Source organism: Patella vulgata, chromosome 8 (assembly GCF_932274485.2).
Source record: "Patella vulgata chromosome 8, xgPatVulg1.2, whole genome shotgun sequence".
Lineage (NCBI taxonomy): Eukaryota > Metazoa > Mollusca > Gastropoda > Patellidae > Patella > Patella vulgata.
Genome location: NC_065886.2, coordinates 4,936,303 through 5,008,391, shown reverse-complemented (window position 1 = coordinate 5,008,391; position 72,089 = coordinate 4,936,303). Strand labels below are relative to the sequence as shown.

The following is a 72,089-nucleotide window of genomic DNA, read 5'->3' as shown; positions in this document are numbered from 1 at the left end:
ACAACAAATTTTAATAGATTAATTAAGTTTATTTGTTCAACTTCAAGTACTCAAATGACGCAAATGCACTGAAGCCGATATTCATTCCATCTTGTTGGTTGTCTAAACACCCTGAAGACATCAAACATTTATGTTATTTCACAAAATAAAAATGGCCGCCCCAGTCATTTGGTCCGAAAAATGGATCTCATTTCATTGTGATCTAAATGAGAAAAGATCGGATTGGAGTTCAGGTCAGGTTTATTGAACAAAAAACGTCTAAAAGACGCTAGTTTTGATTTTGGTAACTAAAATAGGAGACTAACGATGTCATTTTACAGAAAAGTAGAAATATTTAAAATACATGAAAACCTTTGAAGAAGTCTTAACAAAAAAAAACAAGGCCATGTCTACTCAGTGTGCTGACAATTGTCTCCCTCATGTTGCAATTGGATGAACAGGTGGGTTCCTAGCAGCACCGACGCCAATGTAAACGTACAGTTCATTCAGGTGATAATATACTCTACCCCAACCCCTCTCACATCTTCTACCCAACACCCTGTCTCTACCCCCCCCCCATTCATAATGGATGAAGGAGTTCATTCAGGTGATAATATACTACCCCCGTCCCAGTCTCTACCCCCAACCCCTCTCACCCCTTCGACCCAACACCCTGTCTCTATTCCCCCCCCCCATTCATAATGGATGAAGGAGTTCATTCAGGTGATAATATACTACCCCCGTCCCAGTCTCTACCCCCAACCCCTCTCACCCCTTCTACCCAACACCCTGTCTCTACCCCCCCCCCCATTCATAATGAATGAAGGAGTTCATTCAGGTGATAATATACTACCCCCATCCCATTCTCTACCCCAACCTCTCTCACATTTTCTACCCAACACCATGTCTCTATCCCCCCCCCCCCATTCATAATGGATGAAGGAGTTCATTCAGGTGATAATATACTACCCCCGTCCCATTCTCTACCCCCAACCCCTCTCACCCCTTCTACCCAACACCCAGTCTCTAACCCCCCCCCCCCATTCATAATGGATGAAGGAGTTCCCATCTGTTTAAAACACAGATCCTATTTCGTTTCGTTTTTTTATATATAGTTCAAAATTTCGTTTATCTTGCCTTTACTACACTAGGATCTGGTTGATCTATGGGATTAGTCAATGAACCGGTCTGTTGCAGCGGGTCCTAAGCGTGCGATGCACGAAACTGTGGGTATCCTACTAGAAACATCAACGCTGATTAGGGAATCAAATGTCTGACGTCATAAGGTCAAAAGCTGCTTCTACGACCCCTGACGCGACCTCCTACTACATCGAAAGTATAAAAAAAACGAAACGAAATATAGATCTGTATTTTAATCATGATTGAAGGAGTTCGTATTCATTGTAACAGTTTCATAATTAAAAAAATATGCTCATAAGACGTTGAGTCAATATTGAGATAAACATCTTGCTACGGGCTCTCTGTAGAGTTGATAGTATCAGACTAAATAATGTATCTGGAGGCTGTGTGACTTGTTACTCATTTACCAGCAAATTCTACACGAATTATATCACTTCACAGGGTGGTGGTTAGAGGGCATAGACAGTGTGGTGCGTATAGGGGGTAGAGACAGGGTGGTGTGTATAGGAGGTAGAGACAGGGGGGTGGGTAGAGGGGGTAGAGACAGGGTAGTGGGTATGGGGGTAGGGACAGGGGGGTGGGTAGAGGGGGTAGAGACAGGGTGGTTGGCAGAGGGTAGAGGGTAGAGACAGGGTGATGGGTAGAGAATAGTGGGCGGGTGGGTACTGCGTTGAGTTCGAAAGAGAAAAATAGGGTTTAACGTCCACTCGATACAAACTAACATATGGTACAATATATTTCAATACATCGCTTGAGCGTAGGGTAGAGGCAAGAAACTGGAGGACACAAGCTGTGATAAAGGAAGCTGTAGGGGCGGGTCTAACATGACACGTGCAGAAACTATAGAAGCTATATAAAATTGCTATTATATATTAGTTCTATATTTGGTTTTACCTTTGGTTGTAACCAGGGGCTACCATATCTTCTCTCGCTTTAGTACACTCATTCTATAAAACAATAAAATAACAGCTGGAGGAGGTGCATGATATAACAAGGATGGGTTAATTAAGATTAAAATTTCGGTGATAATGCTACATATACTTTAATGATCGTTATTCTAATACCCAAGGGCGTGGTGACAATGAGTTGGCGAATATAGGCCCCCGGGTTCACAAAGCATTCTCAACACTAAACTTTCAACCACTGTTTATGGGAAATATCTTTGATCCAGAAACAAAAAACTTTGCACATAGTTTCTTATTGATGTATTTGATACATTAAAACAACTAAAGTTTTATAAAGTTCTATATTTTAGTTAATATAAGACGAACAATTTTGAGTGATTTCTTAACTTTGTGATCTCGGGGCCTGATGTTCATGCGCCACTAATTTACTTTTATACAACATTTATATTTAGCATAATATATACTGTCAACGAAAAAATAAAAAGATGAAAAAATTAATAAATGAAAATAAAAAGAGCCAAATTTTCAGAATATCAAATGGGGTCTGGGTTGGGTACATGATTCGCAAACAGGTGTTTTATGGAATGCCAGTAACTAAAATGAATATGATGTAAGAAGATTGTAGACCAGTGATTCTCAACCAGCTGTGTCGCGAAATTTTGAACGGCATACTTAGAAAATGCGAAAAACCACGTGATCGCAATTGAGTATTCACTGGTGTCTACTGTTAAGTTGATAGTTGTGTTTTTCTTTTTGTTAGTTGGAGTCATTCTATGTATTTATGACTTGCCATGTTTTTATTTTGAAAAATTCAAATATTTTCACATATATTTAGCCAGGTGTGTCGCTATTTTTTTCACGTGTGCCAAGGTGTGTCGCTATTTTTTCACGTGTGCCAAGGTGTGCTGTTGGGAAAAAAAAGTTTGAGAACCACTGTTTTAGACAATGAGGTTTATTTGGCGAAAGAGAGCATCGAATTACATTTAGAAATATTCTCAGACATTTCATGCCAGAAACTTAGTCTTAGATTTTACATTTTTTACAATTTTCTCACCTGTGCCCCCACCTCACCCCATTAGTTCCAACCTATCTCCTTATTCTAACAGGAAATGAATAGTAATGTCAGTTACACGAATCAACTTTTAAAGGAGCTAAATCGCTAATACTTGGTACCTACAAATTGACACAAATGGGTCGCAACGTATATAATAATGTAATATGAATGTATATAAACTGATTTACATTAAATCTTTCCTGTTTTTACTGTAATTTCTAATCAGTTATGTTCGGCGAAATACGCCAGAAGTCTCAATTGAATGGCAGTCTTTAGTGTCTGGTTATTTTAGTCTACACCGATGGTACTTGCGCATTGCTTTCCAGATAAGAATATAGCGTCACCATTTTGACATGACTTGTGAAATATGTCTAGCCTCGTCCTTTGAGTCCCTTGTTCCAAATGACGCCAAAACGAATTATGGTATACGATTCGTGACCAATGGTAAAATGTTTATTTTGTCTTAAATATTGGATATCAGAAGCCCATCTTTTCCCTGGAAGATCGTGTTTTCAATGTCGAAGATATTTGATGATATTGAGTTAGAGACTTAGCTACTTTAACATTTAGATATACATCTCCTTGTCAAAGAGTATACTAATTTAAATATTGTAGTCGTGTCGTCCTGCAATTGCTACGAATTGCAAAATATAGAAACAAAATTAATTCTGACACGAAACGACTTGCTAAAAACTATAGTAATTTTAAAGCTTGGGGATACAATTTAGTCTCGCTTTTTTTTTCAGCATTTTTACTCAACATTTTAATAAGCCAACATTATATCATCACTGCTTTCTCCCAGAAAAAGTAAAATATATATCAGACAATTATTGTATTCTAAAAAGTAATAACCTCAAAACCATTCCCATAATACGTTTTCCAGTAAATCGTCACAAAGGGCAGCCATGTATACCAATACAGACCATATGATTATATGGACACAGCTCACCAAATATCCCTACGCCGTTACCCTCCCCAAATATTCCTACGCCAAAACCCACGAATGAAGGGCGAAAATTATTGTTGACATTTTTCTTTTTGGTGTAAAATCAAAGAAATGGGTTTGATAATACATTTTCTGCCAGATTTTGGTGAATATTCATGATTTGGAGGCGGAAGGATACGAGAGTTGAGAGGTTGGTTAGGTTGAAATGTAGGGCCTGAAATTGCATGTTTACTTGTCTTTTCTTCCAGTTTGTGTATCTCAAGTTTGCCACGGTGAACCTCATACGTACTTTTGAGCAAGAGGTTGCCACATGTTGCTCCATCTGTGGTAGAAAGCGTTCTACCTAACGAAAATTTGGGAAAAAGTTAGAATTGGTTTACGAGACGAGAATTAACATTAAAGTCAATGGTGAAATCATTAGTGATCTGTAGCCATATATAGACACAAATGGTTAGTCACGTTATCTGAACAAGAACTCTAAACAAAACATGCCAGATGTTAATGTACTACAACGTGAAAAATATTTTAAAAAAGGGGATTTAACGTCAAATCTTGATTAGATTGTTTAACAACTGTTATGCAAATAAATAAAAAAAAATGTAATATACTTACAGTCTATTTTGCGCATGTGTGGATTCCCCAATGCTAAAAATACAATGATATACAAGTTTTCAACATTTGGAATTCCGAGCTCTTATTCGCGAAGTCTTAAGCTAACATAGTTTATGTATCAAGTCTGTTCAATGGCTACACAGAGAGAGAGGGAAATGGGGTTTAACGTCCTCTCGACACAAACTAGGTCATTTCGGGACTAACATAGGGGTCTTTAGCAGTGGTAGGAAACCGGAGGACCCGGAGAAAACCCAGGAGGTTAGACAGGCGACCCTGCTCCTTGTCACGTTCAACCGGGGAATCGAAACCACGCCAGTTGACTCAATGACAGACTTTATGATACAGCGCTAATCATTCAGCCATCCACCCCCCCCCCTCAATGGCTACAATCATAGCTGCGTTTCCGCGTAATCTTTATCGCCTTCCCACTGCCGAGAGTTCTTTTGAGTAATTCTGCCACCCTTGACAAGAGTGGGGCGGTATGTAGAATCCTGAAGGTGCTTCTCGGCCGCAAAGCCCAGCTTATCCGGAGCGGGGCACCTAACGCGACGAAAACATTATCTCATATCCCTTTGAATGGCACGCATGCGTAACACACAATTAAACGGTCTGTAATACAAGAATAATTACATAATATCTGATGACATACGAAATCTATTCAGTTCCGAATGGCATACAATGCGCAGAAATGACATATAACGGAGATTACCGTGAAACCTTTATCTGGAATTTCAATTTTTTCTCTTTTTGCCATGAACCGCGGACTGGGCCATCATCGGCCGACGCTTGGCTCCGAACTTGGGACTTTCTAGATGAGATGTTAATACCCTTCCACTCTATCCCCGCGCCCCCTTATAATATTACCATGACGACTAAATATTGAATTTATTAAACACTTTGTAATTACCTTCGTTTAGTTCGTGATGTCCTTTGACTGAAAATACAAATAAAAAACAAGAACAAAATGAACTGTTACCAAATGAACTTAAATTTGCATAGCGTGTAGCAAGAAGACATGGATCGGAGGAAGATGGCCTTAAAGGGACTATCCCTTATTTGAACAGAGTCTCAAAAATAAAAGTCCGAGTATGTATGAAATTTAATCACCAAAATATAGAGGAATGGTGTATTTACCTTGTCTCAAAGTTTCAGCTCAAAATATTGAGTCGTTTGGACGTAATCGTCAAAACTGCTTATCCCGACACGTTACCGTTTTAAGATTTCGGGTCAGTTTTTTTCGTTGGTTGACCTGATAATCGATTCCCGTTCACCCTTTCGATTTTTTGCTATGAGCGCTAAAAGGAATCTTTATGCTCTGACGTCATTTTTGTAAGTAATTTCCCCAATTCATGTCTGTTTATTTCCTGATCAATCCGTCACAAAAATTATTCCCTAAACAAAACATGGCAGAAAATGTACATTTAAACACTCGTCGTCAATTCTAGAACCAAAAATCAGCAGAAACTCCCATGCAAAAGGCAGGGAAGGGGATAAGAAAGAGGGAATTATTAAAAGTAGACAGATTATCCAGGCTTACTTACCTACATACCGCCGTGTCTTCACGGGCACAAGTCTTCTTGTTTTCATCAAACAGTAGACCTTCTTCACATTTTAGTTTTAGTTCAAATGTGGAGAAACAGATCAAATATGACGAACAGTCTCCGCACTTCACAAAAGTAGAACGAGTATCCTCACTGCTGCATTTATTTCTACAGTTAGTCAGGACTACAAAATAAAGTAATAGCGGAACAGGTGAAACGTCAAAGCTATTAAAACCGATGAGCGAGAAGTTAGATTTAAAATATATTATCTGGTGAATTAGATATGTATTGTTTGCAATCTGATCAAAACACAGATTCTATTTCGTTTCATTTCTTATAGTTCAAAATTTCGTTTTACTTATCTTTACTACACTAGGGTCTGGAAGAGTTGTTATATAACTCGCTTTCTAGTTGACGTAAGGGATTAGCTAATGAAACGGTCTGTTGCAGCGAGTTCTTGTAATCGTATGACCCTTGGCGCGACCTCCCACTACAACTGGAGAGATCTTCATGTAGTAGAGGTCATCGAAAGTATAATAAAAAACGAAACGAAATATAGATCTGTATTTTAATCAGATTGGATGTGTAGACCAGTAGAATAGACTTGTAGTATGTGGCATAACGAATATTATTGTGGTTTAGGAGCAAGCGATTAATGGTTTTTGAAGTCGAGATTTACTAGAGACTTTAAAAAAGCCAACCCTCTGTTATTTAGCTAAAAACAAGATACATTGAACAGGTATAATCTGATTTGTTATTTAATTTTAGTGATGGTGCACACTCCATAGATTAGCATATCATTGGCAAGGTCGTTGAGGTGTAAATAAGTTTAGGGCACGTGATTGCTGGTGCGATTGTAGGTTAGGGCTAGGTCCAGTGTTAGGTTTAAGAATTTGGCTTCTTGCTGCTCACCTGTTGTATTGGTTTCTTGCTGCTCACCTGTTGTATTGGTTTCTTGCTGCTCACCTGTTGTATTGGTTTCTTGCTGTTCACCTGTTGTATCATCTGTTGTATTGGTTTCTTGCTGCTCACCTGTTGTATTGGTTTCTTGCTGTTCACCTGTTGTATCATCTGTTGGATTGGCTACTTGCTGCTCACCTGTTGTACCATCTGTTGGGTTGGCTTCTTGCTGCTCACCTGTTGTACCATCTGTTGGGTTAGTTTCTTGCTGCTCACCTGTTGTATCGTCTGTTGGATTGGCTACTTGCTGCTCACCTGTTGTACCATCTGTTGGGTTGGCTTCTTGCTGCTCACCTGTTGTATCTTCTGTTGGATTAGTTTCTTCCTGCTCACCTGTTGTATCGTCTGTTGGGTTAGTTTCTTGCTGCTCACCTGTTGTACCTTCTGTTGGGTTAGGTTCTTGCTGCTCACCTGCTGTACCTTCTGTTGGATTAGTTTCTTCCTGCTCACCTGTTGTATCATCTGTTGGATTGGCTTCTTGCTGCTCACCTGTTGTATCGTCTGTTGGGTTGGGTTCTTGCTGTTCACCTGTTTTACCTTCTATTGGATTAGTTTCTTGCTGCTCACCTGTTGTATCTTCTGTTGGGTTGGTTTGTTGCTGTTCACCTGTTGTATCATCTGTTGGATTGGCTACTTGCTGCTCACCTGTTGTACCATCTGTTGGGTTGGCTTCTTGCTGCTCACCTGTTGTACCATCTGTTGGGTTAGTTTCTTGCTGCTCACCTGTTGTATCGTCTGTTGGATTGGCTACTTGCTGCTCACCTGTTGTACCATCTGTTGGGTTGGCTTCTTGCTGCTCACCTGTTGTATCTTCTGTTGGATTAGTTTCTTCCTGCTCACCTGTTGTATCGTCTGTTGGGTTAGTTTCTTGCTGCTCACCTGTTGTACCTTCTGTTGGGTTAGGTTCTTGCTGCTCACCTGCTGTACCTTCTGTTGGATTAGTTTCTTCCTGCTCACCTGTTGTATCATCTGTTGGATTGGCTTCTTCCTGCTCACCTGTTGTATCGTCTGTTGGGTTGGGTTCTTGCTGTTCACCTGTTGTACCTTCTATTGGATTAGTTTCTTGCTGCTCACCTGTTGTATCTTCTGTTGGGTTGGTTTCTTGCTGTTCACCTGTTGTATCATCTGTTGGATTGGCTACTTGCTGCTCACCTGTTGTACCATCTGTTGGGTTGGCTTCTTGCTGCTCACCTGTTGTACCATCTGTTGGGTTAGTTTCTTGCTCCTCACCTGTTGTATCTTCTGTTGGATTGGGTTCTTGTTGCTCACCTGTTGTACCTTCTATTTGATTAGTTTCTTGCTGCTCACCTGTTGTATCTTCTGTTGGGTTAGGTTCTTGCTGTTCACCTGTTGTACCTTCTGTTGGGTTACCTTCTTGCTGCTCACCTGCTGTATCTTCTGTTGGGTTAGTTTCTTCCTGCTCACCTGTTGTATCTTCTGTTGGATTAGGTTCTTGCTGCTCACCTGTTGTATCTTCTGTTGGATTAGTTTCTTCCTGCCCACCTGTTGTACCATCTGTTGGATTGGCTTCTTGCTGCTCACCTGTTGTATCTTCTGTTGGGTTACTTTCTTGTTGTTCACCTGTTGTACCATCTGTTGGGTTAGTTTCTTGCTCCTCACCTGTTGTATCTTCTGTTGGATTGGGTTCTTGTTGCTCACCTGTTGTATCGTCTGTTGGATTAGGTTCTTGCTGCTCACCTGTTGTATCTTCTGTTGGGTTAGGTTCTTGCTGCTCACCTGTTGTATCTTCTGTTGTGTTAGGTTCTTGCTGTTCACCTGTTGTATCTTCTGTTGGGTTTCTTTCTTGCTGCTCACCTATTGCATCATCGGGGTTTTGCTCAATCGGTTCATTATCGGTTGGATCAGATTCGGCAAATTGTACATCAGCAGTTAACATTGCTGTACCATATTTCCCAAACATTTCATACATGTTTGACATTTGATCAGAATAATCCGATTGGCTTATCTGTGCTCCCATTAAGCCTAGTCCTGGTTCAACGATTCCAAACAGATCAGGTGTTTGCGCCCCTGAAATATAGATATTTGCTCATTAACAACAAACACCTCACCTAACCGCACACCATAGCGCCCCTCCCCAACCCCACCCCTCATACACACACACTCCTTCCATATATGTCTATTCTCGGATGAAATATGTCAGTTTGAATGATTGATCAAAGAGTTGAACAGCTGTAATATTGAATTAGGTTGACCTGTCGTATTGGGGCAGAGTATTTTATTTTCGTTTCGAAAGATGGTGCGAAAGTCTGTTTGTTGACCAATTTTTAGTTTTGTTTTGAGCTTGCTGTGTCGGCACTTTTAATCTCTTAATCGGCATTTGTGTCTGATACGCAACAAGTAAAATAGATCTAGTCATTATATAGTGACCTTATAGCCTCCTGCATACTTATGTTTTGCTATGAAATTTGAGAATACTTACCGGTGTGTCTAATAGATACGGTCAAAAGTACGGCTACAAAACAAGTTATAGCCATCTTGGTGTCTTCTAGAACCAAAAGATACTTTATTATCTATAACGACATCAAAGGGTCATATACATGCCTACACACAATGAGAGAGAGAGAGAGAGAAATGCGGTTTAACACCCACTCGACACAAACTAGGTCATTTCGGGACTAACAGATGGTTTTAATTTTATTTCAATAATTCGCTTGCGCGTAGGGGTCTTTAGCAGTGGGAGGAAACCGGAGGACCCGTAGAATACACACGAGGTTGGACAGGCGACCTTACGCCTTGTCACGTACAACCGGGGAATCGAAACAACGCCAGTTGACTCAATGACAGACCTTATGATACAGCGCGCACGTGCTAACAATTCGGCCATCCAACCCTCCCACAGACAATGAATGGATATTAATCTCAATACTGCATTTCGTACTTCTTTAGACTAGAGAGGGAGAGATAAATGTTGGTTTTTTTTACGTCCACTCGACACAAACTAGGTCATTTCGGCACTAGCATATGGTTCAATTTTATTTCAATAATTCGCTTGCGCGTAGGGGTCTTTAGCAGTGGGGGGAAATGGAAGGACCCGGAGAAAACTCAATGACAGGCCTATGATACGCGCTAACCATTCTGTCACCCAACCCCCCATTTTTAGACTAACATACGGTTAATTTTAATTGACACTGAATGAAATACTAAATGAAATGAACAATAACTTTGTTCAAGTAATATTGGAAATAAACAATAACTTTGTTCAAGTAATATTGGAAATGAACAATAACTTTGTTCAAGTAATATTGGAAATGTAATCGAATATTTATGTCCTATGTGTTTAGCGTTTAAAATAATAGCTAATTGAATGTAGAGTTTAGACATCGACGGTACTGAACTGTTCGTCCGATTTGTTTTAGTTCGTAAGATAGTTTAAACAATAATTTATTCAATAAACTGAAATGGATTGAACAACAGGCAAAGGTCTATATAAGTTCTCTCCAAACATATAAGATAGTTAAATCCAATGTGTACAATAAACAATGGTGGACATATGTATAGCCAGTGAGTTACAAACATATAAATGAAATGAAATGGGGTTTAACGTCCTACTGTTCTGTTCCTATACTGGGCTAATGAAGACGGGCATACGCCATACAGTGTGCTATGAAGGAAATTTTGCCCGGGCAGCGGCACTATAATCGCCTACTCTTATATCGAATTCCAACTGCCAAGGGATTTTTTACGTGCATTGTATACACGGAACCTCGGTTTTTCGTCTCATCCGAAGGACTAGACAGCTGTCCTTGTCAGGCCCTCCGTTCTGCACCACTGACAAGGGGAAACCACGTCGGAAAATCTGGATGAACTTTCTCGGCCAATGCAGGGATCGAACACCCGACCTCAGGGCTAGCGAGCCAGCTTCTTAGCCACCTATCCACCGTGGCTCCCTACAAACATATATATACATTTCTTGGAGTGTAATGGTAAGATATGATATTAAATTTTCGTTTTAGGTTATAAAAATAGAAAAATATTGCATATTGTAAATATAGTTTGACATGTTAAAGCGTTAAAACCTCTTGCTATATTTTATGTATTTTTGCATTATTTTAAATATGTTAGAATTGGTATCATCAGAAAGATCGGAGTTGCCATATGAAATTAGATCAGTGGTAACATTTTGTTTAGGGTGCTGTAGATTATTTTGGAGGATTGTTCTTGAGGAAGAGTAGGCTGGGCATATGAAAAAATAATGATAATTATCTTCGTCTGTAGAATTACACCTAGGCCCCACCTTGTTTCACTAATAAAATGGTGGAATAAGTGATTATTTAAGTTACTAGCTTTATTTCTTAATTGGCAATGGATAATATTTTCTTTCTTATTTCCAATATTGTAATATAATGGTTGTCTCGTTAAAGGATATACACGTGAAAAGCTCAATTTAAATGTACTAAACGTTTGTGGGGTTTTAATATCTTCCGTTAGGTTGTTCCAGATTTTAATTGTACCGGGAAAGAAACTGTTAGAATACGAAATTATTTTACAAAATGGTAGATTGAGGTTCTGATTTTCTTTGCAAAGGTTATAATTATGTTACTCGGGTCAAGGAATACACTGAAATCATTCATTATGTTGTGGGGTGATTAGATGATAGTAAAATCTAAAATGCCAGACAATATGGCCCTTTAACTCGTTAGCGGCGGCTGAGGGCCATTATTTCACCAAACCAAACTATATCTAGAGACAAACTACATATTTCTGGACAAAGGAGCATATGAGTGATGTGATAACCCCCACAAAATTAGGCAATATTCAGTTTAATCCTTTGGTCGTATTTCTGGCTGCAACCTAAGACAGTACAAGCACAAAATACTGTACATTCTAAGCCAACCGTAGTGCATCTACAAGCAAGCGTACTGCATGAGGTGTCATTCTTGTATCCGCATCTGATGAGACACATGCCAGACCCCGGAGCAAGTTGGCCAGTTGTAGTGTTATCAATTTAGTATCCTTCACCCAGCAATGGCTTGTTGATGAGCTCTTTTTACGTTCCCTGTAAATGGATCATTCATTGAGCAAGACTACCATGTTTGAGTGGGGATGATGACTTTTAGATGTCCATACCCACCAACGTGTTTCAGGCATCGATTTGCTAGAACTATGTCCATAACAAGCTGACATAAATACAGTGGCCTGTATAAGCACCGATTCTATTACTCCGACGAGTGGGAGAGAGAATACAATCGTGCTCTCACCACTTCCAAAGCTGTAGCAGCATGTAACTGTGTCATATCGAGTAAGAGTATGGGATGACAAGATTCCAATGATAATTGACATGTCAACGGTTGTTTCTTCTTTGATTGGTGATTCCAATGTCAACGGTTGTTTCTTCTTTGATTGGTGATTCCATTGTGACGTGATTATTCTCAGCTTGTTATGGACAGAGCTCTTGCAAATCGACGCCTGAAACACGCTGGAGGGTATAGGCATCCGAAACTGGAAATATATCGTCATCATCCACACTTAAATCATGTAGTCTTGCTCCAACGAGCATGGAAAGTAAAACGATGTCACCACCATGCTATTGTGTGGCGTTCACTGAAAGATCGCAATCCACCGGAAATTGATCCAGAACTGTATTGCTAGGTTAAGGAGACTAAATTGAGAACATTACAATCGGTCAAATTGCTGCTGTGGCTCATCAAATGCGGATGCACGAGTGACGCCCCAAATAGAACGCTTGCTTGTAGCTGCACTAGGGGTGGCTTAGAATGTATAATATTTTGCACCTGTGTTGTCGCAGGTTGCAACCAGACACACGACTAAAGGATTAAACTAAATATTACCTAGTTTTGTGGGGGTATTTTCGTATTTTGCGGGTAGAATTTGTTTTTTTAAATGATCAAAACACAGATTGTGCCCTTCTTTTCAGGGTCACCCCATGTGGCCCTGGACAACCTGTTAGGCATGTATGTAGTGTTATCGTATCAATCATATGCTCCTATGTCCATAAATATACTGAGCGCCATGGAAAACGCATCACTTAGTTTTTCGTATAACAAAATGATACTGTAAACATATCTTATTTATTTTGCTTCTTATTGTGAACAATATTCAAATGGGAACACATTATCAATAACAACACATTTGGATGTTTAATCTGTAATCAAAGGGTATAAGGTCATAGGGGACAAAACAAAAAGTACGACATAAATGTCAGTAGCGCGTGTGTCCTCCACGGGCTATTACGCAATGTTTGAAAGAAGGCCTGGGGCAAATTGTTCCATTCTTGGACAAGAGCAGCTTCTAAAGCAGCAATGTTGTGCATCTGTGGTCTCCGATACAGAAGGCGTCCAATCTCACCCCAGACATGTTCTATCGGTGCCATGTCCGGAGACATGGCTGGCCAGTCCAAGACATTGATTTTGTTAGCAGCCAGGTAGTCCATACTAAAACGGGAGGTATGCGTACGTGCATTATCCTGTGGGAAGTGCTGAAGTTGTGGGTGCGCTCGAAACATCGGAACAACAATTGGTTGCAAGACATCATCACGGTAGGCTACAGCATTAACGCGACCCCTGCAAATGTGTAGGGCGGTCCGGTGATGAAATGTGAAGCTTCCCCACACCATTACACTTCCCCCACCCCATCGATTCGTTTCGAAGACGCAGCAGTCTGCAAGACGTTCCCCAAGACGTCTCCACACACGTTGACGGCCATCAGCGTGATAAAGATGAAAGCGACTCTCATCACTGAAGATCACACTTTGCCAGTCTACTCTTCTCCATGTCTGGTGTCCTTGAGCCCATATCAAACGCCGCTGACGGTGATGATCCCTGAGGATAGCTCCAACATAAGGTCGTCGTGCACAGAGTCCTACTTCTCTTAGACGACGTCTTACGGTGTTGGCACTTACTGGTCCTTGTCTTCCGACGACTGCTGCACCTGTTCGAGTCGCTGGGAGGAATCTGTCACGCAGATGACGGACACGGATGTAGCAGTCTTGAGCCTGGGTTGTAACGCGTTGTGGACCAGGACGTTGACGGCCACGTGTTGATCCAGTAACTCGAACACGTTCCACCAACCTAACAATAGTGGACTGATGACAATTGAAGTGTCTGGCAATAGCACGTGTAGACATGCCAGCCCTGGACATTCCCATGGCTTCATTCTGTTGATTTTCAGTAAGTTTCGGCATCTATAGCTCGATTCCTTAACACCTCCAACAACAAATTACGACATATTGACTTTTCACAGTTCATGTATTGCACATTAAGTTGAAAACATGCTTTTAAAGGGCTCACACACAATGCTGCACGTGAATATTGGGTTTTTCATGTGCATCTCGTGCAATTTTTTTTTGTACACACGGGCCGGTTTTTTTTTGCGTTTGGGAGCATTGTGTGAAACAATAGTTCATAGTATTGCATAATATTATACATACAAAACCACCTAGCAACAAAATATTTGGCAAAAAAAAGTGATGCGTTTAGTTTGTTTCGGTGAAATAATTATTGTCCAAACCGCCGCTATCGAGTTAAAGGGCCATATTGTCTGGCATTTTGCATTTTACTATCATCTAATCACTCCACAACATAATGAATTATTTCAGTGTATTCCTTGGCCCCAAAAATATACGGTTAGACACCAAAATTATCATCCTAGACAAAATAGTATGGGGGTTATAGGTGATTATTTGAAATGACGGCCGTCTTGGACGCCATCTTGAATTTCTCAAAACGCTCAAGGGTGACCCAGGTTCAACCGGCAGATTCTTAAAGAGGACACCATAGGCTACTAAAATCAATCATAAAAAATCTTTGTGTACAACTTCCAGGTTCAGCCATAGTTCAACCGAACTAAGTGTTTTGACGTCAAAATAACGTCAGTGTGACGTCATTACGTCACAATGCCGTCATAACGTCACCCCATGACCTGCTGGCGTCGTGATAACCATATTTTCTGATTCGTTGATATCACTTTTGTATCTAATGATACACATTTATATGCTCTAAAACGAGCCGTTTCCAAGATATGGAGGACAGAAAGTCCAATTGGCGGCCATCTTGGATTTATGCTAATTATGAAAAACGCTACAGGGTTTCAGCGGACAATTTTGAGTTGGGAGTCCTTAAGACATCCCTTTACTAGATTCCATTGAAAGAAATTCTTTTGCAATTTGTTCTCGGTACTTGACAAACAGAAATTATATTGTCAACTCACTATTATACGATCTTTCTCACACTTAAAAATCTTCACACCGGAAATAATAACACAATTACCTCCGAATTACCTCCCTTGTTTTCTATTCCCCACCATGGATAAGCTATTTTCAAACGTTTGAATTTGAAGTTGAAAATAATATTTTTGCCAATTTCTCAACTGGCAATAGTGAATTATAGGATTAATTGAATTATTCTTTAAAAAGGCAGGTCTGTTTATAGATACCATCTATTTTAGGGCTTTATTTTAATATATTTTAAAAATATAACTTAAAATATGAAATTGTAACTTTAATGGGGAGGTGGGTACCTTTTCATTTTCAAACTTTGTAACAGATTTAGCTATTTTCCACTATTTATTTGGAGGCAAGGTTTTATTATTTATTTGTTGTTCTAATTTGTTTTTAAAATTATTTTTAGCTTGCCTAATTAATGTTACTACTTCATTTCGTATTCTTCTAAATAATAGCCAATGCTTAGAATTATTAGTTTTTTTGACGCGTGTGTGTGCTCTATTTCGTTTTCGAATTTTTATATGTATGGCGTTATTCATAAATGGCTTATCATTTGATTTTATAGTCATTACTTTTGTTAGGATATATTGTCATTTAAAAGATCTAAAATCATTGATAAATTTTATTAATATCATCATTTTTAAAAACATGATTTGTCCAATCGACAGTTAATAATTGGTTATTTTAACCTTCATAATCAGCAAGTTTATAATTTCTAATAGTTCTTTTACATGATAATTGCTTGTATTTAGAGATCGGAGAGCGGTGGTGGCTAAGTGGGTAAGACGCTGACTCGACCCCCCCCCCCCCCTGCATTGGCCGAGCAAGCTCATCGGGATTTTCGGACGTGGTTTCCCCTTGTCAGTAGTGCAGGACCGGAGGCTTGACAAGGACAGCTGTCTAGTCCTTCGGATGGGACTAAAACCAAAGTCCCGTGTATACATTGGCGTGCACGTAATAGATCCCTTCGCAGTTTGAATTCGATATAAGAGTAGGCCATAGTGCTGCTGCCCGGGCACAAAATTTCCCTCATAGCACACTCCATGGCATATGCCCGTCTTCATTAGCCCAGTCGGAGCAGAACAGTAGGACGCTAAACCCCATTTCATTTCATTTTATTCAGAGATAAGGTTATTGGTGAATGTGTACTGCATATAGAAGCATTAACATTAGTATCTGATATAAGTGATTTCTTATTAGTAATAAACAGATCGATAACGCTGTGAAATTTGTCGGTTCTTTTATCAAGTTTTCAAGTTTGTAATAGTTTTTTTAAATTTAACACAATTACTTGAAGTACTTAAAATGTTGATATTAAAATCCTCTGTTAGGATATATTCCCTTTGTTAGTAGTGCAAAATAACCGAGGTCCCGTGTACGCGACTCTATTTACTGCTTTAAGACAGAGGTGGTGAATCAAACAGCGACAACCTGTGTTAAAGGCTCAATACCACTCTTGTTGTAACTGAATAACATGTCCTAATCTTTATTCTGGTCAACAAATTGTACTATTTTAGAATATTTCAATTAATTGATGATACAAATTCCATCTTAACACACCTTATTTAAAAAATTGGAAAAATTCAACTAAATGATTTGAAAAGCCTGACGTAAAGCTTTTCAAATGTGATTTGGATTTTAAAATATTTTTGAACCCTTTGGACAAGTAAAATGGGATTTAATGGATAATTTTTCACAACAGGTAGGACACTAACACATCTAGTACTTAGAATAAGGCTATTTTTTTATTTTCTGGAGCTGTCAAGCCAGCAAGCGTGTTATTGTCCCTTTAAAGAACAATGTTAACCCTCTGCACAAAAATACAAGAAAAAATCTCACGTCTTAAATAAGAGTGCTTGTTATAAATTTAGATATAAAATTAAAATACATCGTGTTTCACATACCATGTGCTAGTTGTCGTCCCTCAACCACGAAACTGACGTACATGACTAATGCTGTCTAAATACATATTTTTTAATACCTACACCATAGCCCAGGGCCATATCTAAATTCGATTATCATCTAGCCATTATTTGAAAGTTAACTATTCGCCACGATATATTAATCTAAACTGTGCTAAGGTATTGATTGACTTAGTTAGAAAAATAGACATTTTGAAAGAGCACATATTTTAGAAGAGAGAGGAAACCGGATGACCCGGAGCAAACCCACGAAGGTGGACAGGCGATCCTACTCCTTGTCACGTACATCCGGGGAATCGAAACCACGCTAGTTAACTCAATGACAGACCTTATGATACAACGCGCACGCGCTAACCATTCGGCCACCAACCTCCACCCCCTCCCGTTCTTAAGGTTCCGAGAAGATTAGAAACTAAGTTGTACATGTACATGGGATATATTTTGTTCAATGTACGGAGTTAAGTAAGATTTTCTTCTTGCGACCCCGAATGGTGTTTTGAAAAAGAAAATACGCCTAGTAATGTAATTTCAATTCTGACGAAATCCCGGCGTTGCCCATCAACCCAGACGGTATTTTGACACTCGATCGAGTCTAGTAAAGGTCGATACGCTTAGTAATGTAATTTCAAGTCTGACAAAATCCCAGGGTTGCACATAATCCGAACGGTATTTTGACACTCGAGTCTAGAAAAAGAAAAGTTAAAGAGTACTTTGTTACACTAGACATATTCCACAAGCCATGTAAAACGGTGACGGCGTATTCTTATCCGGGGAGCATCCGCAATAAATTCTATCGGTATAGACTGGAATAACCAGACGCTAGAGATTGCCATTCAATTGAGACTTCTGGCGTATTTCGCCGAATATACTTGAATTGAAATTACAGTAAAAACCGAAACAATTGAACGTAAATCAGTTTATATTACATTCATATTATATTATTATATGCATTGCGACCCATTTGAGTCAATTTCCAGGTCCTAAATATTAGGGATTTAGCTCCTTTAACAGATTAGCAATTGCTGAATTGACAAATAACAGAATTATCGTCACAACAGCGCTGTTTTCAATTAAACATACATGATGCAAAAGCTAAATCTTTCAATGGCAAGTCTTTATTTAGGCTTCAGATGTTATAGAAATTATTAATTAGAGCTTTATTTACACGACAAGCTCAAAATCAATTCTGTAGACCCACGGATTGCTTGGATACAGTTTGGATTTAAACAGTTCGCCATTTAAAATTAAATCAATAAATGACGAACCAAGCTAACGTTTACCGTTAGTCGCTGATGTCACTACCAGAATCTGGTGATGAAAGGCCTTCTTAGCGAGGTTACGATAGCTATTGAGCATGTTACTTTATAATCGAGAATATGTGGGTGGAGTTATCATCTGTCAATCAAACGATCGCCAATTCGCATATAAGGTGCAGACACAACTGATGCCTATTTCTAGTCCAAACTTCCAACAGTGACAATACCGTTCAGAACAAAATAATTTGACTGAAATTTTCAACATTTTCTTTTTTTTTTATCATCTATTTTTTAATTAGTATAGCAAGAATGGCCGACTTTTTATAAAACTCTTAACTAATGTATCTATCTATCTTCTATACTAATATTTGTGACTGTCGTTTGTCTGTCTGTTTGTCTGTCTGTTCGGGGTTGGCGGCTACACTAGGTCTGCCCCGAGTCTGAAATTTGGGGTATAGGGGTACCTTGGACCGGGGAGTAACATACGCCAGGTGGCGTTAGTCTACCACTTCCGGTTTCGGGGTGATGACCCCCGGGCTGTTCGGGGTTGGCGGCTACACTAGGTCTGCCCCGAGTCTGAAATTTGAGGTATAGGGGTAGCTCGGACCGGGGAGTAACATAGGCCAGGTGGCGTTAGTCTACCACTTCTGGTTTCGGGGTTATGACCCCCAAGCGAAGCCGGGCATTCTGGTAGTCTTTAATAAATCTATCCTTGGAATTTTTTAATGTGCTGTTTACTGATTAAATACAGAATAAAACCTACCTTCAATCAATGACTCTGATCTGACATACATGTTAAGAAGGTGAACATTCATATCCCAGACAGTTGTCGGTGAACATGGGCGTTCGCCATACATCATCCCGTTGGAACAGGTACATATGCTAATCGCCATTCGCCATAGTGTACAATAACTAATACATTCTTCAGTTGGGAGGGGGTTGGATGGCCGAATGGTTAAGGCGTCTGTGCGTTGTATCATAATGTCTGTCATTGAGTCAAGTGGCGTGGTTTAGAATCCCCGGTTGTACGTGACAAGGAGTAGGGTCGTCTGTCCAACCTCGTGGGTTTTCTACGGGTCGTCCGGTTTCCTCCAATTGCTAAAGACCCTTACGCGCAAGTGCATTATTGAAATAAAATTGAAACATGTGTTAGTCCCGAAATGACATAGGGTAAGACGAGTGACCTTCTCCTTATTATGTCACTTGGTTCAATGTGATACCCCCCCCCCACCCACACACACCCACACACACCATACATCACCCACAGCGGCTGGACTGAACAATGATAACAGGATGCCCTATCATTTGGTCTGCAAGTCAACCATGTTTGTTTTGTTCGTGAAGGAATATTAAATAATGGTTCTGAATATAAACTATTTTCAGTGGTGTCTCTTATTATAGTTTATTGTAATGACATATTTTATGTTTTCTTTCAGTTACTCAGGTCATGATCTGACAGACATAACCCCACCAGTAGGTCAGTGACATCCTCTATTTATTATGTAAATGAAATGAAATGGGGTTTAACGCCCTACTGTTCTGCTCCTCTCCTATACTGGGCTAATGAAGACGGGCATACGCCATACAGTGTGCTATGAGGGAAATTTTGCCCGGGCAGCGGCACTATCGCCTACTCTTATATCGATTTCCAACTGCCAGGGGATCTTTTACGTCCATTCCAATATATACACGGGACCTCGGTTTTCCGTCTCATCCGAAGGACTAGACAGCTGTCCTTGTCAGGCCCTCCGTTCTGCACCACTGGCAAGGGGAAACCCCGTCGGAAAATCTGGATGAACTTTCTCGGCTAATGCAGGGATCGAACACCCGACCTCCAGGCTAGCGAGCAAGCGCATTATATAATCACTCAACATTAAAACATGTTTTGGAAAACTGTTTCCCACATACATTTACGGTTATCACTCACAATGAATGTAACAAACGAATGAAATGGGGTTTAACGTCCAACCCTCGAATTCCAACTATAATACCAAGGGTTCTTTTACGTGCACACCAATGTTTACACGGGACCTCCGTTTTTCGTCCCATCCGAATGAGTATACGTTGTCCCTTGTCAAGTTGGTTGTTTATTGTTGCACACGGCTAAGTAGTTCACCAACAGTAGTGATAATAAAGTAGTGATAGTTCTGCAATAAAAGACTTACAATTGAATCAATGGTTGTGTTCCAAATCCAAATCATGGTTTCCATGACCCAGTAGTTATTATTTAGTAAATATTTTAATACCAATATCTTAACAAACCAAAATATCTTAAAATAATTTGTTATTGGTCTTCGAAAAAAGCCTAAGACTCCACCAATCAGGACAAGATTGTGGCCTTGTGGGGTCCTAGGCCACAATATTTGATGGGGCCTATTACACAGGCATTCATCCATCCAAAAAATTGCATGTATTGCATTAGTTTATATTCGATAGGTGACGTGACATTACTAGGAATTATATAGCGTTTTTTTGTGGATTTGAGCTTAGCGAATTTTACAATGATGCCTCCAACATCTATGACTCTGATCAAGTCTGACTCAATTGTCAACAGCGATATTGAGAGGGTTTATTGAACCAAGCGAGAGCTTAGGTAAACAAAGAGAAAGATTTAGCGGGGCGCCTAAAAGAGCGGGGCCTATTTGACCCGTGCCATAATCCGACCCTGTCAGCAATTCATGTACGATCGACACGACACTAGACATGCTTGTTCCTTGGACAGAGGCGCATCGATTGACGAAATTCGACATTTTATATGACGTTACAATTACAAGATGGCTGCGATCACGTAATACTCAGTTCCTGTTCTACGGTGCGCGTATATGTGTTTAACAACAAATAAGCTTCAAACACGTGTATCGTTCGTGCAGGTGATGACAAGGGAGATAAATCTAGTCAATCGCACAAGTTATTAGTAATGGTTGGATGAAACTTAATTCAGAAAGAGTTGATTTGATGAGTGACGAGTGGAGAGGGGCGGAATTTGTTATTGACTATGTCCAACTATATTTTTAATTAAAACAGATGTGTGAGTGGGTGGCATGTGGATCCATCGTCGGAAAAGGAAAATGTAGAACACTTTCTACAACACATTGATCTAGTGCTTTTTATATGTAGTCATTCAGGGATTCCATTTTTCTGTAAATACTCATGGTTTGATCATTGATTACCCATCGGGAGCCACGGTGGCTAAGTGGGTAATATGCTGGCTTGCTATCCTGGGAGTCGCGTCCGTGTGTTCGATCCCTGCATTGGCTGAGGAAGTTGATCGTTATTGTGGTAACTTTAACATATTACATATTACTTATCTAATTCATATGGGGCCACGGTGGCTAAGTGGGTAAGACGCTGGGTCGCTAGCCTGGAGGTCGCGTGTTCGATCCATGCATTGGCCGAGAAAATTCATCGGGATTTTCCAACGTGGTTCCCCCTCGTCAATGGTGCAGGATTGGACGAAAAACCGAGATCCCTTGTACGCATTGGCGTGCACGTAAACTATCCCTTGGAAGTCGATCAATATAAGATTAGGCCATAGTGCCGCTGCCCCGGGAAAAATTTTCCACACAGCACACTGTATGGCGTATGCCCATCTTCATTAGCGCAATCGGATCAGAACAGTAGGCCGTTCAACCCCATTTCATTTCATTTACGGCAGTATCTTCGCCGAAACGTTTCATGAAACGTTGCAGTAATTGTTACGCTATAAATAGTTTGTTATTGTACTACTGTTCAATTCCTAAATAACACTCAAACGGCAGTATCTTCGCCGAAACGATTCATGAAACGTTGCAGTAATTGTTACGCTATAAATAGTTTGTTATTGTGTTACTTTTCAATTCCTAAATAACACTCAAACAAAGATGGTACTGAGAGAGAGAGGGAGAGAGAGGGAGAGAGAGAGAGAGGTGGGGTTTTCGCTTGCGCGTAAGGGTCTTTAGCAGTGGGAGGAAACCGGAGGACCCGGAGAAAACACACGAGGTTGGATAGGCGACCCTACTCCTTGTCACGTACAACCGGGGAATCGAAACCCCGCCAGTTGACTCAATGACAGACCGTATGATACGTGCTAACCACTTAGACCTACAACCAGATTCAAATTAACCCCGTTAATCGTCGGTTATCGGATTAAAATGTATTTTTATATGTTATATATTACAGATTATCATTGGAAGAATTTCAGATAACCTGACAGCATCATAAACATTGGATAGAATGTGTTGGTCGGTTGGGGGAGGCGTACTATGTGAAGCCTTCAACTTGTATATTATGGCATTTGCATATGAAGAGCCCCGGGGAAGAACGATTTACGTCACCTTTTCAATGAACCCAAGTTAATGGCGCCATCTGGTAGCAAATTGTATAAGCTTTCTGTGGAACAATCAATTTCAGGTAAAAACGTCCAGAGTCACATCGAACCAAAACCCTTTTGAAATGGCCTCCCGGACAAATACAAGTCCATCGGTCCCTTTATTTGACCTTAATTGGCTGAAAAGTAGAAGTCAGTTGTTGTACTGGTAATTATGATTCGTATTAAACATCATTTTGAAGTTGTAATTAACCCACTCGTTGTTCTGTTCGCGTCAAGCATGCTCGTGAAAAAATCTGTTTTGCCTTTTATGCGAAAAGACCAAAATGTGACTTAGATCGTTCTTCATATATATTAACATTTTTACGTCTACATATATATATATATCTCTAGATTTAATCGTTCGTTCATTTATTTCATTATATTCGAGTATTTTCACTTTTTGTAAGATAGACATATTATACAATGACTTTATTATCTATACCATTGATATTAATAAATCGGATTAAAATTTCGTTTTGGCTTTTCTCTGACTTTTACAATAATTTGTAATCTATTTAAAGGAGCTACATTGCTAATATTTGGGACCTAGGAATTGACACAAATGAGTCGCAACGCATATATAAATGTAATATAAATGTAATATAATATAAGCGAATTATTGAAATAAAATTGAACCATATGTTAGTCCCGAAATGACCTAGTTTGTGTCGAGTGGACGTTAAACCCCATTTCTCTCTCTCTCTCTCTGTCTCTCTCTCTCTTTGTCTTCATTCGTCCAGTCGGAGCAGAACAGTAGGAGAGGGAGAGAGAGAAGAGAGAGAGAGAGAGAGATGGGATTAAACTCCACTCGACACAAACTAGGTCATTTCGGGACCAACATATGGTTCAATTTTATTTCAATAATTCGCTTGCGCGTATGGGTCTTTAGCAGTGGGGGGAAACCGGAGGACCCGAAGAAAACCCGCGAGGGTGGACAGGTAACCCTACTTGTCACGTACAACAGGGGAATCGAAACCACGCCAGTCGACTCAATGACAGACCTTATGATACAGCGCATACGTGCTAACCATTCGGCCATTCAACACGCCCCTTTTGTATATGAATAATTGTGAAAAATCAATGTCTATTGCAGCATGTGAGTTGAATACATTGTATAGAGTAACATCTGGTATGTTGATATACAGTGTAGAGTATATTTATATTTTATTATTATAATGTACTAGTATGGATATTAAAGTCTTTGTTTAACAATAGGAATAGGTTATGAGGATATATGTGTTTGTGTATATATTGTTGAAAGTCTTGCCAGCCTTGATAGGTGTTCTGTTATAAATGTAAGGTAAAATTTAAATTACTTAGATACATTTTAATCAGTTTTTAATTACCCGTATTTGAGTGTGAGCTGTCAGGTTCGACCTGCTAACTATGAAATTTAACAAAACATATAGGGATAGAGCATTTTTGTACAGCGCACCGAAGGCTTGGATTAAATTACCTGTTACAATTAGAAATATTGAAATTTCCCAGTCCTTCAAATCATCATTGAAAACGTTTTATTTAAAGATACATTATGGGAGATTAGATAAAGAGCTGGCAGTTCTCACTATAATAGTTAACAACTAGATAATCTTAAGGGAATTTGCTGAGAACTTCAGTTAAATTGATCCACTCTGAACCAAGATCTTAGCGATTGAATTTTAAGTCTAGCCTCGATCATCGTTACTAAAGTCGGTATGACAAAAACATAGTCTCGATTATCCAGTTTTTGATTTTATTATCAATGAGCGTTAAGCAGCAGATAGGATTCTAATCCAGAAAATATCGCGGGCTAGCGATGCCATCGAGATGGTTTGGATAAGTTAATTAATGTCTAATTAATAATTTAGATAGCATTTCAGGCCTAAAGAAAGACGTGCAATTGGCAGATTTAGCTCTTGCATAATGTATGTTTAAAGAGTATTACCATCAATTTTTAAATGTTTAACAATGTAAAGCGCGTTGAAATATTATTTATATACTGTAATGCGCTATAAATTATTGTAATACCATAGGGTTATTTTAGTTCTATGAAAGGTGCTCTGTTTAATATATTGAAGTGGTTAAACAAATGGGTGACAACGAGAAATGTGCTAAGTAGATATTTTCCAAGATTCAACTGTCTTAGATTAACTCACAGACAGTTATGTCTCCATCAATCTCTGACAGTAGGGTACTATCGTCCACCAATCTCATGCACAGATTAGTCCAATTAAATAGAATAATGTTGACGTAAAACGGTGCCCATAGGAAACACTTACCCAAAAATGGTAGTTGTCCTGCATTAATAGTTGACACATCTACACTATCTATATAAGGTTACAATTTCCCTTCAGACATTATCATCATTTGGGAGAGAGAGAATCAGAGGGAGAAATGGGGTTTAACGTCAACTCGACACAAACTAGGTCATTTTGGGATAAACATATGGTTGAGCTTTATTTCAATAATTCGCTTGCGCGTAGGGGTCTTTAGCAGTGGGGGGAAACCGGGTGACCCGGAGAAAACCGGGTAATCGAAACCACGCCAGTTGACTCAGTGACAGACCTTATGATACAGCGCACACGTGCTAACCATTCGGCTATCCACCCCCCCCCCTCATCATTTGAAGTTCCTAGGAAGACATCATGCAGGGTCAATAGAAGGCATACTTGCAGCCTCTTCAGCTTGGAGACCGGGATAGAAACGATGTAATGTTTTGTTTGAAGTCAGAAGAGAAATGAATTCACAAAAAAAAAATCAACAACAAACGTTTAAAATGTTGCGATGGCGTATCTATGTTATTTAGAAATATATATATGGGTAACGCCCATGTCAAAAAGACGTCCATTTGATTGATGTGTCTGTATTAGCTTGGGGGGTGGGGAGTATACTAAGAGGTTCGTATAGCTCAATGTTGGTACAGTCTTAACGACAGACAGGCACATGGAAGTCACAGCAGGTAAATCTGGACAATATAGACGATTTGTAGACGAGTCTAGACTAATTAATGACTACTGTCACTGTCAGTAAGTAAAGAAGTAAACTAATCAATTCTAATGTTATTAATAACTCTAGGTGATTAATAGTAATTAATTATGTTCATTTGTATTAAAGCGACAGGTTAAGTTGTATAACGTTAATATTCACTTAAAAGTAAATAGAATTAAGGATTAATATAGGTGTATTCACAATGAATAAAATACAAGTTTAATATTAAATAGGCGTAAGGATAGTGTTACGTGTATGGTGCGACATGTATGTTTTTTAGTGTTGTGACGACGGATCGTGTCACGTGTATGTTTTTTAGAGATCCGTGACGACGGATGGTGCGACTTGTATGTTTTTTAGTGCTATGACGACGGATAGTGTCACTTGTATGTTTTTTAGTGCTATGACGACGGATAGTGTCACTTGTATGTTTTTTAGTGTTGTGACGACGGATAGTGTCACTTGTATGTTTTTTAGTGTTGTGACGACGGATAGTGTCACTTGTATGTTTTTTAGTGTTGTGACGACGGATAGTGTCACTTGTATGTTTTTTAGTCTTGTGACGACGGATAGTGTCACGTGTATGTTTTTGTAGAGATCCGTGACCGGGATAGTGTCCAGTGGCGGTGCCAGCCGCCGGTGGTTGGAGGGGCAAAGCTGGGGCAAAGTCCAAGGTTAAGGGGGCAAAGGCACGTGCTTCAACTACGGGTAGGGGGGGGGGGGGGCTCCCCCATAAATTTTAGAAAAACAGGCTGCCGGAAATGCAGCCTGGCAGTATTTCAGGCACTGGTCGTTGAGATAAAGTGTCAAACGACCGAACCTCGACGAAGCCCACTCACGAGCGCCAAAGTAGGGAATATTTACGGAGGGTATGTGGGACCTCCCCAAGAAAATTTTGAAAAATAGACTGTCGGAAATGCTGTTTGACAGTATTTAGGCACCGATTGTCGAGATAAATAGAGCTGATCAGATACCGTCTGTCGCCTGATCACTAGTCTATCCGACCCCTGATATCGGTTAATTGATGATTAAAATAATTGATCCCACAACGTGAAGTCAAAGAAAGTCCTAGACGATAATGTCACAGCTAATTTCTTTTTAGTGCCGTGACGAAGTATAGTCATGACGTAACCCTGCCCGTAGTGTCACAGTTTTCTCCATTGACGTCATATATATATGACGTCAATGGTTTTCTCTTTTTGGTGCCGTTGACTTAAGGATTCGACCTTGGAGGAAATCCTTGCTAGGAGAAGTTTCCGGTCGTTTGTAGGTAGGTACATATTTCCTAGTAAACTGACCATGGAAAGCCAAAAAGACCAAGGGATAGATTTACTGGAATTTTAGAGGTTAGGGATTTGCTAAAAATAATGGCTAAAAAAGACGATAAAAAGTTAAAATAATAAATTAAGAAAATCTAAGTAAATTGGGAAAAAAGTAAAGTTTTAAAAAGGACGATCACAGGGCTATTAAAATATGTAGCAGTGAAGAGAATATACGTCACACGTTGGATGTGAGGTTTGGAGGGATTTCCACATCTAACCAGCGACTCATAGAACTGCATAGTGCTACATAGTAGATACGATACAATGTTAAGTAAATAAGGTTTAGTTTTAAACATGGCTAACTTTCTATAAAGGTAGGAAATAAATAATGAAAGTAATGAAACGAAAGATTCCTAAAATTGAAACAGTAAAGCTAGGTAAAAGAAAATAAATGATGTCTCCGGTCTAGGCAGGAAGAATGTTCGGAAATGGGGGGTTTGCGCGTTTGACGCAAAACTCCATAAGAATTATTCAGGCATAGATCGTAATAGCATTTCGAAAAGTCTTAGAGAGATTGAAGACATGTTTTTGTAAATGAATGTAATGTACTGTTCTGTTTAAGTAATGTGTATATGTGTTTAAGCCATTAAGGTATGGTTAAGGTATAAACCTGTGTAAAATCGCGGTAAATGCGTCTAGGTTCAGGGCAAAGGCTTGCCCAAGGTAAATTTAAAACTGAATAGCCCTTTTTAAATTCGCAAGATGGCGTGTGGGTCGGTATTAGGTTTTAAATAAATGGTTTAAAATGAAACAGCGCGCCTTGCAATATAGCGGTTAGCTTAGAATATGCAATGGTATAACTGTTTCCTGATTTTTCGTGTTGTTTTGAAGAAAAAAATGTAAACAGGAGATAATAAGTTCAAAGTATGAGTTAAAAGCGGGAAACATACAATGGTAAAATGGGTAATTTAAATTTGGATTCGAATGTGCGGTTAGCTGTCGAATAGATTTTGAATTCCCCGATGTGTCATGCGTAGTGTATACTAAACCATATTAATGTCAACGAACGCGTCAAGAACTTATTAGTAAATTGTCATATGTTATGTGTAGGTACTGTTAAGTGGGGAATATAATAGAGAGGGAGAGAGAGAGAGAGAGAGAGAGGGAGAGGGGGGGTGACGTCCACTCGACACAAACTAGGACATTTCAGGACTAACACATGGTTCAATTTTATTTGAATAATTCGCTTGCGCGTAGGGGTCTTTAGCAGTGGGAGGAAACCGGAGGACCCGGAGAAAACCCACGAGGTTGGACAGGCGACCCTACTCCTTGTCACATTCAACCGGGGAATGGGAATATAATAGCTTACGGTTGTGTTGTATTGGCTATTAGAGCCACGAGTAGAGTACAATTTGGTCTTGAGATAAATATTGATCACATTTATTTCAAGGTGCTGTTTTGTTTGATTTTAGTGAAGAAATAAATTCAGAAATCAAAAACATTTAAGATGTTTATTTGGTGTATCTGTATGGTATTTAGAAAAAGGGTCGTGTCTGTCTAATTTGATTTATTAAAGATACATTATGGGAGATAAGATAAAGAGATGGCAGTTCTCGCTATAATAGTTACAAACTAGATAGTGTAAAGGTAATTTGCTGAAAATTTCAGTCAAATTGATCCACTATGAGCCGAGAAAGAAGCGGGTGAAATTTTTGTATAGTCTCATTACTAAAATCATTAGTATAAACAGGATAGTCTCGATTATCCACTTTTTTTGATTTAATTATCAATGGCCGTTAGCGGCATATAGGAATCTAATCCAGCCAACATCGAAGACTAGCCTTGACATCGAGAGTTTATTATGGTCTGGATAAGTTAATTAATGCCTAATTGATAATTTAGATAACATTTCAGGCCTAAGGAAAGACTTGTAATAAGCAATGTTTGCTCTTGCATAATGCATGTTTAACGTTATGAGAACCTCTCGTGGGCCGTAGAGTATCTTATACATTGAAAGATACACCTTTCCATCCTATATACTCAATGTTAACTGTGGGTTTATAGCGCAGGTGGAATGTCTGAAACAATAACCAGATACGGTTAGGGTAATTAATTGAAGATGATTTGGTAATGAGATGAAACTGTTCACTGTTAACAGGTAATACTAATACGTAAAGAACGTTAGTAAAGTAAGGAGTTTTTAATTTATTAATTACTGTAGGTGAGACGTAATAATTAATACTATTAGTTTATATTAGAGGGAGAGAGAGAGAATGGGGTTAAACGTCCACTCGACACAAACTCTTGTCATTTCGGGACTAACATATGGTTTAATTTTATTTCAATAATTCGCTTGCGCGTAGGGGTCTTTAGCAGTGGGAGGAAACCGGAGGACCCGGAGAAAACCCACGAGGTTGGACAGGCGACCCTACTCCTTGCCACGTACAACCGGGGATTCGAAACCACGCCAGTTGACTCAATGATGCCGCATGATACAGCACGCGCGTGCTAACCATTCGGCCATCCCCCCCCCCCCCCCTAGTTTATATTAAAGTGACAGATTGTTTGATTTACCCTCAGATATCATGATGAGACCGTAGGAAAGACATCATTCGGAGCTCAAGGGAAACATACCCATAGCCGCCTCGGCTTAGAGGCTGGGGTGAACACATTATCCTAGCGCGAACCTTATGTAGAACTATCAAGAAGTATGTTGCTCTTGCCACGTTTAAACCGTTAGGTCTGAGTTAGAAAGGATATTAATTTCAGACCATGAATATTTTAATAACTCCTAAAGTATCTCTAATAGATGTTGTAGTTTGCTTTTTTTGTTTATTTATATAAACAGAGTAACAACATAAACGATGTCCCAGAGTCAGTTAATTGATGATTGAAATAATTGATCCCACAACGTGAAGTCGAAAAAAGTCATAGACGGTAATGTCACAGATAATTCTTTTTTAGTGCCGTGACGAAGGATAGTCATGACGTAACCCTTTATTATGAGAGAGAGAGAGAGAGAGAGAGAGAGAGACACACACACACACACACACACACACACACACACACACCCACACACACACTCAAACTAGGTCATTTCGGGACTAACATATGTTTTAATTTGATTTCAAATATTCGCTTGCGGGTAGGGGTCTTTAGCGGCGGGAGTAAACCGAAGGACCCGGAGAAGACCCACTAGGTTGGACAGGCGACCCTACTCCTTGTCACGTACAACCGGAGAATCGAAACCACGCAAGTCGACTTAATGACAGGCCTTATGATACAGCGCACGTGCTAAAATCCGGTCATTCCCCCCCCCCCCCAACATTATTATAGAAGCTACTGCTTTTTTAACGGTTTTGTTTTCAAATTGGGTATGAAACATTGTTGTTATGGGAGGACGAACTTTTATCGAACTTGAGCATTATGCCTTCCCCCACCCCATCCCGATCTTATTCGAACACGTTATGGACGAGCATGAACCCTACTGATTTTCAAATTTCTTGTAAAGCATTTGGATCAAAAAGGGAGTGCTTGTGGCCCCAAGTAGATATGAGATTTCCTGGGGGATCCTTATCGGAATGTTTTTTCCCTGTTAATGGCTATCTCTTGTTTCAAGACTTACATGCTGTGTGGGCGTATGTCCACGGTCTGCGTGGTTATCTTTCTGTTATACTCTTGAAAACAACCGCCCTATTTATATTTTTAGGTGGGATTGTATGGCCGCATGGTTAGCACGTGCGCGCTGTATCATAAGGCCTGTCATTAAGTCAACTGGCGTGGTTTCGATTCTCCGGTTGTACGTGACAAGGAGTAGGGTCGCCTGTCCAACCTCGTGGGTTTTCTCCGGGTCCTCCGGTTTCTTCCCACTGCTAAAGACCCCTACGCCCAAGCGAATTATTGAAATCAAATTAAAACATATGTTAGTCCCGAAATGACCTAGTTTGTGTCGAGTGGACGTTAAACCACATCTCTCTCTCCCCCTCTCTCTCTCTCTCTATCTCTATCTCTCTCCCCCTCTCCCTCTCCCTCTCTCTCTCTCTCCCTCTCTCCCTCTCTCTCTCTCTCTCCCTCTCTTCCATTATTTCATCATTTCATTTTCCCATCACTTTATGGTTACATTGTTCCATCATCGCTTCAACGCACTGGTTCGCCTTCTTCTATTTGTTGTGTTGTGGAACCAAGGTGGCTCGGTGGGTAGGACCCTGGCTCACTAGCCTGGAGGTCGCGTGTTCGATTTCCTGCATCGACCGAGAAAGTTCGTCCAGATTTTCCGGCGTGGTTTCCTCTTGTCAGAGATGCAGGAAGGAGTGTCTGCCAAGGATGGGACGACAAACCGAGGTCCCGTGTATACATTGGCGTGCATGTAAAAGATCGCTTGGCAGTTGGAATTCGACGTTAAATCCCATTTCATTTCATTTTGTTGTTTTGTATCTTCTATAGGTGACAATTGGTCTAAATGTAAATGGTAACCATGGAACAGCAGATAGGATTTCACATATTGATCATTATTGGAGTATTCGTTCTACTCTATTTTCTAGTCATCGTACCAGTTTGCTATATATCAATGGTTCTTATACACAAATGTAAGTATCATAGAACGATTTATATCAAATCAGTTAGCAAAGTACTCTTTATATCTCTCGACCAATCAATATAGTTTATTTATATCGCTTTCGAAAAATGAGCACAAGTCTTATCCTGATCTCTCGACCAATCAATATAGATTATTTATATCTCTTTCGACCAATGAGCATAAGTCTTATTTTGATCTCTCGACCAATCAATATAGTTTATTTATATTTCTCGACCAATGAATATAGATTTTTTTATATCTCCCAACCAGTTAACATAAGTATTATCCTTATCTCTGGACCAAGCAATACAAATCTGAATAAAATATTGTTTATAATATATTTTTAAAAAAGTACTAGTTTGGTATATGCCTATTATTTTGAACAAGGAAGGGGACGATGCCATCTTGGATGGGGCGTTCAAATGGACCGGAAACCCCAAACATGATGTCATCGTCGCCATCTTGGAATTGTGTCGTCATATCAAAAAAATAGAAGTCCGTTAATCGCACAAGAAGGAACAAGTATGCCAAGTGGCATGTCCATCGTACATGAATTGACGGAGGCTTGTGCTTTTTTCAAGAACAAGAAGAACAAGAAGACGAAAACAGCTTGGTGTCTAATTCCTGGTAGAAAAAATAGCCTAGTTGTTATCAGGTCCGTAGCCAGGGGGGGGGGGGGGGGGTCACTAAAAAAATGTTTCCCCCCCCCCCCCGCGAACCGAAAAGAATTTGCCGACCATAGCTCTAAAATACCTACTGTAGACTGTGCCGGGTGTGCCCCCCCCCCCCTAAAAACTTCACTGCCCCTCCGCAGTCAGCAAGCTGGCTACGAGCCTGCTTGTTATCGTAGGATTGCCTATCTCTGGACCAAGCATCATAGTGGCGTCCTTTTTTCTCGACAAATCAGTATAATATTATTTATACCGCTCGACAAAATAAGCCGAATCAATTCATCATCTGTTTCAGATATCTTGAAAGACGAGAGCACGATTGGTAAGAACAGATCATGGTCTAATCATAAAGAAGGTGAACATCTGTCTGAAATGTATGAGAACGGGGTTCGACATCTGGATGTAGTGGTAGCGATGTCATGATCAAAGACAAAACCACGAAAACATGATGTAATGTGATTGTGTGCCTTTAAAGTCTCACTAAACTATATACAGAAATCACGGAATATATCCAGATCGTCACCAGGCAAAGGGAACAATATCTCCATGTGTGCGGACTTAGATTCCCACGAACGTTGATTCGCATGGGGCCGCCATATTGATTTTATTATACTCATCGACCATGACTTCCGGTTACAAACGGACAGGAATAACCGATGATACCGTTTTATGGATCAAATCCCATCTCTCTGGTCGCTTCCAATCTGTGGTGATATATGGTGTTGGATTTGGTGTTCCACAAGGATCCGTCCTGGGTTCCACACTGTTTACTATATGTATATTACAGCTAGATCACATGGTGCTTCATTCATGGCCTACGTAGATGATGCCAAATTGGGATTCCATCCACTGAACTCAACTTGTCTACGAAGTGGACGTAAAACGTTAGGAACGAACGAACGAACTGAACTGAACTCAAACAACGAACCTCCTACAAGATATCGAAGATATTAAGGGCTTGATCACTAGAAATCCTATAAACTCAATGATAACAATACTGAATTTCTAAATGCCAAAAATTATCAAGTGAAAAATATCTGTTATACAATTATCAGGCCTAATACAATGGGCCTAATGGGTGCTATATTCGATTGTGGATTTAATTTTGAAATATGTGAGAAATGATTGCAGAACGATTTACGTTCAGATACAGAATGTCCACAAAATTACCAATCTGTTTAAAACACAGATCCTATTTCGTTTCGTTTTTTATAGTTCAAAATTTCGTTTTACTTGTCTTTACTACACTAGGATCTGGAAGAGTTTATATCATTGACGTGTTCTGGATGGTGTTAGGGATTAGCCAATGAAACGGTATGTTACGGTGGGCTTTAGGCGTGTTTTGCACGGAACTGTGGTTAATCCATTAGAAACATCAACGCTGATTGGTTAATCAAATTTCTGAGGTCATAGGGTCAAAAGTCGCTCGCATGACCTCTGACACGACCTATCGCTATAACTTGTCAGATCTTCATGTAGTGTAGACCATAGAAAGTATAAAAAAAACGAAACGAAATATAGATCTGTATTTTAATCTGATTGTAAAATTAGTAAAAGTGGTTGGTGGCTTGTGCAAAAGGATTTATACCATTTAACTGGTTACTTCTGTACAATATTTAATACATTTTGTGCCATGTAATGACCATTCAAATTGGTTATATCTGTAATTCAGTTTAAATATTTGGTGATAATAATATTATATTTGAATTTTACATAATGTGCAGTAATATTATATTTGGAGCCAATGGACTTGAAACATTGCCCAATAGTAATACGAATATCGGTAGTATATTAATTGTGCATGTAACGGACACTATCGCCTTAATTTATTTTAAATAGTAAATATTATTAACACAACGTACAGTAATACTTACCTTTAAATATCGAATTGATTTTAAGATTTTATTACCTACTTTTAAATGTTTAAATAATTTAGCTCCTAATTTTAACTAAGATAAAATCCAAATTTTAGTAATTTTATTGGATAATATTAGATTGATTTTAGTGCTTAGCTAATCAAAATTGAAGTATCTACTAAAATTTGGATTTTATCTTTAATTAAGGTTTCGAGAAACAGGGCCCTGGTCGAAAATAAAGCCCCAAACTGTTCAACTAGTCTCTTATAGTCAGCGCTGTTTTAGTTATCAAGCACCTGTTTTATGGAATAATGTACTATTTAGTTTAAGATGTTGTACAAACACATTATTTAATCAGGCTTTTAACTGACTGTATACAATCGTTAACATGTCTATAATCTTGTTGTTTATTTTTGATTACATTGTCATTTTGTAAAGTGCCCCTGAACATATTACATGAAAGGGCGCACTATAAATATGCTGTAATAATAATAATAATCATAACACGTGTGGAGCGAATATGTTGGCCAATGGTAATACGATTATCATATTTGATAGACATGTAGTAGACACTCAAAGTGGTTATTTCCGTAAGGGAGTTTAAATAATAAACTTTAAATATATTTTACACGTAGTAGATAGAATATTGTGTTGCCATATAGTATTAGAATTATTATATTTAGTATAATACAACGTAAAGACCATTATCCATACAACGTAAAGTCCATTATCTACACAACTTAAAGTCCATTATCCACACAACGTAAGGTCCATTATTCACACAACGTTAAGTCCATTATCCACACAACGTAAAGTCCATTATTCACACAACGTAAAGTCCATTATTCACACAACGTAAAGTCCATTATCCACACAACGTAAAGTCCATTGTCAACACAACGTAAAGTCCATTGTCAACACAACGTAAAGTCCATTATCCACACAATGTTAAGTCCATTATCCGCAACGAGGAATTTGTCGGCGCGAAAATTTTCTCCCATGGTAGTGATGAACTTCACGCGATTACAGTTAGGAACACCATCAACAAACAACGATACACGCTGTGGCCTTCAACAAAGAAATAAGTTATATAGTCCGGTGGCTGAAGCGGGAGGTGGGGGGGGGGTGTACGATCGCCACCCGAGCTGTGAATTTATGAGACCAAGTTCTTCTAGACCAGTTTTTTGCGTAGATTCCGAATCTGGGCGGTGATCACCCCCACTCCCTTCAGCCACTGGACTACTAATAAAACAACGATACACGCTGTGGCCTTAAAAAAAACAAATTAATACATAAATTGTGTTCGATTTATTAGATTTGCTGAGAGAGGAGAAGAGAATGGGGTTTAACGACTACTGGACACAAACTAGGGGATATCGGGAGTAACATATGATTCAATTTTATTTCATTAATTTGCTGATGGGGGGGGGGGGGTCGGGGGAACCATACTTCTCACTCAGTGACATACAGTATGATTAAAAGCACACGCCTTAAATAATCACCCGGCCTCCCAACTCGTCTGTTATATATATATTTGATAACAGCAACGCGTGGAACATACGTAAGACCAAGGACTACCAAATAGATTTAACATACATTATGCAAGAGCTAAATCTGCCTATTGCAGGTCTTTCTTTAGGCCTGAAATGTTTTCTAAATTATTAATTAGACATTAATTAACTTATCCAGGCCATAATCAACTCTCGGTGGCATCGGATTTCTCCGATATTAAATAGATTAGAACATTTTGATTTAAGCTAAAAATGGAGGAGCGAGACTTAGCTTCGAACAACCAGTACGGTGGTTGAAATTATTGCACACGTCTTGTCAAACCTTCAAAAGCTAATTTGAATGAAATTTTCAATATGTTCATTTTACATTATCTATTTTCGAACTATTATAGCAAGAATGGCTAGCTCTTTATCTAGTTCTTAATTAATGTGTCTTTAAACATATGTAAGACCAAAGACTACCAGACAGATTAAACACGGTGGTTGTAAAAGTATTTCGAAACACGAAGATAATATTCTCGTATATTGGAACCCTGGCGACTCCCGGGGATTTTCAGTATTTACAATGATCAATAGATGATAGGGACGTCGACAATGGCGACCATAGGGGTGTAAAAGGCATGGAATCCCGACTGCGAACCTAAATTTGACACCCGAATCCATACTTCTCAGAGTTCTCGCAGTGTTTCGTTTGATTAGACATCGGGCCATTGCTTCAGGACTCATGAATCATGAACTGCACGTCACATGAATACAATGTAATTTGTAGCTATTTATTATTAATAAAATTATACGTACTCGTAGAAGTTATTATATTCTGCTACATAATATTCAAAAAGTCAATATTTATTTTATTTTAAATTTAATTATAGAGATAACCAAAATGGGATGTACAGAGCACAATCATCATGAAATATCAAATTAGTAGCTAACTATTAGTATTAAAATGATATATATTCGTACCAATCAGTATTTTGCTGTATACGATACAAAAAAAACCCAAGATCAGTATTATAATATTATATTTGAATAACATGCAATTTTATATTTTTTCCAGATATAGAACAGACAGTTCTCGCTATAATAGTTTTTTTTTTTTTGGGGGGGGGGGTATTTTAAAAAAAAGGATAATGTAAAAGGAATATATTGAAAATTTCAGTCATTAAAGCTATTTTGAAAAGTCTGCGCATGTCAGAATCATGTGATTTCTTCGCAAAGTCGTAAAGTTATAATTTTCGAAATAAATTCGGTTTTTGATGGCCATCTTCACAATTTTGATATATGAATATATGAGACTTTCTCGCTTTCTTTTTCAGAGCAAATTTTGGAAATGTGACATTTGTAGAAAAGCATTTTTATTTATTTTTGAAATTGTGGCGAGTCCACCAGTACAGCTGTAATGGAATACATATACAAAAAGTAAATCTCTAATTAATCTAAGAAATAGGGTCGTCCGTCCCCTCGTGAGTTTTCTCCGAGTCCTCGAGTATACTGCTAAAGACCTCTAAGATCCAGCAAATTATTTAAATACAATTGAACCATATGTTAGTCCCGAAATGACCCCTCATTTTGTATGGCAAGTAACATTTAATCTTTTAAAATATGTATTTGTAACTTTTATCAGCGTGTAGCATAATTAAGTACGATCAGATATTTATTTGATCTCAAACAAATATATTCTTAAAATGACCCCCCCCCCCCCCAGGGCCGGATTAACCATGGGGCACAGGCCCCAGGGGGCACAGGCCCCAGGGCCCCCCACAAAAATCTCAGTTGCGTCCAGCCCCCTCCTCTAGAAATGCCATCATTTCATAGCACTCGCACTGAAATAACGCCAGAATGCGCTAATTTTGTGGCAGAATTTAATTTTTTTCTGGGGAGGTGCTTCTAAAGTGCCTGAAATGCCAGGAAATCACGTTTCCGGCCTCCAATTTCTGAAAATTTTCGGGGGGTGGGGGGTCCCCGATCCCCCTTGCGGGGCTTCGCGCCTTCGGCCACAGCTCCGCAGTCGGTGATCAGGGGCCCCCCACATGATCCAGGACCCAGGGCCCCCACCTTGGTTAATCCGACACTGCCCCCCTCACCCCCAGCAGGTCCAGAACAGCAGGACGTTAAACCCACTTCATTTCCTGTTGACATGTATTGATAGCAGGGTAAATCAATAAACCAACAACAGCTGATTTCAGGTGACCTGATAAAACAATAACAGCTGATTTCAGGTGACCTGATAAAACAATAACAGCTGATTTCAGGTGACCGGTGATCAGAGGTTAGAACTCGAGTCCCACGAGTCCGACTTTAGTCGCATCAATGACCCGACTTACGACTTCACTTGAAATTTTTATCGCGACTCGAGACTCGACTCGGACTCAGCAGTCGTGACGATTCCCGACTTTGTTAAGATCTGGGACTCGACTCAACTCGACTCGGTACTAAAGTCAGCGACTTGGGACTCGACTCGACTGGGTACCAAAGTTAGCGACTTGGGACTTGACTCGACTCAGTACTAAAGTTAGCGACTTGGGACTCGACTCGGACGTGAGGTTGGGCGACTTATTCCCGCCTCTGCCTTTGATCCTTCTATACTACAACATGCAATAAATTGTATATATTCAAAGATGTTTAGTTTTTGTTTTAGTTGCATGTAAATATTATTTATGTTATTGTTGTATATGTGTTCTCTATGTACATAAATTAAATTTATGTTTGTAAATACCGTGGAGAGGGGTAAACATAGGCTTAGCCGGTTTCCCAATCCAATTTTAAATGAAATAAAATAACAAGGATCACATTATAATATACCATACAACATGTTGAATATTAAAAAAAAACATATAAAAAAAAAGCAATAACATCCGTCTCTATTAAATAGGCGCACAACTATCTACGATATACTGGTGTGCTTGTTTTTAGCCACGATTGGGTGCCTTTAGTTCCAAGTGGCAAATTCAATTTCTTTATTAATGCATGTAGCATCTTAAAAATAAGATAATTTTATATTATTATGAAGCGTTGTTTTTATCCGACATACACCGTCATACATCTCCCGTTTAAAAATGGCGTTCCTAGTAGCGGCTTAACCATTCGAGTAGTTGGGTGTGGCAGAAATATTATAAATAACAATAATCAATCGTTGTTTTGATGAAAAATATTGTCAATTTTGCTTACTGAGGCCCGATGTGATTTGCGTTGGGCTTTGCTATGTGGAACTATATAGCACCATCTCAAATCTCGAAACACGGAAGGTTGAGCGGTGAGGTTTCTTATCTAGTGTCCAATAGATTCGGAAGAATATTAGAAATTATTTGATACGTCAATGAAATTAGCTCCCTTTGCTTTGTCAAGCTTTTCTGTTATATAAGACATAAGTTGTGTATTTGTTGGGAGTTTTTGTGTTTATTACGATTGTCAATTGCTAGGTATAAAAATGTTGATACTATATTTAATTTATATTATAAAATATAGAGAATTGTATAAAACTATATAAACCATCTTTATCCTATAAAATATAACTGTAAAGACCATCTGTTTCCTATAAATTACTTTGATCTCTATATTTACATATAAACATGTAACGAGCTGTATATGGTATTTATTGTTATTTGAAATGGATTTTATACTTACCACAATCAATGAAAATACAGGATATAAAATTATCTCATTACTAGCCCATCTGTCTGTTCGTGTTCGTTCCTGAAGCAACGACTGCTAGTTTTACGTTCGAGATCCCTGTATTGGCCGAAAAGTTCATCCAAGGTTTCCCCTTGTCAGTGATGCAGGATGGAGGGCCTGACAAGGACAGCTGTCTAGTCTTTCGGATGGGACGAAAAACCGAGGCCCCGTAGTGCCGCTGCCCGGGCAAAATTTCCCTCATAGCACACTGTATGGCGTATGCCCGTCTTCATTAGTCCAGTTTAGGAGCAGAACAGTAGGACGTTAAACCCCATTTCATTTCGATTCATTTCATGCGAGTTTTACGACATCTGGACGTTGCTAGATCACTTAACAATTTCCGAGCTTGTAGCTACGTAATCTACAGACACATGAACAGATGTACGTAGTTAAAGCGAGATCAAGCCTTCCATTGAAGATGCTGTATGTTGGGGTTATAAAATAAATCAACCGTGTAAACTCCAACATACATCTATCACCGGTGGATGGCCGAATGATTAGCGCGTGTGCGCTGTATCATAAGGTCTGCCATTGAGTCAACTGGCGTGGTTAAGATTCCCCGGTTGTACGCGACAAGGAGTGGGGTCGTCTGTGCAACCCCGAGGTTTTCTCCCACTGCTAAAGACCCCTACGTGCAAGCGAATTATTGATATGTTAGTCCCGAAATGACCTGGCATGTGTCGAGTGGACGTTAAACTTCTCCCTCTCTCTTTCTCTCTCTCTCCCTCTCTCACTGTCACATTTGTACCAATAAGAGGGGGGTAGGGGTGGATGGCCGAATGGTTAGCGCGTGTACGTTGTATCGTGAGGTCTGTCATTGAGTCAACTGGCGTGGTTTCGATTCCCCGGTTGTACGTGACAAGGAGTAGGGTCGCCTGTCCAATCTAGAGGTTTTCTTCGGTTTCCTCCCACTGCTAAATTATTGAAATAAAATTGTACCATATGTTAGTCATAAATGACCTGGTTTGTGTCGAGTGGACGTTAAACACCATATCTCTCACATCTATCACCGGTTGAAGCAATTAGACGATGTCTTTTAAAAATAAACATTATTTAGACATACAGGTTCATTAAACAGGCATTATATTATATAAACTATCAATTAGACATTTATTAACATGACAAGCCCATAATCAAGTTGATGCCATCGGATAGGTCCGATTTTATGTTCAGCCATTTAATCTGAAAATGGTGAAGCGAGGCCAAGCTTCGAACAACCAGCACGATAGGTTTCAATCAGTGCCCAGATCTTGTCAAACCTTCAAATACTAATATCTTCGTTCAGAGTAAAGTAATTTGAATGAAATGTTCAATATAATGAATTTGCATTATCTATTTTTGAACTATTATAGCAAGAACTAAATCTTCAATAATGCATGTTTAAAGATACCTTACCGGTATGTAAGATAATGTATATATGCATTTTTATTTTCGTTTATTGTGGGCCATAATTTAACTCCAATATTTGCACCATCGTCTATTGTAAATATGGAGCTGGAAAAAACTCCGTGGGCCCCGCTTCCGTTGAGGCCATAAAAACGTGCTTATTTTGCATACTGGTTAAAGGACCTAAGTCCGTAACTCAAAATCCTCCAAAATCTTCGACATCGAAAACACGAATTATTGGTCAATTTAAATCAACATTGATGATGTAAACGTACCGGGAAAAGATGAGCTTCTGATATCCGATATTTAAGATAAAATAATTTTTTTAACATTGGTACACGAATCGTGTACCATAATGCGCTTCAGCCCCAGTTGTATTGAGAGACTCGAGGGACGAGGCTAGACACATTGCACCAAATCAAATGGAGTTATGTAGACTAGAATAACTAGACGCTAGAAATTTGCACTCGATTGAGATTGCTGACTTATTTCGCCGAACATAACTGATTTGAAATTGGAGTAAAAACGGAAACCATTAAATGTAAATCAGTTTATATACATTCATATTACAGTATTATATGCGTTGCGACCCACTTTTGTGAATTTCTAGGTCCCAAATGTTAGCGATTTAGCTCCTTTAATCCACCCCCCACCCGCTCACCATGGTGACCACAACCTCATATACTGTAGTTATATCAATCGCTTCTCCCCTCACCATGGTGACTACAACCGCATACACTGTGGTTATATAAATCGCTTCCGCTCAACCCCTGACCATGGTGACCATAACCCCACACACTGGGATTATATAAATCGCTTCCCCCCACCCGCGCCCCATGGTAACTACACCCTCATACACTGTGGTTATATAAATCGCTTCCCCTCACCCACTCACCATAACTACAACCACATACACTGTGGTTATATAAATCGCTTCCCCTCACCCGCTCACCATGGTAACTACCTCATACACTGTGGTTATATAAATCGCTTCCCCTCACCCGCTCACCATGGTAACAACCTCATACACTGTGGTTATATAAATCGCTTCCCCTCACCCTGGTAACTACAACCTCATACATTGTGGTTATATAAATCGCTTTCCCTCACCGGCTCACCATGGTAACTACAACCTCATACACTGTGGTTATATAAATCGCTTCCCCTCACCCGCTCACCATGGTAACAACCTCATACACTGTGGTTATATAAATCACTTCCCCTCACCCTGGTAACTACAACCTCATACATTGTGGTTATATAAATCGCTTTCCCTCACCGGCTCACCATGGTAACTACAACCTCATACACTGTGGTTATATAAATCGCTTCCCCACTCACCATGCTGACTACAAGCTCGTACACTGATTATTTCAATCGCTTCCCTTCACCCACTCATTATGGTAACTACAACCTTGTACACTGGTTGTAACGATCAACTTCAAGTTTGGTCAAAGGTCACGAGATGTATACAGGCCTAGAGTAGCCCCCGTCCCCCACCCCACAAACACACACCACCGCATACATTGTTGACTACACAGTGTCTACACATCTCGTTCGGTAGCACGTGCAGAAGTGTAACTCCGCAATTAAACAGTTTAATCATAATGGAGTACTTTGTAACAGACTACAAAATATCGTAAAATTTATTTATTGAGCAACAAATATAACTTCAAAATAATTCAAACATAATTGCTTATCAACACTGAATACATAATTAGAACTTCAAATCCGGGGGGGGGGGGTTAAAAGAAGAAATTGTTTCATGTTTTATTAATGTTCAATCTGATTTAAATACAGATCTATATTTGGTTTCGTTTTTTTTTATACTTTCGATGGCCTCTAACACATGAAGATCTGATCGGTTTGTAGTGGAGGGTCGCGTCAGGGGTCATACGAGCGGCTTTTGGCCATATGACACCAGACATTAGATTAACCAATCGGCGTTCATGTTTCTAGTGGGTTACTCCCAGTTTCGCGCACCTCACGCCAAAAACTTGCCGTAACAGACCGTTTTATTGGCTAATCCCTCACATCATCCAGAACGCGGGTTATATAACTACTCTTCCAGATCCTATAGTGTAGTAAAGACAAGTAAAACAAAAATTTTGAACTATGAACAACAAAACAACGAAACGAAAACGGATGTACGTTTTAATGGGATTATATTTATGTTTTATTTATCTATCATGTCGTTTCATGTGTTGTTTCATGTTGCTGTTCTGTGAGAAAGTTTTATTACATTTAGAACAGGAATAGGGTTTCTCGCCACTGTGTTGTCTCTCGTGTATTACCAGAGAAGATTTCAGAGAGAAGCATTTACAGCACGTTAGACACTGAAACGGTTTTTCGCCGGTATGACGACGAGAATGGCGGATCAGGTCAGATTGTATATAAAACCCCATTCCGCATTCTAGACATTTAAAATCTCGAACAGAATCGTGTGTCCGCATGTGACCTTTCAACCTTCTTAGTGATGTACAGCCGACCTGACATATTTCACAGTGGAATGGTCGCACGGCTTCGTGGCGCTTCAAATGTTCCTTTAAATTCCCCAACCGTGAAAAACATCGACGACAAACTTCACAACAAAATGTTTTATTTTTTTTCGATAGCGCTTTGGTTTCAGTTTGATAAATATCCGTTTGGTTAGACTGTTTTGGTTCCCACTCTGCTTTCATGCCACCAGTCTCTTCTGTACAAGATTCGTCTTCGGATTCCTGCTTCACAACTACAACGGTATTAGGCACTTCTAAAAGGTTGCTAACCAACTGTCTGGAAAGGATCCTATCTCGGATTGTTTTATTAATACACGTTATTTGTCGATTATCTTCTGTGCAACTGCTTGTGATAGTACTCAACAATTCATTATTTATGGCATTCTTGGAATAATCGGTACCAAGAAATCCACCAGCAGTGGTTGTTTCCGGAATATCAGCTACAAGCAAGCCACCAGTAGCCGTTGTTTGCGGACTTTCAGTACTAACCAATCCACCGGTATCAGTTATTTCCGGTATATCAGCTACAAGCAAGGCACCAGTATCCGTTGTTTGCGGACTATCAGTACTAAGCAATCTACCAGTAGCAGTTGTTTGCGGACTATCAATAACAAGCAACTCAGCAGCGTTCGGACTATAAGTAGCATGCAATACATCAGACGCCGTTTGTTGGAAACTAGCAGCACCCGTTTGTGGATCTGTTTGTAAGATGTAAGTCAACTGGTTTAGCAAACCTGGAGAAGTTATAAAGCCGCTACAAAAAGATTCAGCACTTGCTTCTTGTTCCATGTTATCGTCATTCTCTGCTGTCTCTGAAGATGATATGTTGGTGAATTCTGCTCTATCTTTTCTTGGGGTCGTTGACATTCGAAACACATCCGCTGTATTTTCAGTTTCGATTTTCACAAGATATTGTCCAGGTAAAAAATCTGATACCCGGAAACAGTCAGTTGAATAGTTTATACTCTTACTGGGGGAAATGTCTAGGTCCAGGATATTTGCCGATAAACATTTTGTTTGCAAGATCTCGTGTTTATGACCTACGGCCTCTGTATCTAAAAACCTCTGAATATCCATTAGATTACCACCTGACTCTGTTGCTACATCAGCATCGTCGTCTCTCAGTTCGTGGTAACCAGGATCAGGGTTGGACAAGCCTTTTAAAATCTGATTCAGTATTTTAGGGGGCAGTTTTTGCATTTTTGGAATAACGGTCTCTTGTGGAGTATCACCCGTGTTTTGATTCTCGTCCGAAGAGTCGACATATTTGATTTCTTTCACTAGCGATATTTTAGATCCGTCGGGTTTGAACTCTCGCTTCCCACTGAGCGCCCCGGGATTCTTTGGAGATTTTAATTGGTTTGAGTTCAGGATGAAGTCGAAGAGATCGGTTTCTGATGACTCACCCATATTCCCTACGTCATGATCTGAAACGCTTTCGCTTGATAAACGTTTTTGGGGAGAAGACGGTGAATTCTTGGATAGTAATGACGATTCCATGTTGTTTCCCGTGAACGTTTCTGGCTCTGGCTTCACTTTTAAACCACGCTTTGTTTTTGTCGCCTTTTTTACACCGTGTTGCTTTCGTTGATGTTGATGCATGTTTCCATTTTGAGAAAAGCCCCTCCCACACAGCTTACAAATATACGGCTTGGTGCCGGAATGTGATCGCGAATGACAAACGAGAGATGATTTCAAACTGAACGATTTCCCGCAGTCCGAACAAATGAAGGGTTTTTGACCTGTATGGGACCGGATATGACGTTCCAAATCGACCTTTGACCGGTAATGTTTACTACAATTACTGCAACTAAACTTTTCACCACAGTCGTCCTTTTCCTGGTGATTTTGTAAACTCTGAGGATCTTGGAAAGTCTTAAAACAAAATGGACAATCCAAATCGTCAATGATGTCATGAGCCACTTTAATATGATATTTAAGATTCGGTCGATTTGTCAGTTTCTTCTGGCAATGCGGACACTGAAATTTATAATGGTGACCGGTATGTACAAAGCCATGACGGATTAAATCCCCCTTCTCGTTAAAGGCTTTCCCACACTCTTCGCAGACATGTTTTCGTTCGCCAGAATGGATTCGTCGATGTCTCGTGAAATTAAAACTTTGTTTAAACCTTTTACCGCATTCACATAAAAATCCATAATCACTGATCACGTGATCTACTTGATGACGTATCAACTCTGTATTCTCATCAAAACTTTTAGAGCAAAATTTACAGGTAAAATTGGTTATCATTTCCTCATCAGGTGTCATACCATTCACATCTTTCATGTCCATTCCGCTTGGAACCCAACTGTAGGTGTTATTTATTTTACCGTCGAATTGTTACGGAATCTGAAAATAGAATGATATTTTGAAATACGTGCACATGTGAATCTAAAATAAAACACCTAAAAATCAACAAGCGGTTGCCATGCAAGATACGCCCACATTTTCATAGAGATAGGGAGAGAAATGGGAGAGAATACCCACCAAGTTGGACAGGCAACCCTACTCCTTGTCACGTACAACCGGGGATTCGAATCCATGCATACGCCGTTTGACTCATTGACAGACCTTGTGATCAAACGCGCACGCGTTAACCATTCGGCCACCCAACCCCTAGAAAGCGGTTGCCATGCAAGATACGCCCACATTTTGATAGAGATAGATGAAGAATAGGCAAATTAGATAGCTAGGGCTATACTAATCGAATGTGAAAAAAAAAATGGTAAAAACTGTAACTTTAATTGCGTTCACAGGGTCTCGGAAAAGGGTGTGACTCTAGAACGGGAGGTCGCGGAACGCTGAATATCGACCGGGTTCGTACTCTCGTGACCACATTGCTTCAGTCGCACTAGATTTGAAACAAGTTGTCGAAATCTGTAGCCTCTATCCTGTTCACAAGGTTTCGGCTAATAGGGAATAACTCTGTAGCGAAAGGTCCTGTGTACACATTGGCGTGCACGTAAAAGATCCCTACGAAGAGTAGGCCCACAGTACACTACATAAATTCGGCCGAAGTCTGCCAAAGAGAAATGACGTAATTAACATAATTCAATATGGCGGTCTCAAGGAGGTTTCTGAGAGTGATATCTTTAACTAGTGCGTTTCAGTGGTGGGGCAGTCAATAAATAGATTTTTTTAATTATAATCTTACAATACAAAGTGGTAATAGAGGTGAAATGTTCCGAAAATAACAAATTTGACAAATTTAAAAAAATTATTTTTCACATAGTACCGGCCATTTTTTCAAAAATTAAATGGATGCTAAATTTGGTAATAAAATGGCATTGTTCTCGTATATAACCATTTACTATCTCGTAAGATATGACTTTTACTTTGTCTTTTATATGGTTTTCAATGTCTCTGGATTTAAAAATGAATTTTAAAAATCCAACAGGTAGAAATTCAAAATGGCTGCCAAAATGGAATCCAAAATGGCAGATTTTAAATTATTGGTTATTTTTCCCTGTTGGATACAATCTGTAACATGTCTTTCACATGGTTTAAGATGTCATTTGGTTGTATTCTGATCTCAAAAAATTAATTTCGAAATCTAAAGGGGACGTGAGATTAAAGTCCAAAATGGCAGATTTTTTAATAATCGTATTTTTTCCCGTTGTGTTTGTAATATGCCTTTTATATACGTTTTTTGAGGTTACTGGATTCAATTCTGACTCCTAAATCTAACTCTGAGTAACCCAGACAGTATAAATTTAAAAGCAATCAAAATAGAATCCATACTGGCAATTTTTGCCATGTGTATATTGTTTTAAAAATATATCTACTAAGGTTTTCAGGGTTACTAAATTCTATTTTTGGTTCAAAATTAAATTTAAGAATTCCAAACATCTGTTTAGCGTTCCGTTTTTAAGTCCAATTTTCTTCATTTGGTATGTCTTTGCACCATCTTCAGCGGGGTTTAATATTGTTTCGTGCACCTAGTTGTTAAAAATTTGCGCCCTAATAATATTATTAGGTCAGAAATTGTTATGCGATCCGTGTACAGCCTTTATGGTACCAATTCCAGGGATGGGCTGAAAAGCGTTATAGTAGTTTCAAGAGTCTCTAAACTAGTTAATGTTCTTGCGTAGTTTAGGCTCCCCTGTTAGTCATGAATTTACGTTGTTGTTGATGAATTGTTAGGAATGCCACACATTAAATATGTGCATAAGCTCGAAACACAATGATATACAATAAAACGTACCGTTTACATACCGGTACGGTATTTCAAAAACATTTGGAGAGAACCCTCTCACCCTAACCCATAGGATGGGAACCCCTAACTATGCAGGGATCAGAACCCCTAGTCCGCCCCTGGTATCTTATAGTAAGCCACAAGTTCATAATCAAGAAAATACACATTTAAACAACATTTAAAGATACATTATGGGAGATTCGATAACGAGTTGTTCTCACTATAATAGTTAAAAACTAGATAATGTAAAGGAAATTTGCTGAAAATTTCATTAAATGGACCCACTATGAACCTAGAACTAAGCTGTTGAAATTTCCCGCTAGCCTTTGATCATCATTACTAAAGTCAGTAGGCCTACGATAAACAGCATAGTCTCGATTATCCACTTAATCGTTAAATCGTGAAGGAAAGTAATGCAGTAAATCGGCTCATAATCCACTAAAAGTCACAGACTAGCGATGCCATCTAGAGTTGATTATGGTTTCGATAGGTTAATTAATGTCTAATTAATAATTTAGATTACATTTCAGGCCTAAAGAAAGACCTTCAATAGACAGATTTAGCTCTTGCATAAATTTCGAGCCTGGGTGGAGAGAACCCCGTCGTTCTCCTTACGTGGCAGAATTAAATAAACACAAAAAGTTTCATCATTCAGTCGGTTGTACGACATTTATATGTCAGAGGTGTTTTAAAGTTTTTAATACGTCCAGAGCCTTAGACCTACATATGGCGTCACATGAAGATTTTGAAAACGTAGAATGCGAGGTTTGTCATAAATACTTCCGTAATAAACTGGCGTTAGAGAAACATAAACTGGTGCATGTTGGTCCCGGTGTGCGATGCCCTATATGTAACATAAAGTGCTGTGGAGATCAGGTTCTTAAGGGACACATAGAACGTCAGCATAACCCCGAGAATGATTTTGAATGCGGTGTCTGCCAACGACGTTATCCTAACCAAGATAAATTGGACATGCACTTAAAAACACATCGTAATAAACCACATAAATGTACGATATGTGACAAAAGTTATTACGATCCGAAAACGTTAAAGGAACATATTGAGATGCACGGAGCTAAGCGGGAATATCAGTGTGACGTGTGCAGTAAAATGTTCATCAACAGAAGTCGTTTACGTCGACATATAAAAATACACATCAGAAAGAACGAAATCATCAACGATCGTGCGGAATTAAACGGATTTGGTAACGTTCAACAATCCACAACATTTTCACCAGCCGTCGATAAATCTACCAATAAACCAAGTACAATTTCGAGCCTGGGTGGAGAGAACCCCGTCGTTCTCCTTACGGAGCAAAGATGACAGCCTATGTATTGACTAGTGGGAGTGGCCATTGCTGGCGAAAACAGTATTAGTGGCATGTGTAAGAACTTGTCGTGAAATGAATAACAGACAGAAAAGAACCCGTGTTTAAAATCGTTCTCGGATCTAAATGATACCAGAGGCGCCTGAACCTGGCCCCGCGAAGACTTCCCACTCTATGGAGAGAGAGAGGGGGGGGGGGTCTAACGTGCAAGCGACACAAACCATGTCATTTCGGGACTAACATATGGTTCAATTTTATTTCAATAATAATTCGCTTGGCTTGCGCGTAGGGGTCTTTTAGCAATGGGAGGAAACCCTGGGGCCCGGAGAAAATCTACGAGGTTGACCACTCTATGGGGGTCAGTCGTGGTTCTTTCCTCCCCCGGCGCGAAATTTCTTTTGATTTATGTTTTCTGTAGTAGCCTATGACCTGATGTTTCTAGCTTATGCACAAATACCTGTAGGTCAAGAATGATTATGGCTAGTCTACTAGTGTAACATACATATACATACACAAGTGCATATCACGATACGATCGTGGCCAGTATGACATACATTCCATATAGGCCTATAAATAATAAACATGATCCATAGGCATAGCATACATGTACTCATGTACTCCTACCATGATCATGGTCAGTAACATACATGTAGGATGTAGGCTTATCAAAAACACTGAACGTAACATACATAATATAGGCTTACTTGCTATGGAACCGATCGAATCAGGTCCATGACCCGTGGCCAAGCAAAAGCATGGTCTGTTCACAACGATAGGTCTTGCATAAACATGATCAGTAACAAATCATAATCATTATCCGTGACGTATGATATACGTAACTTATCATAACCACGGTTCCTAACCTTCTTCTATTGCTTGAGCTAAAGTGATTCACGACGGCACAATTTGAATTTGCGACACATGGATTATTTTAATATTTGTTATGATTTGCAACGTTGGCGCCGAGACTTACCATTTATATCACGTGAAATCCGATTGAAGTGTTGATTGGTCGATTATCACTTGCATTCGACAAACATCGTCATGTTAAAGGGCGTATGACTCTATTTTGGAACCTTTAAATAGACGAAATTGGTTTAAGGGCATCTATAATAATAATAATTTCTGATCAAGTATGTTCGGTGAAATACATGAACAGTAATTTTGCCGTTGTGAATCAACCATTACTAATTACTTCCCCATTGTCTTGTGGTATATGTATTTCTTTGTTCATCACAAATAGCACCCGAAATCACAGAGTACACGACTCGTGTACTGATTATAAAATGTCCATTACGTCTTAAAGCGGAAATTGCAAATTTTCTAAGAAAGTCAAAACGTAATTATTTCTATGTCTTTTGCTCAATAGGTTGTCAACTCACAATTATACGATCATGGGTGTCATTCTCACACTTAAAACTCATTTACACAGGAAATAATAACAGAATTACCTCCCAATTACCTCCCTTGTTTACTATTTTCCACCATGGAGTAGATTTTTCCAAACGTTTGAAAATGAAGAGGAAAATGATATTTTTGCCAATTTCTCAGCTGGCAATAGTGAATTATAGGATTAATAGGATTATTCTTTAACAAGGTAGGACTGTTTATGGATACCATCTATTTTCAGGCTTTATTTTAATAAATTTTAAAAATATAACTTAAAAATTTGCAATTTCCGCTTTAAATAATGGATATTTGAATGACATATTTTCACGGCAAGATAACAAAATCAATATTGATTGAAATGGACCAATATTGAACTGTAATTGGTGTTTTTTATTTCGAATATTATGGGGGATCACGTGGCTAAGTGGGTAAGACGATGGCTCGCTAGACTGGAGGTCGGCCGAGAAAGTTCATCCAGATTTTCCGGCGTGGTGTCCCCTTGTCAGTGATGCAGGACGGAGGGCCTGACAAGGACAGCTGTCTAGTCCTTCGGGTGACACAAAAAACCGAGGTCCCGTAATGCACGTAAAAGATCCCTTGGCAGTTGGAATTCAATATAAGAGTAGGCGATAGTGCCGCTGCCCGGGCAAAATTTCACTCATAGCACACTGCATGGCGTATGCCCGTCTTCATTAGCCCAGTATAGGAGCAGAACAGTAGAACATTAAACCCCATTTCATTTCATTTCGAGGGATGGCATTTGTCTCGATCCCCTCTCCACTCGAATGTCTAGATAATGGAGACTACCGTTTCCTTTTCATGTTTAAACAGATAAATTATCAATATTATCAAAGTCGATGACCTTCAACAACCCGATTTTTTAATTCCATACCATTTCAAAAGATTCAAATTCCAAAATATAAAACATTATTACGATTTTTTTTCTCAAAGTTTTTTTTCCGGCTAAAAGTTCTAAAAATCTCCATGCAAAACATTTGTTACCTTTCAAGTTACAATGCACAAGACTCGCTCATGTTTCGTATGTAACTGATCGCTTGATTTGTTCTTTGTCGAAATTCGACTCCATGGAAATGCGAATAGATGTTTTATCAATTACAGATTTGCGATTTCAGTCACGAATTAATTCTTTACGCAAACAAGCTGTAGTCTGTGTAAATCTCCATTGCAGAATATGGCGGAGGGCAAAATACAAGTCGTGTTCGTCCAGACAGGATTTTATTTTTAATTTCCATTCAGAGTTATCCCCCTTTAGGTATTAACTTGCGTTAGATGAATGGCGTCCTCCCCCAGTATAAGAAAGAAGAATTTTAGAATTTGTACGACAAAAATTGGTTATTGCAGACATCAAAGACGGTAAATACAAACAAGGTGTAATTGTCAAGTATAATGGGCCAAATTGAAGATTATTTTACATAAATTCATGTTGGTTTGATCAACTTGATTCTTACAATCATGGTAAATTCTGGGACGTGCACCAATAATCAATGGTGGATAAACTGTAAACGGTGTCTACATTATTAAGGCCCTCAATAATTTCCACTTGAGGACCGCATGCCTTGTGTTGTACATATGAATCTTCAAACTAGATTGTAACAGGTCCACGTCATTGATAAAATAAGACTTCATTCATCCCTATTCACTCTTTGGCTTAAGGGGGTCACAGTGGCTAAGTGGGTAAGACGCTCGCTCGCTAGTGTGGAGGTCGGGTGTTCGATCTCTGCATTGGCTGAGAAAGTTCATCTAGATTTTCCAGCGTGGGCCCCCCTGTGTCAGTGATGCAGGACAGATGGCCTGACAAGGACAGCTGTCTAGTCCTTCGGGTGATACAAAAAACCGAGGTCCTGTGTACACATTGGCGTGCACGTAAAAGATCCCTCGACAGTTGGAATTCGATATAAGAATAGACCATAGTGTCGCTGTCCGGGCAAATTTTCCCTCATAGCATACTGTATGGCGTATGCCCATCTTCATTAGCCCACTTCGGAGCAGAACAGTAAGACGTTAAACATCATTTCATATCTTTTGGCTAAATTGTATCCTTGACTAAACCATCCTGGGCCATCCAACTTATTCTATTAATTCTCTAACTATAAGTTTGGCATTCTTATTAATGAATATGATTGTAATTCTACGCGTTAGTCTAACCCTACGGAGATGATGAAACTGATGTGATTGTGATGCAAAAAAAAAACCCAATTAAAATACACGCCTGTCTGGGCCGAAACTCCCGTTAGTTAGGTAAGGTGGCTCAGCCAGTAGGACATTGCCTCGCTAAACTCGAGGTCCTGTGTTCGATCCCTGCAGGTGTGGTTCCACCTTGTCGGTGATGCATAATGGAGGGCCTGGCAATTTAAGGGACAACGTCTATAGTCATACAAATGGGATGAAAAATGGACAGTTGGAATTAGATGTAAGAGTAGTCCGTAGTGACACTGTCGGGGCAAAACGTTGAACACTATTTCATTTCAAACATTCAAATAGGCTAAAGATTGACTCATTTTCTGAATTAATTTCAATCTTTTCAGGTTCTGAAAGGAAACGTTACAAGTCGCCATGGAGACAATTGTAAAGAAAGGGGATGAACGTCCTAGAATCATGTTAAACGGGGATAAAATTTGCTTGTTTTGTTCAAAGGTTTTTAGCGATTATAGCAACTGCCGTAAACACATGTTGCGTCATGGACAGAAAAAGGGCAACGAATGTGAGATCTGTCATCAGTTGTTCCAAGGGAGACAACTCATGTTACAACACATGATGTTTGAACACGGAGATCAGAAATACGAGTACAAGTGCGACATCTGTGACCTAGTTTTTACGGACATTAATAAATTACACGAACATACCAGTGAGTTGCATCAAATAGACATTCAATGTGTCATCTGTTACGAGAACTTTCTGACCAATGAGGATCTGACACGTCACATGACAGATCACGTAAATAATAAAACGGCGTTAGCCTGTAAAGTCTGTGGCAAATATTATCGTAGTCGCTATAATCTCAACGTTCACATGAAAAGTCACTCGGGTGAAAAACCCTTTGAATGTTCACATTGTGATCAGGCCTTCGCTCGACGTATGTATTTATTCCGCCATATCGAAACCAAACATACAGCCCACATGCCGTATCATTGCGCCCTGTGTGATGTATCATTTAAAACGATCCTACAGCTACGTAATCACGTCAAACGAAAAGTACACCAGCAAAACCAAAACAACGAAAATCCGAAAAATGAAACATTAGATAAAAACTATGTCTGTCCGCATTGTTCAAAAACGTTTGCACAACAAACATATTTAACGATCCATCTACGAACTCATTCTACACAGAAAAAATATTTCTGTCCCATCTGCTCACACGGATTTGCGCAGGTTGGTAACATGCGTCTTCACATCAAACGCATCCATAATCCCAAGATCCATCCAAAATTGATTAAAAATCGTGAAGTTTTTACGTGTGATGTTTGTCAAGAAGAATTTTATACTAAACGATCGTTATGTTATCATCAGACGAAGCGCCATAAACCCAAACCAGACCTCGCTTGTAAAATATGCCAGAAGATATTCAGTGATAAACCACGGCTACGAATGCACGAGTTGACTCACGATAAGGACGCGTCGATTAAATGTGAAAGTTGCCGAAAGACATTTTACTCCAGTAGTAATTTGAACCGCCATCATAAAACCTGTGCGTTCTTCCTACAAGGGGTACAATTCCCTGATAGCTCATCCACGGTCGTAAAGGAAGAAATCGTGACAGAAGAAATCGTGACTAGTAACGGGAATCAGGAGATTGAAGATGAACAATTAAAGGACGTCTTGTCATGCGTTATAAAAATAGAACCAGCCACAGATCATGAATATGTTGAAATCCCCCAACAAGTAGACAATAATTCCACTCAACAAATAAACTTGGAGGATTACGCGGAAGATAATTACAGTTACGCAGAATCGACGAATGGAAACGAAAACCAAAATCCAAAAGTTATCTTAAGGGAAGATGTCATTGATGAAAGAGAAACTACAATTTCTTATTCCCTAACAAACCAATCAGATCATCAAATACATAACTTAAATGAAATGATCCAATCAGAACAGTTTGAACAAAACATCATCAGCATCATACAGTTTGACCCTTCAACTCAGGAGAGTCTACCTAGTAGTGAATCCACAGAATCAGAAATAAATAACCTCAAGTTTGATTCCCTGACAGAAAATAACCACAGCGAAAGCATCCAGTCAGGTTTAGCGATAGAAAATATCTGCAATGAAAGTGTCCAATCAGATATCACAGTAGAACATGACCATGGTGGAAACATCCAACCAGATTTGACAATAGTGAATAATCAGGAAGAAAGCGTCCAATCAGATTTAACAATAGCAGATACATGTAACCATGATAAAGACATCGAATCAGATTTAACTACAGAACATAATGAGGATGAAGACATCCAATCAGATTTAACAATTGAAAATAACCAAGGTGAGGACATCCAATCAGATTTAACAATAGAAAATAACCAAGGTGAGGACATCCAATCAGATTTAACAATAGAAAATAATCAGATTGAAGACATCCAATCAGATTTAACAATAGAAAATAATCAGGTTGAAGACATCCAATCAGATTTAACAGTAGAAAATAATCAGGTTGAAGATATCCAATCAGTCGATAACCATATTGAATACATCCAATCAGATTTAACAATAGATAATAGCTGTGTTGAAAACATCCAATCACAGCAGGTGGAGTTGAATGATGTCATTAGTATTAATGATTTTGAGGGGTTGAAAGTCGTCCCTGATACGGACGGGTCAAACAATGCCCATCACATCATAGTTTACAAAATGGATGACAATATCGTGGAGATAAGCTACGTCTATGATCAGCAGACACCAAATGAGCCAATTGTTGAAGAAGAAGTCACAACAACTATCCTAGAATCGAATGAGGAAAACACAGTTACCATGGAGACAGACATTCAACAAAATGCAGAAATAACTTCCACTGATGTCATATCTGCTCTTGTTGATCAATCGACCCATGCTGTTCCCATGGATACTGTAGAGGTTAAAGGTCATTTGGAAAGTAATGACCCGGAGATGAAATCTATTTTTAGAAAAGGTAAGGCGACAAGAAGATCAAGGAAACTGTCGAGCGGGCGCCATGTTTGCACAGCTTGTGGGAAGGAATTCGCAAACAAATCAAATTTAAATCATCACGAAAGACGACACGATCAGAACAAGTCCAACGAATGTTCTATTTGTAAGCGTTTATTTCAAGGTCGACAGCAAGTTTTTCAACACAAAATCATGGAGCATGGCTTAAAGCCAACATACTTCAGTTGTAACATCTGTCAAAGTGAAGTGACGACTGAAGACGAACTACGACAACATCAAACTGACGTCCATGCGGAAGAATATCCGTACGAATGTCCCAAGTGTTTTAGACGATACCAAGATAGTGAAGAATACGATTTGCATGTTTTATTTCATGCGAAACCATACACATGTCAAATCTGTGATAAAGGTTACGATACCCAGAATTCCCTGTCTACACATCTGCGTTTTCACGAGGAGAGTAAAAAATATCAATGTGATGTTTGTGGTAAATCTTTCCGGGCGTCTTGTCATTTAAAGGTTCATTCGTTCACACACAAGGATCAGAAACCTTTTACCTGCCAGACGTGTGGGCGAGGCTATGTGAGAATTAAAGATCTAGAAAATCACACGAAGACTCATGAACGCGCGACCAAAAACATCGGAAAGTTGAAAACGAAGAAAACTGATAAAATATACAAATGCTCCGTTTGTAATAAGACATTCAACCAACAGACGTATCTCACAGTTCACATGAGAACACACACGCGTGAACATCCATACTTCTGCCCAATATGTGGAAAAACATTTGTTCAAAATGGAAATATGCAAAAACATGTGAGATCGCATTCAAAACCCAAGAAGCCCACTGATTGGTTAAAGTGTGACGAATGTGTCGAAGTTTTCCGCTCCGTGGCAGAATTAAATAAACACAAAAAGTTTCATCATTCAGTCGGTTGTACGACATTTATATGTCAGAGGTGTTTTAAAGTTTTTAATACGTCCAGAGCCTTAGACCTACATATGGCGTCACATGAAGATTTTGAAAACGTAGAATGCGAGGTTTGTCATAAATACTTCCGTAATAAACTGGCGTTAGAGAAACATAAACTGGTGCATGTTGGTCCCGGTGTGCGATGCCCTATATGTAACATAAAGTGCTGTGGAGATCAGGTTCTTAAGGGACACATAGAACGTCAGCATAACCCCGAGAACGATTTTGAATGCGGTGTCTGCCAACGACGTTATCCTAACCAAGATAAATTGGACATGCACTTAAAAACACATCGTAATAAACCACATAAATGTACGATATGTGACAAAAGTTATTACGATCCGAAAACGTTAAAGGAACATATTGAGATGCACGGAGCTAAGCGGGAATATCAGTGTGACGTGTGCAGTAAAATGTTCATCAACAGAAGTCGTTTACGTCGACATATAAAAATACACATCAGAAAGAACGAAATCATCAACGATCGTGCGGAATTAAACGGATTTGGTAACGTTCAACAATCCACAACATTTTCACCAGCCGTCGATAAATCTACCAATAAACCAAGTATAAAGATTTTTATATCCTCCAATTCGTTTGAATGTGTCGACTGTAAGCAAACATTCATGGATAACCAGTCTTTTTTAGATCATGTTAACTCACATAAACTTTTAGAAAATGTTCAAAGCTGAAAACAGTAGATCCATAAAAAATGTTTGAAGTTGACAATGGTAGCAATCTGATTACAACACAGATCCTATTTTGTTTCGTTTTTTTATAGTTCAAAATTTTGTTTTACTTGTCTTCACAACACTGGGATCTGGAAGAATTGTTATATAACAGGCGTTCTAGTCGATGTGAGAAACGATCTGTTACCGCGAGTAAACTCCTAGGAACGTCAACACTGATTGATTAATCAATGTCTGATGTCATAGGCTCAAAAGCCGCTTATTTGGCCCCTGATGTGACCTCCCAGTACAACTGGTCAGATCTTCATGTAGTAGAGGTCATCGAAAGTATAAAAAAAAACTAAACGAAATACAGATCTGTATTTTAATCAGATTGCAATAGTAGGCCAGTAGAACAGACTTGTAGTAAGTAGTAAAACGAATATTATTGAAAAGTTTAACAAAGTGATATAGGATAATACTCACCCTCAGTTGTACTGAGACTTGTACATTGTACATGTAGGTCTCATCCAACAATCTTCACTCCCATAAAATTTATTTTTCAGGTGTTTCACAATTGTTTTATTAAAAAAAACAAAAAACGGAAAATAAACATGTAGGTCCCGATTCAATTTTTGAAAATTTCGGCACTTCTGTAAGGGTCATTCCATGTTAAGTAGACCAAATTCTCAGAAAATTGTTTATTCCTTCTACCCAGTCTATATTTTTGAATTATTGGGTTTGTAAGAAAATGGTATATAGATAAAGAATGTACCATCAAACTTTACAGAAAAAGTACCTCAACTGTGTATGGATTGCCTTAAGTGTCTATCAATGATCAATGGCCCATCTTTGATATTTTACTCATTCATTTTGATTAAATTTAAAAAGTAAATTATGATTTTTGCCAGTTTGAATGGATTAATGCCTAATCATCATGAAACTAAGCCTTCTAAGAACATGTTTTGCATACTTAACAGTTATACATCAATATCAGACTCGGGGGCTGCCATTAATTTTTGATTTAATATCAATAACATAGAAAATTACACCCCACCCCCTCCCCTACCTTTCGGGGTTAACAATCACTTGATAGTTTAAGCCAGTTTAAGGCAATAATTCACTAATTTCCCAGGTTAAAATTTGTGATATTATAATTTATAAAAATCTAGTATTTGTCTTTTGAATAATTTAAATTTATTGAATAAAGATATTGGGTTGAACGGCCTACTTTTCTGCACCGACTGGGCTAATGAAGACGGATATACATGTACGCCATATACACATGTAGTGGCTAGACGCTGTCCGTATCAGGCTCTCTATCTTGCTCTACGGACAAGGGTTTAACTCACCGGAAAACTTCAGAGAAATTTCTTAACTATCACCGGGATCGAACCCTGGACATTGGCATTACGGCCTACTTTTATATCGAATTCCAACTGTCAAGGGATCTTTTTCGTGCACGCCAATGTGTACATGGGACCTCGGTTTTTCATACCATCTGAATGACTAGACAGCTGTCCTTCGACAGCCAATGCACAGATCGATCACCCAACCTCCAGGCTAGCGAGCCAGCGTTTTACCCACTTAGCCACCGTGATCCCTCCTGGTTAGCAAGCCAGTGCCTTACTGGCCGATATAGTTCATCCTGGTTCCCCCTTGTCGGTGGTGTAGATGGAGGGCTTGACAATGGACAATGTATAGCCTGGTCAGAACAGTATCTCCTTCACTTCGCTTGAAAAACCGAGGTTCCGTTTACATATAATTGTGCCTGTAAAAGAACCCTAAATAGTAGGCTGTAGCGGCGCTGTCCAGGGGGAGAGAGAGAGAAATGGGGTTTAACGTCCACTCGACACAAACTAGGTCATTTTGGGACTAACATATGGTTTGATTTTATTTCTATAATTCGCTTGCGCATAGGGGTCTTTAGCAGTGGGAGGAAACCGGGGGACCCGGAGAAAACCCACGAGATTGGATAGGCGACCCTAGTCCTTGTCACGTACAACCGGGGATTCGAAACCACGCCAGTCGACTCAATGACAGACTTTATGATACAGCGCGCACACACTAACCATTCAGCCATCCAACCCCCCCTGTCCAGTGGAAATTTCACTGATGAATGATGTAATCCCGTCTTCATTAGTCCGTTCAGAAAAGTAGGACGTTAAACCCCCTTTCATTTAACATGTAAATGATCATAAAGAAAATAAATTATCCTGTAATTTATATTGGTTCTTTCTGTTTTAATTTTAATTTCTGAAATCTGGGTTGATAAAATCCTGGGGGGGGGGGGGGGAAGGCCCTGACTCACTAACCAGGAGGAAATGAAATGAAATGGGGTTTAACGTCCTACTGTTCTGCTCCTAACCTGGGCTAATGAAGACGGGCATACGCCATACAGTGTGCTATGAGGGAAATTTTGCCCGGACAGCGGCACTACGGCCTACTCTTATATCGAATTCCAACTGCCAAGGGATCTTTTACGTGCACGCCAATGTGTACACGGGACCTCGACAGCTTTCCTTGTCAGCCCCTCCGTCCTGCATCACTGACAAGGGAGAACCACGCCGGAAAATCTGGATGAATTTTCTCGGCCAATGCAGGGATCGAACACCCGACCTCCAGGCTAGCCAGGAGGAAGTAGGGGTTCGATCTCTGTTGGAGATGCATTGGCTTAATGTGTAGGGTGCTGGCTCACTAACAGCAAGCCTTCCCCTTGTAACTGGTGCAGGATTGAGGTCCTAACAAGGACGGTGTCTAGTCGTTTGGATGGGATGAAAAGCTGAATTCCCATGTGCACATTGGCAACGACGTAAAAGAACACCTGAATTTGAAAATAAGAGTAGGCCTTAGCACTGCTGCCCAGGAAACATTTCCCTCATAGCACACGACATGGGGTATGCCTTTCTTCATTAGCCCAGTTGGAGTAGAGAATGTTAAACCCCATTTCATTTTTGATATAGAAGTTTTTTCAATGAATTCTACAAAATCAAGAAAGGGCGGCAATGTACATTACTCGATCCTGTTCGTAACTAACGTACGAAAATTAAATGGTAGCTAGGGTGGGTCTGGGACAACAATCCACAGACTATAGGTGGTAACAAATTTTTACACCAATCAATAATACTCCTCACTGAACTAACATTTAGCATGCCTTTATTTCAATAATTTGCAAGCAGTGGGAAGAAGCGCTGTGAAAATCTAGGGAGGTCCGGCAGACAATCCTATTCCTGGTCACGTACAAAACGTCAGCCAGAGATCAAAACCACCACCCTTGCATGGATGACAGACCTTATGATCCAAAGAACATACTTTAAAAAATGGGTGCCTGAAGACAATAGAAATTGGCTAAATTTAATACAATGAATTAATATCTATGGAGAATAACACAGTGTACATATTTTATTATAAGTTTTCCATAGGCCTACATGCGTACACACGTCTTTATATAAATAAATATATAGGCCTACACACATATCTTTATATACCGGTAAGTAAATATTACATAGGCCTACAGCCCTACACACATATGTTTAAATAAGTTAATATTATATAAGCCTAGGCACATATCTTTAATTTGAACATCTTGTATATCATATTCAACACTTAAAAATTATTCCCAAACGAAGGTTTGTTTAACAAGAGAATCAACCACAACCAAAGAGAGAGAGAAATGGGGTTTAACGTCCATTCGATACAAACTAGGTCATTTCGGGACTAACAATTGTTTAATTTTATTTCAATTATTTGCTTGCGCGTAGGGGTCTTTAGCAGTGGGAGGACCAGAGAAAACCCACGAGAAAACCCTACTCCTTGTCACATACAATCACGCCAATGTGTACATAGGACCTCAGTTTTCCGTACCACTATACACTGTCCCTTGCCAGGCTCCCCGTCCTGCATCACTGACAAGAGGGAACCATAGGGGAAAATACTGATAAACTTTCTTGACCAACACCGGACCTCCACGTTAGCGAGGCAATGTTTTACTCACTGAGTCACTATGGCTCCCCAATAGTTTATGAGCTGATAAAGCTTATTGCCAATAGACACCTTCCATAAAATATAACAATCTACTTCAACATACCAAGCTAAAGAGAGAGAGAGAGAGAAATGGGGTTTAACGTCCACTCGACAAAAACTAGGACATTTCGGGACTAACATATGATTTAATTTTATTTCAATAATTTGCTTGCGCGTAGGGGTCTTTAGCAGTGGGAGGAAACTGGAGGACCTGGAGAAAACCCACGAGGTTGGACAGGCGACCCTACTCCTTGCCATGTACAACTGGGGATTCGAAACCACGTCAGTCGACTCAATGACAGACTTTATGATACAGCGCGCGCACGCCAACCATTCAGCTATCCAACCCCCCACCAAACTAAAAACCTGGCAAGCTAAAATCCTGTCCTTAAATGGACACCTTCAATAAATACATTACAAAATAATTACCTTCCATCAATGTATTACTTCTAACATACCATCTTAAAACCTGGGGCCTGTTTCACGAAATTTTAACTAAGATAAAATCCAAATTTTAGTAATTTGATTGGGTAATATTAGATTGATTATAGTGCTTAGCCAATCAAAATTGAAGTATCTACTAAAATTGGATTTTATCTTAAGTTAAAATTCCGTGAAACAGGGCCCTGGTATTAAATGTAAATGTATATAAAAGGTTGCCAGGGAACAGAACCTAAATTGACCTCATCAGGTATAAAAACTGAGTCTTAACTAATCATTAATTTGTCTGAGATATCACCTCTTTGGAAGCGGACGTAAAATAAAACTAACTCACACACACTAATCATTAACAAGTTTTAACGTCAAGTTAAAATATATTTAATATCATTAGTGGATCACGTGGCTAAGTGGGTAAGACGCTGGCTCGCTAGCCTGGAGGTTGGGTGTTCGATCCATGCATTGGCAGAGAAAGTTCATTCAGACTTTCCGAGGTCCCGTGTACAAGATTCCTTGGCAGTTGGAATTCGATATAAGCGTAGGCAGTAGCGCCGCTGCCCGGGCAAAATTTCCCTCATAGCACCCTGTATGGAGTATGCCCATCTTCATTAGCCCAGGTTAAGAGTAGAACAGTAGTACGTTAAACCCCATTTCATTCATTCATTCATTAATATCATTAGTAGGTGCTACACGTAAAGATATAAGACTAGTACAGTTTACAAATACACCATTTACAATCTGATTCAAACACAGATCCTATTTCGATTCGTTTTTATAGTTCAAAATTTCGGTTTACTTGTCTTTACTACACTAGTGTCTGGAAGAGTTGTTATATAACCCGAGTTTTGGTTGCTGTAAGGGATTAGCCAATGAAACAGTCTGTTGCAGCAATTTTTTGGCCTGTGGTTAATCAAATGTCTGACGTCATAGGTTCAAAAGCCGCTCGTATGACCTCTGACGTGACATTCCACTACAACCAGCCGTCGAAAGTATAAAAAAACAAAATGAAACATAGATCTGTATTTTAATCAGGTTGCACCATTTACAAATGGTATGAAATGGGGTTTAACGTCCTACTGTTCTGCTCCTAACCTGGGCTAATGAAGACGGGCATACGCAATACAGTGTGCTATGAGGGAAATTTTGCCCGGGCAGCGGCACTATCGCCTACCCTTATATCGAATTACTACTGCCAGGGGATTTTTTACGTGCATTCCAATATATACACGGTACCTCGGTTTTTCGTCTCATCCAAAGGACTAGACAGCTGTCCTTGTCAGGCCCTCCATCCTGCATCACTGACAAGGGGGAACCACGCCGGAAAATCTGGATGAACTTTCTCGGCCAATGCAGGGATCGAACACCCCGACCTCCAGGCTAGCGAGCCAGCGTCTTACCCACCACGTGATCCCCACTGGTATACAAAAATACACAAGATAAATAATGATATTGCATGTTAGTTTAATAAAGAGTTGGCCTTTCTTCTTACTATAATAATTCAAAAATAGAAGATAAAAAAGAAAATATTGAAAATTTCAGTCAAATTACTTTATTCTGAATGGAGTTGTCACTGTTGGAAGTTTGCACTAGAAATAGGCATCAACTGTGTCCGCACCATCTACGAAAGTTGCCGATCGTTTGATTGACAGACGATAACTCCACCCACATATTCTTGATTATCAAGTAACATTCTCAATGGCTATGGTACCCTCGCTTGGTAGGCCTTTCATCACCGCTTTCCGGTATTGACGTCAGTGACTAACCATAAACATTAGTTTGGACAGCCATTTCTTGATTTAATTTTAAATGGACGACTGTTTAAATCCAAGCTGTATCCAAGCCATCCGAGGGTCTACAGGGTTGATTTTGAGCTTGTCATGTAAAAAAAAAGGTCTAATTTAACTAATTAATAATTTCTACAACATCTGAAGCCTAAATAAAGACTTGCAATAGGCAGATTTAGCTCTTGCATAATATATGTAATACACATTTAGTATCATAGGTAAAATTCTATAAGATAAATAATTTAAACCATGTAGGGGTGATGATTTTCCGTGATCGCGGAAAAAACGCGGAAATCGCGGAATTGTCCACTCAAAACGGAATTTGAAATCTCACACGGAAAAAGACGGAAAAGCCGATATTTGCTGATACTAAACACAAACTCAAAATAATTTTGCAGTTATCCAAGTATTTTATCTTTTTATTCATAAAAATCGGAAATATTGAATGATATCGCGTGGTTTTGTTACTGTCTATTTTAGTATTTCGCTACTTTCATTTCATCATTTAGGAATCATAATTTTAATCGAAACGAAAACCCGTCTTTCATGTATCCCATTATAAAATTACTCTGTAGTTTAACTTGAATTAAACATTGTAATGTATATATATGTCTTTAAAAAAACTTCTGTCACTTCATAAAAGTAAAAATCGTTTCATTTACTTCTTATTTTACTGCCGGGCTCGTGACTCGTGTTTATCCGCATTAACCACGTGACATCAGAAATATACCGTAGCCTTGTGAATCCAGCCCTTATTCTCGAAGAAACGGTAGTAACTACGAAGATGTCTGGATAAATCGCGACTACACCTAGCAGCTGAGAAACATGACTTCGTCTGCTAAAAAGATGAAACGAGCTCACAAGATGTAATTTTCTGTTATTTAATTCGGGAAACAGGTTTAAAGAATAACTAGTCATTGAACATTACAAGTCATTCACAATTCAACATTTGTTATCATTGGTTTAAAATGATCCGTTTTGTAATAAAAGGCATTTTAAGATGTTTTATTCATTTATTCATAAAATAACATTTTATCTCGAAAAAACGGAATATGGTCAGCTCTGAAACGGAAAATAACGGAATTAAAAATACTTAAAACGGAATTTGCTATTTTCTGAAACGGAAAATCATCACCCCTAACCATGTTTAGTATCATAGGTAAAATACTAGAAGATAAATAATTTAAACCATGTTTAGTATTATACGTAAAATACTATATGATAAATAATTTAAACCATGTTTAGTATCATACGTAAAATACTATAAGATAAATAATTTAAACCATGTTTAGTATTATACGTAAAATACTATATGATAAATAATTTAAACCATGTTTAGTATTATACATAAAATACTAGAAGATAAATAACTTAAGCCATGTTTAGTATCATACGTAAAATACTAGAAGATAAATAATTTAAACCATGTTTAGTATTATACATGTACGTAAAATACTATAGGATAAATAATTTAAACCATGTTTAGTATTATACGTAAAATACTATAGGATAAATAATTTAAACCATGTTTAGTATTATACGTAAAATACTAGAAGATTAATACTGGTAATTTAATTACACTTTTAATATGCATTATATGTAAAATACTACATGTAGAAGGTTATACATGTAAATAATTTAAATATATGTCAGGATAATTCTCTCCAGAGGACCCAGAGTCTAGAGAAAACCTACGCAGTTAGGCAGGCGACTCTACTTGAAATCCTGCTCGCCACTTGATTCCACGACGGACCGTATGATTTAATGCATACAATGTATAGTCAGTTGGATGGGTCAAATAACTGAGATCCCATGTACACATTAGCGTGCAAAGGATCTCAGTTTTTTTACCCATCCGACTGACTATACTTTGTCCGTTGCAAGCCCCGCCGTCCTGCACCACTGACAAGGGGGAACCACGCTGGAAAATCCTGATGAACTCTCTCTTAAATCACTGTGATCGAACACAGTATCTCCAGATTTAGCGAACCAATGTCATACTCACTGGCTCCCTCAAATATTAGAAAACAAGCCTGTGTCTATTTCTAGTCTTGGACTTTTTAAACCACACGATTTCTTATGTTGCTGTAACGTCACGTTGTACGCAAAATTCTTTCCGCATTTTTCACAGGAGAAGGGTTTTTCGCCATTATGTGTTCTCATGTGAACGGTGATATTATATTTTTGCCGCGATTGTTTTCCACAAATCTCACAAGTATACGGCATGTCACCTTTATGAATTCTCTCGTGTCTGTCTAAACCTTGGGGTCGCGCAAATTTCTTTTCACAATACCGACATTTAAAGGGTCTAATTTTACTATGAGAGAATTTATGATATCTCATCGAACGTTCACGAGCGAACTGTTTCCCGCACTCATCACACTGAAACTTTTTTTCTCCCGAATGAACGAGAAAATGTCTTTTTAATTCTTTCTTACTTCGACACGTGTAATCGCACAGATCACATGACTCAGGTTTATATCCAAGATGGAGGAGCTGATGACTTTTTAAGGTTGACGTCTGAGCGTAGGCGCTACCGCATATTTCGCAGACGAATGGTTTTTCTCCCGTGTGCGTTCTAAGATGTCCGGCCATCGCGCTGAAATACGGGAACGTCATATCACAATAATCGCACTTAATAGCCTTACGTTGACCATGGGCCCGTTCATGTCTCTTTAGCATATTTTCAGTTTTACAAATTTTCGGACATTCAGAACATTTAAAAACTCCTTCAGGATCGCAATGTCTTGATTTTGATTTTATCGAATTCTTGGTTTTTGATTTTTTCTCCTTCGAGATTTTGGCTGTTTTGAGGGGTATTTCCCAATCTACATCTGAGTTATCCTCCCATTCTTCTTGCCAGTCTAGATCGTCTTTATCCTCTTCTTCCATCTTCTCCTCTGAATCGCCTTCATCCCCCTGCACCCTGTCACCCTCATCCCCCTGCACCCTGTCACCCTCATCCCCCTCCACCCCATCACCCTCATCCCCCTCCCAAGCTAAATCTATATTATCGTCACTTGAATTTCCATTATGCCCTTTTCTCGTTATTCTAGAATTACTCCCCTTTGATGGACTCTGTTTATTATGGTCATCACTAAGAACATAATCAGGGTCATTCGTTGCTTTTTTTCGTGAGGGTCTTTCACAAGGTATTTTAGTTGGTGTTGATTTTTTCCGTCTTTGGTTCTTGGTTGGTTTTGTAATTCCCAGCTTGTCGTTTAAAAGTCGAAGTAGCGTTGTGTTTCCAGTTCCAATGCTTTCTGATTCCGAGCTGACCAACGATTTGACATGAATCATTTCACTATCTGATGTAGTGGCTTCTTGAACTGTTTGTTCAACATTTCTATTTGTCATGTCTGCATTCAAATCCATGTCGTTCTTAAACCCTCTCTGATTGGTCATCGAATCTCCACCAATCCCAGTACACGTTACATCTAATCGTGTAAATGCTTTACAAAGATTCATAATCGAGTGACTGCCATTCAACGTCTCCGTGTAAATTTGATTACAAAAGTTGACAATTCGATTACAATAAATTTCATAACCCGATATTTTGGAGCACATGGTTATAATATCCTGAACAGATTTTGTATGATGAGTCATTAGTTTATCACAGACGTTTATTATATGTTTTAATCGTACATCCGTTATTAACGTCTCACTATTGTCTATATTTGGTAACAGAGGGACGCTTAGATTCTCCATAGTTTCTATATTTGGCAACAGAGGGACACTTAAATTTTCCACAGTTTCTATATTTGGTAACAGCGGGACACTCAGATTTACTTCTGTGTCTATTTCTGGTAACGCTGGGTCACTCAGATTTTCCATATTGTCTATATTTGGAAACACAGGGCCATTCGGATTTTCCACACTGGTTATTTTTGGTAACACACAGGTACTCAGACTGTCAACAGTGTCTATTTTTGGCAACGCACAGGTCCTCAGATTTTCCATAGTGTCAATCTTAGTTGTTGGACTCGTAACCAACGCCGATGGTGCTTGGCTTCTTGTAATAGGAAGTTTGGACACATCATCATGCTGATTTTGTGTTTCCATGGTGACAGATCTGCCTGTATGCTGTTGTTTGTTGAATGTTTGTCTAGCAATACCCAGATTTTCAGACAGATTGTCAGCAGTTGGTGAAAATGGAAGCATGGGCCCTCCAGTAGGATTCTCAGTTAAAATAACTGTTTCTGCTTTTGAAATGATCGTGTGGGTATCTTTATTCAACTGTAAAGTTGCGGCACTTCCTGTAACCTGGACGTTCTGATTGTCAGTAATAGAATCTCGACGGTGATCAGATGTTTGGTTCAAGATCAATGACTGACGATTGTCAACAGATGTTTGATTCGAGTTCAATGACTGACGATTGTCGACAGATGTTTGATTCGAGTTCCACGACTGACGATGATCTGAAGATGAAAAACATCCACCTGGAGGGTGAGTCGCCATTGTGAGATTGTTGGGAATATTAGGAATAGCATAGTTTGAAGACACTGAAGTCGATGGAATAGACCTAACCATTGGATTGTTTTCTGATGGAAATTCAGAAATTCCTGGATTTTTATCCTGATCCATCATATTATCAGAATCCATGATGCTTAATAAATTGTTATCGTGGCATTTAGCAAGTGAACTGGAAATATGCACAGTAATAAGCTGTAATTGTATTCCGTAGAATTATGAATGTGTGTGTTTTAACACTGTACATGTAGTTCAGACAATTAGTGCAGTCGTTAGTCATTACAGACACAGGTTGACATCAGTCATTTCAGACACAGGTTGACATCAGTCATTACAGACACAAGTTGACATCAGTCATTACAGACACAGGTTGACATCAGTCATTATAGACACAGGTTGACATCAGTCATTACATACACAGGTTGACATCAGTCATTACAGACACAGGTTGACATCAGTCATTACAGACACAGGTTGACATCAGTCATTATAGACACAGGTTGACATCAGTCATTACATACACAGGTTGACATCAGTCATTATAGACACAGGTTGACATCAGTCATTACATACATAGGTTGACATCAGTCATTATAGACACAGGTTGACATCAGTTATTACAGATATAGGTCGGCATCAGCTGTCCTATTTCTGTCACTGAAAAATAAATTGAATTGAATTAAAACAAAAAGAATATTTGTCTGTTTCAATTTTACTACAAATCATACATTGTTCCCCCACCTCCCTACCCCCAATAATTTCCTTAGTTTCAATATCTTCCTCCATTCCTTGAAGTGGTTTTGATTACCCGGTTGTGAGTGACAAGGAGTAGGGTCACCTGACCAACCTGGTGGGTTTTCTCCAGTTTCTTCCCACTGCTAAAGACCCCTATGTACAAGCGAATTATTGAAATAAAATTGAACCATATGTTAGTCCAGAAATGACCTGGTTTGTGTTGATTGGACATTAAACCTTCTCTCCCTCTCCCTCTCTCCCATTCCTTGAAATCATTTTGAATCGCTATGCTGACACTGCTGCCCCCTGGCAAGTTTCAACTGTCAAAGGTTCTTTTACGTGACTGCCAATATGGGATCTTTTTTTTGTAATATCCAAAAGACTAGACACCCTTATGTGCTAGGCCCTCCATCTTGCACCACTAGAAGGGGATTAAACCGCACTGGAGAATCCTGGGGAACTTTGGCATTCATGTTTGATCCGACTCCTTTTTTCTATTTCCATCACTTTTACACCGAAAAACTAGCGGTATTAGCCGTCCGTCCTGTGTCAACATGGAACTTCCTACTTTCTATTAGGGTTAGGGTTAGGGTCAGGTATTTAAGATTAAAACCTATAACACAAAAATGGGAGTCACATCAAACATGAATGCCAGAACTTTTTCGTCCAACGTCGGGATCAAACCTTGTGGGACCTCCAGATTCAGTTCATTTGATTTGATATTTCTAGTATGTTTCTGGAGTGGAACGCAGGTTTGTCTTATCAATTTTGTTTATGTGTAGTGCGTACACTTGACTTACTATAACGGCGCCACCACACTCCGGTTACCCCACACTCCACTCCACTCCACTCCGACTCCACAGCTTCTAATAATAGTAATGGCAAGCACTAGCAGACGGCATAATGTGTTATATTTTCGGTGCACAGTTTTTATGATGTACCGGTATTCATAAAATCTGAATAAATATTAATGGGTGTGACGCTTTAAGATGTTCGGTTTTCACATATATCACTGATGGGGTGCAGGCTGTTTTGTAACCTGGCTGTTTCGTACTTAGTTCATTCGTACCTCACTTCGTACCTCAAATTGATTCGTACATTTTCCTACATGTATGTTGTTGAAATCAGTTGATTTCTATTTTTTTTTTTCAATGCATACAGTTTGCTTTTTGTTATTAAATCATTGTAGCTATTTCTCGTTCGGCAGCCATTTTTATAAAAAAAGAATTGTTCTTTTCGATATTTTAACAGGTTGTGGTATATATGGTTTAAATGTTTCATATTCATGTAATTATCAATGCATAAAATTCGCTTTTTGTTAATAAATCATCGTAGCTAATGCTCGTTCGGCAGCCATTTTTATAAATTTAGTGCAGCCGTTGAATTTGATCAAATCGTTTAAATATGTTTCACCTTTATTTCAATTTCTTTCAGATACATTTAAATTTAGGAAAACAAACTAATCTCCTAACGTAACTGTATGGATCGGCAGCCACTCTTATAAATTTAGGGTAGCCGTTGCCTTGGATTCATTAAATCGTTTCTCCTTTATTTCAATTTCTTTTAACTGATTTCAACAACATAGGTAAAGGTACGAATCAATTTGAGGTACGAATGAACTAAGTACGAAACAGCCAGGTTACGAAACAGCCGACATCCCACTGATGTCATGTGATGATAATTTTAATAATAATCGTTTCATTCGTTTGACGTTTGACAATCTGCAATAAATTCATTCTTTGCCATGAGTGCAGTTTGCCTACATCAGATGCGGTATGATTAAGAATACTCACTCAGTCTTCAAAATAAAGCATATAATGTTGTTTTTATTTTTCAACAAAAGTCTTCAATAACAAAAACAATAATAATACCGGCGGTAACATAATATTTTCACTGGGGACTTCCTGTCGAATTTTGTCTTGATTTTCCAGGTACGCCCGCATTCGGCCAACATCGGTGGCTACAGGTGTAGGGTACCGGAATCTGCCGAGGTTGGCCGACTGTGTACGCCCGGATTATGCGAGCCACGTTTCAAGGGAAGTAATTCGAGATGTCAGGTTAAAGTCCACATTTCAATCTAATATCAAACGAAAGTAGGACACCATTATAACACCCAGATGGACTCATTCCTAGCGAATATTAGTTGCTGATCGGTGGTAGACCCTGCGATTAAACGGCGGAAAAAAGTTGGAAAGGAGTATAGCGAAATTTATTTAGGCTTCAATGTTTATGGTAAATGGATAGCAACTAACGACCAATACAAGCTATATTATTAATGGATTCACCTTCAGTCAATTCATGTGATAACAATGTTCGGATGGATAGTTTCATAGGCTTACGGACCAGGGGGTGGCGGGGGCAGCTGCCCCAAAGACCTTCGGGCTTTTTGACTTTTCGGGCAGACGGGTAATTTAAAAAACAAAACAAATTATATCATCTATAGTTGGCAAAATCAAGTGCTCGAAATCTAATAAAAGACTAATTTTACTCATTTTTTAATTGAATACCGCAAATTTGTTCTGAATTGACTACGAATTAAAACATTTTTTCTGTAAATTGTTTAATCCGTATGCAGATGTTAACTGTATGAGACTAAAACCTGACACAGTTATAACAGATTTATTTCTGGCGACGTTTCGATGAGGGGTCTCTCGTCTTTATCAAGTAAAGAATACATCGCCAGAAACATCTTTTAAGTAACTTGTATTCCACAAAATTTGTGTCGTGCTATTTGTATGTAGCCAATCTGCTTTGTGCGACACTTTCGGGCATCTAGTTTAATTTTCAACATTTTCTTGGGGAGTGCGAGGCCTCCATACCCCGCGACGATTGGTTGATTGTTGGAGATTCAGGTCAGCCACCTAAGTTAGGCAAAACTGGACTACATTGAAGTTGCTGTATTCACGTTTGCGGCAGTGGACTGTAAACGGTTCATTAGTTGATTGGAGTGGGGCCATACAATCAAAATAATCACAGTTTACTTTTGTTGTAAATGAAATGAAATGGGGTTTAACGTCCTACCGTTCTGCTCCTATACTGGGCTAATGAAGACGGCCATGCATACGCCATACAGTCTGCTATGAGGGAAATTTTGCCCGGGCAGCGGCACTATCGCCTATCGAATTCCAACTGCCAAGGGATCTTTTACGTGCATTCCAATGTATACACAGGACCTCGGTTTTTCGTCTCATCCGAAGGACTAGATAGCTGTCCTTGTCAGGCCCTCCGTTCTGCACCACTGACAAGGGGAAACCACGTCGGAAAATCTGGATGAACTTTCTCGGCCAATGCAGGGATCGAACACCCGACCTCCAGGCTAGCGAGCCAGCGTCTTAACCACCTAGCCACCGTGGCTCCCTTACTTTTGTTGTACAAGCTGTCCTACTTAATATGAATAAAAGATTAATTCTTCTGTATTGACATAATCAATGAAATGAAATGGGGTTTAACGTCCTACTGTTCTTGTATCGACTGGGCTAGTGAACAGTGTGCTATGAGGGAAATTTTGTCCGGACAGCGGCGCTAAAGCCTACTCATATCGAATTCCAAATGCTAAGGGAACTTTTTCGTGCCATCCGAACGACTAGATAGCTGTCCTTGTCAGGCCCTCCATCCTTCACCACTGACAAGGGGAAACCACGCCGGAAAATCCCGATTACCTTTCTCGGCTAACACCGAGAGCG

At 39.2% G+C, this 72,089-nt stretch overlaps 3 protein-coding genes across 4 annotated transcripts; 1 reads left to right on the top strand and 2 right to left on the bottom strand.

Annotated features, from left to right (window-relative positions):
* Positions 1–42,485: 42,485 nt before the first annotated feature.
* Positions 42,486–51,867, bottom strand: LOC126829400 (zinc finger protein 7). 2 transcript variants are annotated; one of them, XM_050559223.2, is made up of 3 exons: positions 51,179–51,867; positions 49,761–49,863; positions 42,486–45,614 (listed from the first exon to the last, which is right to left on the bottom strand). In XM_050559223.2, exon 3 carries the CDS (start codon positions 45,555–45,557, stop codon positions 42,945–42,947), a length of 2,613 nt encoding a protein of 870 aa, XP_050415180.1. In that variant the 5' UTR covers positions 45,558–45,614; positions 49,761–49,863; positions 51,179–51,867; the 3' UTR covers positions 42,486–42,944. The 2 variants fall into 2 exon arrangements, with proteins under 2 accessions (XP_050415180.1, XP_050415182.1); XM_050559225.2 differs by lacking the exon at positions 49,761–49,863.
* On the top strand, positions 51,444–59,217 carry LOC126829399 (zinc finger protein 41). Its single transcript, XM_050559222.2, has 2 exons — positions 51,444–51,550; positions 52,723–59,217. Exon 2 carries the CDS (start codon positions 52,751–52,753, stop codon positions 56,978–56,980), a length of 4,230 nt encoding a protein of 1,409 aa, XP_050415179.1. The 5' UTR covers positions 51,444–51,550; positions 52,723–52,750; the 3' UTR covers positions 56,981–59,217.
* Positions 59,218–64,448: 5,231 nt separating this feature from the next.
* LOC126830586 (uncharacterized) lies at positions 64,449–70,305 on the bottom strand. Its single transcript, XM_050560986.2, has 3 exons — positions 70,200–70,305; positions 66,183–68,328; positions 64,449–64,462 (listed from the first exon to the last, which is right to left on the bottom strand). Exons 2-3 carry the CDS (start codon positions 67,801–67,803, stop codon positions 64,449–64,451), a joined length of 1,635 nt encoding a protein of 544 aa, XP_050416943.1. The 5' UTR covers positions 67,804–68,328; positions 70,200–70,305.
* Positions 70,306–72,089: the final 1,784 nt, after the last annotated feature.

What these genes read in the sequence shown, in the direction of transcription:
- LOC126829400 (XM_050559223.2), bottom strand. Translation starts at nt 45,557, where the DNA reads ATGGACATGAAAGATGTGAATGGTATGACACCTGATGAGGAAATGATA.
- LOC126830586 (XM_050560986.2), bottom strand. Translation starts at nt 67,803, where the DNA reads ATGGATTCTGATAATATGATGGATCAGGATAAAAATCCAGGAATTTCT.
- LOC126829399 (XM_050559222.2), top strand. Translation starts at nt 52,751, where the DNA reads ATGGAGACAATTGTAAAGAAAGGGGATGAACGTCCTAGAATCATGTTA.